This window comes from Lactuca virosa, chromosome 1 (assembly GCF_052849685.1).
Source record: "Lactuca virosa cultivar CGN04683 chromosome 1, Lactuca_virosa_CGN04683_v6, whole genome shotgun sequence".
In the NCBI taxonomy this organism is placed as follows: domain Eukaryota; kingdom Viridiplantae; phylum Streptophyta; class Magnoliopsida; order Asterales; family Asteraceae; genus Lactuca; species Lactuca virosa.
In genome coordinates this window covers 59,316,524-59,388,612 of record NC_136426.1, presented here as the reverse complement: position 1 = coordinate 59,388,612, position 72,089 = coordinate 59,316,524, and the positions used below count along the sequence as shown (strand labels likewise).

Below are 72,089 nucleotides of genomic sequence, written 5' to 3'. Positions count from 1 at the left end.
ACATTTAATGGCCGTCAACCTAGAGATTGGTTAGAAAAATGCACAAAATACTTCAATCTTTGTAAGATTCCAGATTCACAAAGAGTTGATTTGGCTAGCCTGTGTATATGAATGGGAGAGCATAATCTTGGTATAACAGTTACATTGCTGTTAGAGGTGATGTGAATTGGGATGAATTCAAAAAAGATTTATGTGCTAGATTTTATGAAGATATTGAAAGTTCAGTAGTAGAAGAATTTAACAAGTTGCATCAAGAAGGAACATTGGAAGATTATCTTGATAGTTTTGAAAGACTAAGGGCTTTGATGTTAAATCGAAATCCCTTATTGAATCTGTTGGATTAATGTCTAAGTCCATAACTATAATTGGTAAGACTTGACCCGACCCGACATGGTCCATTTGGGTTGCATGGCATCATGCATTTGGATAGACTATAATGAGAGAAAGAACACTTAAGGTTGGTTAATATATTATAAGTTCTAATATATTAATAAGGTTATTTAATTAGTATTGATCAAGAATTAATTTGGAATTAATTAAGTGATCAAAAGGAGACTAATTAAATATATGGATTGATTGTGTAAATCATTCATTCTTATATATGTGGGCTTGTGATCCAAGATTCCTTATGTTGGACTAAGTCCATGGGGTGACCCATGGATACTCCATGGAGGTTAAAATCCATGGAGCATAAGGAATGAGTAAAGTTATGAGTTACATGGTGTAACCCTAATAGCCACCATATAAAAGAATCCCATGGCTCAAGAAATCGTGCACTAATGTGTGAGTGTGAGGGCTAGTCGATTTCAAGGAGTGTTCAAGTTTCTCTCAAGTTATTCCAAGTGTATTTGGTGTTGTGTGAACCATTTGAGGTGTCACACTTGGGGCACTAGGCACTCAAGCTTCATGAAGACATTCTACATCAAAGAGGTATGTATTCTATCTTGTTATATTTATTATTTTGTATGCTAGATTAGGATAATACCTTGGATGTTCATAATTGTATGTATAATAGAGAAAACATAGATCCAAAGTATTTAGGGTTGCATGTACACTTAGGAGTGTTAGAATGCTCATAACCCAACAGTGGTATCAGAGCCTAGGCTTGTTTTCTTTTTTTCTTGTTATACTTGCAAAAGTAGCTGAAAAATCGAGTTGGATGCATATATTCGATTGTTTTGGCTGGAATTGGACTAGGAACATTATCCTAAGATGTTTTTGGACTTATAAACTTGTTTTTGATGTGGTAATGTTCATGCTAATCTAATTTCTAAGATAATTGTTATAATTTCAAGATTTGTATTAGTTTGTATGTTCATGCTAATTTCTTGAAGATTGATGATTTGAATTATCTTGTTCTTATGAGGTTCTTAGATTAATAGAAAAGTTGTGTGAAATAGTTGTTTTCAATCCATTTTAATCTAAGAGTTGATTCCAAAGTGTGTTTTTGTAACTTGTCCTCAAGTTATATGAAAAGTCACATTTAAGAATCATAAAACTCATAAAAGTTGGCAAAGGTTACAAAATGAAGAGTCTAGTTCTAATTAAATGGTTTTATGACTCCATAACTTGTCCTCAAGTTATGGAGGTTCAAGAGTCTCTTCATTAAATTAAAAGAAAAAGTGTAACCTTAATTAGTTCCATAAGTTACAATAAAAAAAAGTTATTTTTTTTATTAATTAGTTTAAAGTCTTCCATAACTTGTCCTCAAGTTATTGAACTTGAAGAGTTTTTTTTTTTTTTTTTAAATTAAAACTACTTTAAACTCATAAGTTATGGAATTAATTAGTTTTGAATAGTTTCAAAACTTGCCCTCAAGTTTTGGAATTTGAAAAGTGTTTACTTATGAATACTTTAATTCCAAGTTAGCCCTTAGAATTTTAAAAGTTAAAATTCAACCCTTATACTTTATTATATTATAAGTTAATAATATTTATATATATATGTATAAGAGTAAAGTCAGTCTTACCGTTAGTAGGCCTCATTCACGAAGCCGGTCTATAAAGGGGGTATAAGGTTACTGCCTATAAAATGGCAGTTTAATGGGTGTCCACTCTCACCCACCGCTTCCTTGACTGGTGGAGGGTCGTTAGCCGAACGGGTAGGACAATGACTATAATTCTCCTTTCATTAAAAGTATTAATGATAAATACTAAGTAACTAAACTCTTATTAATACCCAATCTTAGTTACTTAGGAAAATGTGAATTTGGTGCTAACCCATGAAATTACACTTTGCACTTTGCTTAAGTCGTTAGTGGAGCGTGTGTGGTTAACCGGCACACTAACCTGGACTTAACAAGGTAGGCAAAGGGTAACTTAATATTTATCATAGTATCGGTGGAGCGTGTGTGGTTAACCGGCACACTGATTAAGGGGTAAATATTAAGGGTACCAAGTATATTTGCATGGTTATTCACACCTTGTTTTGTGATCCTCGGCATCCCAGTCACAAAACCTGAAGGGCACACTCGAGATTGAAACATGCCTTTGAACAGTTCAATGAATCTCAAAGATCTAGGACTTTCAAATCCAATTAAAACCTAATAAATTATTTCGTTTTTCATGGTGGAAATTGGTGAATCGTCATTCACCTACCTTCAAATATTTTATAGCTTGGATTACGTCATCCCTCTTCTAAGTTATAAAATAGTTTGTTGGGTCCTAGCCTTAATATTTCATATTGGGTGTCATATTAAGGACTTTAAATCAACTATCTTGAATATCTCCCAAAAAGATGTCTGGTCTAGACATTTATGATCTTCCCAAATCTCTTGAAACAAGCTTTCCTAAATGAAGATGATGTCCCATGGATATCATACTTCTTTCACCTCCTCCAATTATTCTCCCTAACCCACAAGTTCCTAAAAAGTTTAAGGTCACTCAAGCCCTATTGGCAAGGCAAGGTCTAGGTGTGATCACATCTTGGAGATGTAGTCACATATTGACAAGCCGGGAGAGTTGGGTGTCAAAGTCTTGAGAAAGTTGGTGGCTCAACTACTTTCTAAGTCACATAGTGAGTTCTTTTGGGAATCCTATGAAACAGACTAAGACAAGACCCTTAATGATCTTATCTATTTTCTAAGATCAACTTCCTAAAACGCTATGGACATTGACAATGATGACATTGGATATCCAGTAAAGCTCTCTCTTCCCAATGGAAAGGGATCGGCCATAGTCAACTCGGTTGACCCAATGGTAAAGAGAGAGGCGAAGTCTGAGATAGTCCCATTATCAAGGGTCCATAGGTAACTATTGCCAAAGGAAGGGGCATTGGTTACGAAGCTGCCAAATTTACCTAAGGATGTTAAAGTCAATAAGTTTGGCTCTACTTCAGGTAAAGTCCATTGTCTAACTATATTAAGTACATGTTGATTCTGATCGCGAAGATGGATTTCAATCGCATGGTTTAGTGATCAGAATTTTGGGCTATTACTTAAGAGTTATGATATTTATATTGCTTAGGAATAGATAACAACAAGATTTTCATATGGATTGTAAGGATAAGTTTTTCCGCAAAGTTTTAAAATAAAAGAAAAAGGTTTTGATTTTATTTATTTTTAGTATCCTTACAATGGCATTTGTGAAAAGTTGTTGCTTATAAGATTCCATTGATAGCAATATTGGAAAAATGGATTTGATTCTTTCGGTTGTACTAGTATCTAATATTACCAAATAAGGAAAGATTCTCATCACCGAAGGTTCAATTGGACCGAAACTTGGAATCATGCAAGTTGTATAGTATAATGAATGAGAACTTTCAGCTTGGAAAATTAAGACTAATTCCTTATGTGAATAAGGAAAGGACTAAGGGATCGAGTACACATTCTTGTGTACTGGTCAAGTCCACCACAAAAGATCAAGAAGACTATTCGCCATGATTTACTTAAGTTCAGTAAATATGGTTATACTTATAAGTTTAAGTATAAGTCTGTAGCATTGGAGAAGTTTCAATGTGAGACAAAACGAATAAGAAGAATCAAAGTATGGCAGAAAGATAAAAGTTTCTCAAATCTGAAAAGATGGGAGAGTACTTTAGTATCATATTTATGATCATCTTAATGATTAAGATACCATATCACAATTGGTCCTCTAAAGTCATCTTAGTGCATTCTTATGACTAAGAAGAGGAGTCATGAATTGTTGAAATGGTTAAATCAAAAAGATGAGTCATAGTTCGTTCCAAAACAATTCTTAGAGTCATACTCCAAGATTGTAACTTGAGTGACATATCTTAAAGAGGGTTTGTTAACACTAGTCAAATGTAAGAGTAAAAGGTTATCTACTCTTGTACATTTGAAATTGGTAAGTTGTGATGTTTTGGATAAAACAGAGACCAACTTAGGCCAATTGTGTAAAGTGTTAGTCTTGATAAAGAATCCGCACTATCTCTTGAATATTTGACAAGGGAGTCTTATATGTCAAGAGGACAGTGGGAGTCTTAAAGCTCTTGAAAGTTTCAAGACTTAATCAAGAATAAAACCTAAAGTCCTTCACTAGCACACGACTTGAGGTTTATAACCTATCGTGTTGAAATTCTTGTGCCTATTCAAGTTGGCTTTGCATAGGAGTTCTGAGAGATCTCAATTGGTTGCACAACTACTTGGAAGCAATGGCAGGCACCTGAGCTGCCAAATGGCAAGAATTTAAGATTGCACAAGTTTAATCAATATGAGTTTGGATTTGTCACTAACCTTGTCTTGTGATTATGGTTTTGACAAATTCACATGGATAAGAACACATACACTATTAAATCTAAGTGTCATAAGGTTTCTCTCCGATTCATGAAAATGATGGTGAGGAAACACTTTCACTAAGTAGATTTTAGCTAGATAGCAATTGTGATATTTGCATTCTCAAAGTCGTTAGTGGAGCGTGTGTGGTTTACCGGTACACTAACATGGACTTGTGAGAAGTGGAAAAGGTCTAAACAATTGAGACTATGATTACGGCATCCCTTTTCATAGTTCTAAAATTGTTTAGACACACATGTGAGCTATCTAAGAGAGGTGTATGATTTTGATAAAGTTTTATCAAAACAATCTAGTATCAGAAATCTGAACTTTGGTAAGAAAGTCAGCTGATTTCTGAGTACATGTCAAAGCTAGTGGGAGCATAAGTGTTATGCTAATAATCATCATGTTAGTGGGAGCATGATAATTATGACAAAGGTTGCAAGTTAGCAATGTTAATTATAGAAAACAAAAGTTTCAATTCGTGAGGTGGCAGGGGTTGAAAAAGTTGTTTTGCTATAATTAAGGGAGAGGAAATTATACTTCATTTCAATTCTAAAAGCTTAGATTGAGATTTTAATCGTATTTAATCAAGGATATATATATGAATTTCATGTTGGAATGGCTCAACATAAGGAAATTCTATATATGGGTCCATTATTTGCGTTCTAAAATTCGATTATGATTACGGCATCCCTTTTCATAATCTGAATTTTGAGAACTTGGCAAATTGAAATGGAAATATTATAGCAAAAGACTGGTTTAGTCTTTATGTGAGACATCATGAATCGTGTCCCATATGCTTCGGATATAGGATCGATTACATGTGCTATATTCATCCTTTCTAAAATTTTCCAAATGCCTGGGGCATTATGAAGGGAAAAGGTCTAGAATTGGATATGACTAAAATGATTAAGCAATTGTCGAGGACAATCTAAGGTTTACCAAAGATTGGTTGCTCAAGGACAGTTGGAAGTATAATGTTAATTCTGGAATGACCATATTGACATAATCTGTAAGGAGGCAACTCTTGTTCAGAAGTGATAGTGAAAATGGAATATGGAAATGTTTCAAAGTTAGAAATTATTCAATCTGTGTAAGATTAGGAAACTTAATGAAAGAAGGATGTTTCCAAGGAGCTGATCTCCTTTGGAATGCTCTGTAATGATTGTTGTCAAGTCTTTCTGACTTCGTGCATAATCATTAAGAGGATCAATGCATATAAGTTTAGAATCTAACAGATTTCAGTAAATGGCATGAATTTGGAATTCTTGCATTTGCAGTAAGGATTTGGGACTGTGAAAAGAGGATCATTGGAGTGATGTTCAATTGATCTATTTTACAAAGTAAAGATCATAGACAAACATAGTATGCATACTTGGTGTATGGCATGACTAGTGTTTAGAAAACATAGTGTACATGCTTGGAGCATGGGACAACTATTGTTTTAAATTCAAGTATAAAGTTGATAAAACCGAAACAATGAATAATGAGTAATCAGTATGGTGATAAATAAAAGTGTTTATTTATATTCATAGGGTTTGATACCATATTTGATTCATTTATTCTTGTGTTTCACTTTGCATGTTTTGACTTCCAGAATAACTAAGTCGCTCTTCCTGAATGATTAAGTTATTCAAACCATCCACAGTCGGTCATATGTTGGAAGTAGATATGAATCACGACTGTCATGGGTTGGTTTGTAGAGGTCCAAGTTGGTGGACAAAAGTGGTGCTACAACACTCATGAGTGCTCATAAGTTCTGAGTATTGGATTCAACCCGCGCTCATTTGAATCACTTCATGGATTTTATCACGAGTGATCATGAGACGATAATATCTTATATTCTTCAAACCTAGAGATATGAGTTGTTACTATGAGTTGGTTATACATTGATTGCACGAAAACGCATTGGTAACTCGATGTTATAAAACGTGCCTTTGTGTATGATTCAACAAGTAGTAGAACAAGCCATATGAGTCGAAGTTTATCCATTCATTTTACCTTCGGGATAAAAGCGATATCTGTGGGCCCCTCGATGATTTAAAGATGATACATGTGAGTGCTTGGCCAAGCCAGGACTGATTTGATTTGTTCAATCAGTCAGTCATCATGAATCGGAAATCGGGAAACAACAAATGGACAGAGAGAATGATTGATAATCCATGTCTCAGTCCATATGATATCTAGAATGGAGGAATATATGATCCCTTATCTAATGGACAAGTCATTGACAAAGGTCAGAGTTCATCGACAAGGTCAGAGTTCGACAAAAGCTTTTGAGAGCTACGATTGCTGATCGGTTCCTGAAGTAATACGCAATAATAGTTTTAGACTTATCCAAGTGGGAGACTGTTGGATTAATGTCTAAGTCTATAACTATAATTGGTAAGACTTGACCCGACCCGGCATGGTCCATTCGGGTTGCATGGCATCATGCATTTGGATAGACTATAATGAGAGAAATAACACTTAAGGTTGGTTAATATATTATAAGTTCTAATATATTAATAAGGTTATTTAATTAGTATTGATCAAGAATTAATTTGGAATTAATTAAGTGATCAAAAGGAGACTAATTGAATATATGGGTTGATTGTGTAAATCATTCATTCTTATATATGTGGGCTTGTGATCCAAGATTCCTTATGTTGGACTAAGTCCATGGGGTGACCCATGGATACTCCATGGAGGTTAAAATCCATGGAGCATAAGGAATGGGTAAAGTTTTGAGTTACATGGTGTAACCCTAATAGCCACCATATAAAAGAATCCCATGGCTCAAGAAATCGTGCACTAATGTGTGAGTGTGAGGGCTAGACGATTTCAAGGAGTGTTCAAGTTTCTCTCAAGTTATTCCACGTGTATTTTGTGTTGTGTGAACCATTTGAGGTGTCACACTTGGGGCACTAGGCACTCAAGCTTCATGAAGACATTCTACATCAAAGAAGTATGTATTCTATCTTGTTATATTTATTATTTTGTATGCTAGATTAGGATAATACCTTGGATGTTCATAATTGTATGTATAATAGAGAAAACATAGATCCAAGGTATTTAGGGTTGCATGTACACTTAGGAGTGTTAGAATGCTCATAACCCAACAGAATCAACAATACTTCTTGGATAGTTTTATTGGAGGTCTTAAACCTACAGTAAAACCATTTGTAAAGGCTTTAAAACCACAATCTTTGATTTGTGCTATTGAACTAGCAAGATGCCAAGAACAAACCTTATCAGCTACCAAAACTACAGATAGAAACAGTTTCCAAACCATCAAACCATTATCTAGCTATAATCCGATAAATTCCCAATTCACAACAAAAACAAACATACCCACAAATACCTCAAATACGCCTCTTTTACCGAATCCAACCAGAAATGTTAACAACAATTCTCGAACCAGATATATATCTGCTGCTGAAAGGGATGAGAAACAAAGAAAGGGACTATGTTATTTTTGTGATGTTCCTTATGACAAGAATCATAAATGTCAACTGAAACAAACCCAACTTTTTACCATAGAAGTACAAGGCTTTGAAGACTTGGTAGAAGAAGTAGTGGATGAATTAGGGCAAAGCACGAATGAGGAAGAAATAGTCTATGATATTCAGCCTGGACAACCATGCATTTCAGTCAATGCTTTATATGGGAAGCAAGGATATCAAACAATGCGAGTAACAGGATATTATGGGAAAAAAGCTTTGAATATTCTCTTGGATTCGGGCAGCACCCATAATTTTCTTGAAAAAAAGAGATAGCTCAAAAATTGGGATGCAAGTTGGAACAAATTGATACTCAATCTGTTGGAGTACCAGGAGACATTTATTTACCATGTCAATCAGTTGCTAAAGATTTTACAATAAGGCTCCAAAACACACATTTCAAGAGTGTTATGTTAATTCTTTCTTTGGGAGGATGTGATATGGTTTTGGGTATTCAGTGGCTAAGAACTCTAGGCACTGTTAGTTGGGATTTTAGTAAATTGGTAATGGAATTCATATACCAAGGACGGAAACATGTCTTGAGGGGTATGCCACCAAAAGCATTGAAGGTAGTGAGTGGAACCTCTGCTAAAAAACACTTAAGCTGCAATGGCATCCAATTCTATCTATTGCAATTGGAAAATCCAGCAGAAGATAACATCAATCTAATGTCAGGAACATGTAATAGTGTTGGAATCAGTCAAGATAATGAAAAACTTCAACAGTTATTACAAAGATTTAAAGAAATCTTTGAAGAACCACAAGGTTTGCCACCGAAAAGAGGAGTTTTTGATCATCGAATTCCTTTAGAAACGGGAGCAAAAGCTATCAACATCAGACCTTACAGATATGCTGTGAAACAAAGAGATATTATTGAAAAGTTAATTCAAGAAATGCTAGATAAAGGTATTATTCAGCAAAGTTCAAGCCCGTTTGCATCTCCTGTTGTATTAGTAGGCAAAAAAGATGGTACATGGAGGCTATGTGTTGATTACCGTGATCTTAACAAGAAGACCATTAAAGACAAATTTCCTATTCCTGTGGTTGATGAATTAATTGACGAATTGGTTGGTTCTAAGGTTTTTAGTAACTGGATTTAAGAGCGGGGTATCATCAATTACGGGTAGCTCATGAAGATGTTTACAAGACTGCATTCAAGACCCATGAAGGGCATTACGAGTTTCTAGTACTGCCCTTTGGACTTACAAATGCACCAGCATCATTTCAAAGTTGGATGAATAATATTTTGAAACCTTTACTCAGAAAATGTGTATTGGTATTTTTTGACGATATATTGGTGTACAGCCCATCATTAACTCAACATTGGGAGCACTTAAATGTTGTATTTCATCTAATGCAAAAACATCAACTATATGCCAAAGCAAGCAAATGTGCTTTTGCTATATCAAAAGTTGAGTATTTAGGGCATTTCATATCAGGTGAAGGTGTAGAGACAGATCCAAAGAAAATAGAAGCAGTAGTAAAGTGGCCAATTCCAAAAACTGTGAAAGAGTTAAGAAATTTCTTGGGAATGACAGGTTATTATAGAAAGTTTATTCGAAATTATGCCTTGATAAGCAAACCATTAACTCAACTGTTGAAGAAAGGAGAATTTAAATGGGGAAAAGAACCTCAGTCTGCCCTAGAAGCATTAAAGGAAGCTTTAAGTTCAGCCCCTGTTCTATCTGTGCCAGACTTCTCACAAGTATTTGTGGTAGAGACTGATGCATCAAACCACGGAATTGGTGCGGTTTTAATGCAACAAGGACATCCTTTAGCTTTTATTAGTAGAGCTTTAGGTCCAAAATGGCAGAAACTATTTGTATATGAAAAGGAGTTATTAGCCATTGTCTTTGCAGTTCAAAAATGGGAACAATATTTGACTGGACAACACTTTATTATCAGAACTGATCAAAAAAGTCTAAAGTGGTTGCTTTAACAAAAGATTTCTACTCAATTCCAGCAATTTTGGCTTTCAAAACTCATGGGGTTTGATTATGAAATACAATACAAATCGGGATGTGAAAATCTAGTAGCCGATGCTTTATCAAGAGTAGAAGGAAGTGAAATTTTTTGTTTAGCCCTCACTACATTGGAATCTGATTTAATAGAGATGATAAAAGAGAGTTACAAGAATGATGAATTTCTTCATTCATTGTTGCAACAAGGAGTTTCTCAAGGCACTCCTAATTACATAATCCAAGATGGGCTTATAAAGAAGAAACAGAAGATAGTTGTTGGCAAGGAGGAAGGAACAAAACAGAAAATTTTGTTATGGCTTCACTCTTCACCTGAAGGTGAACATTCAGGTAGAGATGCAACTATTAAAAGAGTAAAAACCTTGTTTACTTGGAAAGGTTTACATAAAGATGTGAGCAGATTTGTACGTAATTGTACAACATGTCAGGCCAACAAATATGATTCTTCACTACCTGTACCTACAGCTGTATGGGTTGATATCTCTATGGATTTCATAACTGGACTTCCTAAATCTCAAGGGAAAGAAGTTATATATGTTGTTGTTGATAGATTGAGCAAATATGCTCACTTCATGGCTTTATCTCATCTGTTTTCAGCTGTGGAGGTTGCCCAGACATTTATGGATAATGTGTTCAAATTACATGGATGGCCAAAAACGATTGTAAGTGATAGAGATCCTATTTTCCTTAGTCAATTCTGGACGGCTCTCTTTCAACTACATGGTACTCAATTGAAATTGTCATCAACTTATCACCCTCAAACGGATGGTCAAACTGAGGTAGTGAATAGATGTCTTGAAAACTACTTAAGATGTATGTATGGGTTAAATCCGAAAGATTGGTCATTTTGGTTGCCATTGGCTGAATGGTGGTACAATACTACTTATCATACAGCTATCAAACTTACTCCATATGAAGTTGTTTATAATCAACCACCACCATTGCATCTACCATATCTTCTCGGGGAAACCAACAATGAAGCTATTGATAGATCACTTCAAAGAAGAGAAAACATGATTAGCAATTTAAAAAAGCAGTTACAATTTGCTCAAAACAGAATGAAGGTTTTAGCTGACAAGAAAAGATCTGAGAGACAGTTTCAAGAGGGTGATTGGGTATGGCTTAAATTGCAAAATTACAGGCAAAATTCGGTGCAATCTCGGAGCAATCTTAAGATAAGTCCTAAGTATTTTGGACCGTTCCAAGTTGTGTCAAAAATCGGGAAAGTCACATATAGATTACAACTACCTGAATCTGCAAAAACACATAATGTGTTTCATGTGTCTCAACTGAAAACATTTAAAGGAAGTTTACCTGACCTTCCTCATATTCCGGCATGGTGGAAAGGACAAAACACAGATATCGATATCAAGCCAAGTAAAATTCTTGATAGACGAATTGTGAAAAGACAAAACAAGGCAGTTGTACAATACCTTATACAGTGGAATGATTTCCCTCCGAGTGAAGCATCTTGGGAATTTGCAGATCATATAAAAAATAAATTTCCTGATTTTTTTCTAGCATCTGTATGACTTGTGGGCAAGTCAAATCTTTTAGGGGGAAAGTATGATACAGGGCTAGTTGTTATAAAGTTAGTTACAAGAGGGGCATAAATGTAAATTCAATATAGATGAAAGTTGTTAGTAATGTCTTGAGGGCATAAATAGAATGTACAACTGCGTGAAAATAGTTATCGATTTAATAAAGCTTTTCCCCAAATATTTCCCTCTTCTCTCTCTCTCTATCTCTCTCTCTATCTCAAATGATTCTCGTGTAGTATCTCGAAGCTCCGATTCTTCATAAAAACATGGTAGCTTCCTGCGTCCTACATCAACATCTTACAAGCTGTAGAAAAAAATGAAATGCTACTGAAACCATGGTGATCGTATACTCTTACATATAAAATTTTAATTATGGAATAATATAGGATTAATTGGTTTTTAAGAACTTTATCAGGGTTAGGGCTAGGAGAAACCAATTCTCCATTTACCTTGGATATCTGGTGTGCCATTGAGCTGGGTGAAACTTAAATCCAACTTCTCCAAGTTAGTGAGATGAGCTAATTCTGTCATAAACAAGAAAAACATAAAACACATATTATGCACATACGCTCATTAGACTTTTCACATCCTTGTTAGTTGTAAGTAGGAAGCCTTATTCAATGTGTACAAGGACACATGCTAGATTATAATAGTACTTTATAGTCATATATAGCATGTACCTTGAGCTGGAAATGGTCCTAATAAAGGGTTGTTGCTAAGATCCAAGTTTGTCAGTGATGAAAGTGTATTCAAAGATGTTGCAGCGCTTTCATTAAATCTGTTGTACCCAGGATTTAATGATTTCAACTTCTTTAATATTGAAACGCCTACACTTAGAAATTGAAGCAGTCGAATTTATCAGCTTTAGTTTGATATAACAAGTTAGTTTATCAGCGATGAAAGGTACCATTAAAGTTACAGTTGCTTAGATCCAACACCTTCAGATTTTCTAAAGCTGCAAATTCTGCAATTCATCTAAAAAGGGTGTAAATATCTTTAAAATATGCATTTGTGCATGATAACTTAAAAACAGAGTAAAGGTGAAAACATGCCACTGATAGGAAAGTTTCCATTCAAGCTAGTGAAGCTAAGATCCAAGATTTTGAGTGAAGTGAGTGTCATCAATGATGGAAGGATGTCGTTATCAATATCAACATTGAAACTGAGGTCTAGTACCTCCAACTTCTTCAAACTCGACAACTTTTCTAGTCCTGCAAAAGAAAAAGAAGTTTTTAACATAGGCATCCTAATATTTTGATGCAGGCTCAGGTGACAAATAATAATAAGTTATGGCAGGATCTGAAGCACATAAAGTCTTGTGTTAGGTCTTTTATATACAAAAATATTATCCAACTTACTCAGTTATACATTAGTTGGAGGTTGAGTCCATGAATTTAGATAGAGCCAATTTACTCGAATTAATTACTTGCTCAAAAAGGATGATATTAAACTAGGCGAAAGAAATACTAAAGCATTTAATCATGTTGTACCTGTCTTCATAATCTCCTTGTCAAGAAAATCATCTGACAAATTCAGACTCCTCAACTCTTTAAAATGTAGAAACAAGGAAACATTCAATGGCCAAAACTTGCTTCAAAACTTTATGTCATCGTCTGTCCCTCTCAAATAGTACAAAGAAAGCTCTGTCACATAGCCGGTGGTTGTGTTGCAGGTGACCCTCTCCGAATCACAACAGTCACCATAATCAACCCAGGTAGGGAGAAAATGGTCAATTTTGGAATTATATGAGTTGATATGGGAGTCTTTGATTTCTAGTGGTGCCTTTCTCTCCTCTTCTATACAATCCCCTTTTGTTTGCCTGACGATAAGAATTTGTATAATCATCAACATCAACGACCAATATAACCATGATTTACGCAAACTCAAACCCCAACACTCCATTTTAGTTGCTACAGTAATAATGATGGCTCCGTAGAGACACTCACACTATTAAAATCGTGGTTTCCTTGGTATATGAGCAGATATGTAATGAGGCATGGGAAACACTTGATTTGCAATGAAACGAATATGAATTGCATAATTCTGTACAAATCATCAAGTCAATGATTGCATAATTGATAATTCTCCGTAAGTCATCAAGTCAAATGGTGATTCCCACGCATAAGTCTATTCTCCATGGTCACCTGCCCCTTTTGGATTTATGATACACTCCCATAAACTTATGGCATAGCGACATCTTGTTGACTTTTTCAACAAACATTGAAGTTTCAATTTGCATAAAATATCTTTGTACTTTTTAATTCTTTTGAATTCTATTTTACCACCGTGTATTTGTTGATTCATAAGAATTGTTAGAATGAATCTTATCAAATAATCAATGTAGGCCGGTTCGAATTTGATGAATTTTGTAGTGGTTCTGTAAATGAAAATGCTTCTCCAATCTCCGTTGTTAATTGACCAGAGCAAGTGCTGGAATAATCTGGAAAGTGTACATTCCGCATTGTTTGCAAAAATTTCACGTTTGATCCTTATCTTTTATTTTGCACGCTAAATTTTTGTATACCACATGTACCATTTCAGTGATTTGTTCTTATAAAAATTCCATAATAAGTTAATAACACAACTGGGTCGGACTTTTATTTGACATGTCAACCCAAACGCTTGGAGCCAACGTCCTTATCTTAAGTATCAATGCATTTCATTAATTATAAACTACATCTTTTTGCCAATTTCATTCACGCACATATACAATTTTCAAAATTTAAATTGTTCAAATATCACTTATCATTATTTCAATCTATTGATCTATGAATTAGTTATTTTTGTTTAATTCTGCTTTTAGTTATCGAAATAGCAAATAACAAAATTTAATTAAAATTATACAATCTTCTAAAGTTTTTTTTTTTTGAACAGAAAATGCACTGAAACCACACTCTAACTACATTATATAGAAATACTAAAGAGTTTAATCACGTTGGGTCAATCTTGTAGGAAAGGAGGTGTTGTTGACCATTTCAGCTTTGAAGCTTAGAGCAGCGCATGTTCAATTCTTTTTTTGTTGACCATTTCAGCTTAGGAGAAAGAGAAAGAGATTACATGGTGTGATACATTGGGTTGTCAACCCATAAACCCCATATCAAACCCCTACCCCATTTTGATCTATTCTTAAGCCATAAAAACGCCATTGTTTTGACATCATGTTTAATGGATCATTAGTTTTGTTAGTGAAATGAGGAGTTGGCTGCACATGTTGACTCAACCAATGGTGATTACTTGTCATAAAATACATGACAGGCAAAAGTAATTTAAGTCATTTTGGTGCCATAGATCAATGTAAGTTTGCTAAATTTAAGAAATACCATAAATCAATGTAAGTTTTGTAAATGTGTCAACTTTGCAACGAACCATTAATTAGTCAAATTCTTTTGCATAAATGGGATGGGGAAACACATTTAACATGACTAGCCTTCTTAAACATCGTCGTACTTATATAAAAACAGACAAATACGAATACATATAGAAACAAGTTTGCGTTTATTCTATCACGCATTCTTAATGAGGCCATAAGTTTGGAAGATCATAGAGTAGGCTTTCTTACTAAATCATAAAGGAAGTAATAACATGTAAACATACAATCTTCAACCCAGTGTAGCCATCTTCTACGCCAGTGAGGATTGATGTAAAGAAGGGTAACAAAACCCAAAACACACCACATGTAGAACCAGAACTTGCATAAAACCATGTCATATCGATAGCATACCATTTCTCATTGTCTACTTCAGCTGATGAATTGGTCACCAGTGAATCAGTAGAGCATTTCTTCTCCAAAGGCAGTCCACAAATAAGTGGATTCCCTTCATAGCTTGCCTCTATGAAGGTACCAACCTGTGCTTTCATTTCTGGGAGTTTGCCTGATAGATTGTTGTGAGAAACATTGAAAGTAGATAGAGATGTAAGCTTAATCAGTTCTGATGGAACTTTTCCGGTCAAACCATTTGAAGAGAGGTCCAAGCTCTCTATCTTTGCAAGATTTGAGAAGTTCATTGGAATAGGCCCAGTCCGCTGATTGTGATACAGCTTCAAAGCACGAATCTGGCTCAACAACCCAAGTTCTTGTGGAATTTCACCTGTAAGTTTGTTATTGGATAGATCCAATCCTGTCATGTAATCAAGGATGTCACCCTTGTAGTGGAGAAAGAGATTTTTTGTTGTGAACCGAACTTCATGTTGTGTTTCTAACTCTTCTATATGAAAGTAGATGTTATACGACCTCCGTATAGCACTCACATAATCATATGAAGAAAATGTTGAACACGACTCTTTATATGGGAAACAACAATACTTTTATTAAGACACTTAAGAAGAACTTGCACTTTGAGAGACTACTACACACTTTGCTTTCTTTGAGGCGTTTCTTAGATGGTTTGGATGTTGGGATTAGTTTGGAGCAAATGAGCTCCATACCTATTTATAGGTGTTTTCACCTCCATATAGGAAGGTTCTAGATCTACATATATTCATGACTATTCTAGAACTTTCTATCGTATTCTATATCTATTACAAACTTCTATATGTTTCTAAAATGTTCTATAATGTTCTGGAGAGGTCTAGGATGCTCCAATGTCTTCTAGAATGATCCATAACCTTCCAGGGTCTTCTATGTCGTTCTGGAGTATTCTAGAGTCTTCCGGCATCTTCTAGACTCCTCCATAGTATTCCATAATGTTCTAGAATTTTCCAGATCATTCTAGACAATGCTAACTTCTTCTAGACAATAACATTGATTCTATTGGGCTAATATCTATTGGGCTAGTGATGACCTTCAACAGAAAACATGTGATACAATGATATACTTGTTTCTATGAAAGTAAGGTCACTTGGGCCAGTAATGTTTTGTAGGCAGCTGGGTATTGAACCAGAAAAGGATTTATGGGATAAATCTATCAAACTCACGTTACTTAATTGGCACAACTGCTTCGGAATAAACCCGCTAAAGTTATTTTTTCTCAAAAGAAGAATCCTTAAACTGGATAGTTCGCCAAGAAATTCAGGAATCATGCCTGACAAGTTATTGTTGCCTATGTCCAAAGTCAAAACTTTAGTCAAATTACGGAAGTGATTGGGTATCCATCCTGTGAATCTATTGGAACCCAAATGAAGATGCTCCATATCTTGCAAATGTAAGCAGGATGGGATGGGCCCAGAGAAAGAATTTTGTGAGATATCCAGAAATGAGAATTGAGCTGTTCCACAAGGAAACCGGCCTTCAAAACTATTATTTCTCATCAGAAGTTCAGACAAGTAACTCATGTTGCTTATTCAACCAGGGTGATCACTGTAAAAAAGTTATTGCTAATATCCAGAACAGTAAGATATTCAGGATTTTCCTTGCCAATTTTCCCTGTGAAATGGTTGTTATCTAAGTGAACCTTGTCGATGTTGAGCAAGCTTAAATTCCCTGAGAGTATCTCGCCATACAATTTGTTGTTTGATAGTTTTAAGATCATCAAACTAGACATGTTTGTAAACAATCCCTTTGGTACTTCTCCAGATAAGTCATTATCAGATAAATCCAATAGATATAATTCATTTAAACCACCAATTGAAGATGGGATAGCACCAGTTAAAGCATTACTGGACAAATTTAAACGGACTATGTAAGGTGCAAACTTCTATATATCGTTGGGAATTGTACCTATCATGTGATTTCTAGAAACATCTAACTCCTGCATATTAGCATTTCTATATGAAGGTATACTAATAATGCCACCAAAGGAGTTGTTCCTTAAATTAAGAGCTTCCAAATTCGTATTATTTTTAATCAACCATTTTGGAAACACTCCTTTCAAGGAGTTGTGAGACATGTCTATTACATGTAAGTTGTGTTAGTGAAGTAGAAACACAGGAACCACATGTCCTTTACGCCTATTTATATTGCAATTAGATAGCTCAAGAAATTTCAAATGGAACATTGGAATCCAACCTATAGGCTCTTCAGTTTTGTTGTGTTCCAGCCTCCAAAGCTACGGTAGCCATTTTTGTTGACAAAATGAAACCTAGGGTGGCAAAGTCTTCCAACCCTATGATGAACACAGTTAATGAAGGTAACAAAAAAGGTGGCTGCCAAGACTATAAATAGAGACTTCATTTTTCAGTTGTAAGCATTCCAAACACAGAGAAACGGATAGTATAACACTTAGAGTGAGTGTGTTAGTGAGAGGGTTGGTTTTTTATAATAGTTGAGTGTGAGAGTTGTTCCTCCTATTGTAATTATATTTTAGTGTTTAATAGAAGAGTTTTCCAACCCCAACAACTGGTATCAGAGCCCCGTTTGGTGTCCAGGGAATTCTTTACGAATTTCTCTGTTTTTTCGTCAAAATTTTTTTGTCTCAAAATCCATTTTTGAGTACACCGTTGGAAAGTGATTGTCTCAAGGATTCCGAAAATATTTTTTTCGTAATTTTTTGACCACGGGAAGACCTCCAAAACACCGGTCAAAGATTGGTCAAAGTTGCCAGAATATATTGCCGGAAAAACTAGTCGCCGGAGAAGACGAGTGACGTCATTGATGACGTCAGCGTTTGACCATAGTTCAGAAAAGTTGCATTTTAGCCCCTAAAGTTCCAGAAAATTGCAGAAAGGTCCCTCTGTTTCTGAAAAACTGCAGTTCGGTCCCTGTTGTTCGGAAAATAACTGTTTTGGTCCCTGAAGTTCTGAAAAGTTTCAGAAAGGTCCCTGGTTTGCAGAAACGTTTCAGATTAGCCCCTGTAAGTTCCGAAAATTACAGTTTAGCCCCTATAGTTCTGAAAAGTTACAAATTAGCACATAACTTTTGAATAAAGTATATTTTGAGCCCGAAAAATTCTACCCCACCATTTTTGACGCTTCTGAATCCAACCGAGAGCTCGGTTTTATCTAATTTTTCCTTGAAATATTTGTAAAATAAATTTGCAAGTATTTTCGATGGAATCTACAAGTACGATTATGATGGTTCGACTTACGCCCACAAATTACAACATGTGGAAGCCAATGATGGAAGATTTGCTTAATCTGAAAGATTTAGCAGAGCCTATAGAAAACAAAGGCATCAAACTCGACACGAAGACAGATAAAGTTTGGACGAGAATAAACAAGAAAACGGTGGCACAAATTCGAGATCGACCACAATGTTTTGTTGGATTAATGTCTAAGTCCATAACTATATTTGGTATGTACTTGACCCGACCCGACATGGTCCATTTGGGTTGCACTTCACCGGCACAATTTATATGGATAGTCTTTTGAGAATAGTATATTTATGATGTATATTAATATATTATAAGTTCTAATATATTAATATGGAATCATATTATTTAATTAGTATTGATCAAGAATTAATTTAGAATTAATTAAGTGATCAAAAAGAACTAATTAAATATGGACTCTTATATATATGGAATGGGCCAAGTTCATTTAGGTTGGGCTAAGCTTTCATGGATGCTCCATGGAACTTTTAACCCATGGATCCTATGTAAATGAAAGGTCATGGGTATTAGGGTTTACATGGATGTAACCCTAATCCTCCATAATATATAAAGGGGTCCTTGGCTCAAAAAATTGGCACAAGTGTGTGAAAATAAGAGTGGGCCGATTTTAGTGTGCATACATATTCTCTCAAGTTCTTCCAAGGTGTTTTGGTGATTTGTGATTCCATTTGAGGCTTCCACACTATTTGGGCTAAGCTCTTAAAGCTTGAGGACATCAAGCTACATCAAAAGGTATGTCATCTAACTAGAACTTTGTAGTATAGGTGCTTCATAATATGCTAGTTAGGATGAAACCTTGGAATAGTTAATATTTGCATGTATAATAGAGAAAACATAGATCCAAGGTTTATAGGGTTGCATGTACACCATAGGAGTGTTAGAATGCTCAAAACCCAACAGTGGTATCAGAGACTGGTTGTTTTCTGTTATATTGATGCAAATGTTTTATTTTCAAAGTTGGAAAAAAAAAGTAAAAAAAACATGACGTTTGTCAAATTTTAAGATAATTACTTGTTTTTGTGAAAAACTAATTATTTGTAAAATTTGAATCATTTGCTATATGAGTTGAATTAGGTCAAATTTAGTAAAAGATAAAATGATATGATTATTTTATTAGTTTTAAAAGTTTGATCTAAATGTTTTAAGGAGTTACATATTTTGTCATAAAATTTTGGAGCTCAAAGGTTTTTTTAAAGTTGTGATCTTAAGGGTTTTTGAAACTTCCATAAGTTATGGATATGAAAGTTTTTTTAAAAAAAAAATTTTATTCAAAGTTTTTATGGAGTTACAAAATTTGGTGTTAATGTTTTAAAGAATTCCATAACTTGTTCTTAAGTTATGGAACATGGAAAGTTTCATCATAAAACACCATTAATTCCATAAGTTATGGAATCCAAAAGTTTTCAAGAATTACAAAACTTGCCCTCAAGTTTTGGAATTTGAGAAAAGTTTTTTATGAAAAAAAGAATTGAATTCTAAAACTCTTGGGTTCATAACTTAAACAATTAATTAAATGGTTTTAATTTTGAGTTTAATAATTGGAATTATGATGTTTTGTTGAATAGTTCAAATTAAGTCTTATGGACTTTATTAATAGTTAATTAAAGCGTTTAATTAAAAGAATATTATTAATCCATAAATATATGGTTTGAGTTTAATTAAATTAAAAGTCTAGTTTAATTAATAGATTAAACCACCAAGTATTTTAAATGTCTAAAATACACCCTTATACTATTATAATATTAAAAGTTTAATATATTATATGTATAAGAGCAAGTCATCTTACCATTAGTAGGCCTCATTCACGAAGCCGGTCTATAAGGGGTGTAAGGTTACTGCCTTTAAAATGGCAGTTTAATGGGTGTCCACTCTCAGTCACCGCTTCCTTGACCGGTGGAGGGTCGTTAGCCGAACAGGTAGGACAAGGACTATAATTCTCCCTTCATTATAAGTATAATGATAAATACTAAGTAACTAAACACTTATAAATTCCCAATCTTAGTTACTTAGGAAAATGTGAATAAGGTGCTAATCCATGAAATTACACTTTACACTTTGTTTAAGCTGTTAGTGGAGCGTGTGTGGTTAACCGGCACACTAACCTGGACTTAACAAGGTAGGCAAAGGGTAACTTAATGTTTATCATAGTATCGTTGGAGCGTGTGTGGTTAACCGACACATCGATTGAGGGGTAAATATTAAGGGTACCATGTATATTTGCATGGTTACTTCACACCTTGTTTTGTGATCCTCGGCATCCCAGTCACAAAACCTGAAGGGCACACTCGAGATTGAAACATGCCAGTGAAAAGTTCAATGAATCTCAAAAGAATCTAGGAGTTTCAAAACGAATTAAAACCTAATAATACATTTCGTTTATCTTGGTGGAAATTGGTGAATCGTCATTCACCTACCTTCAAATATTTTATAGCTTGGATTACGGCATCCCTCTTCCAAGTTATAAAATAGTTTGTTAGGTCCTAGCCTTAATATATCATATTGGGTGTTATATTAATGACTTAAATCAACTTTACGTGAACTTCTCCCATTGTTGATGTCTGGTTTAGACAACAATGATCTTCCCAAACCAAGCTTTCCTAATGAATATGACTTCCCGAGTTTGGCTCATGGAAGTCATACTTCTCTTACTCCACCTCCTCCAATTATTCTCCCTAACCCACAAGTTCAAGTTCACTCAAGCCCTAATGGCAAGCAAGGTCTATGTGTGATCACATCTTAGAGATGAAGTCACATATTGACAAGCCAGGAGAGTTGGGTGTCAAATTCTTGAGAAAGTTGGATGTTCAATCACTTTCTAAGTCACATAGTGAGTTCCTTTGGGACTACTATGAAACAGACTATGAAATGAACCTTAATGATCATATCTATTTGCTTGGTGCTGCTGAATCAGCAATTATTTGGAACGATAGTATAGCAAATTTGATTAGAAGATCAACTTCCCAAAAACTTTATGGACAGCGACAACGGTGACACTGGAAATCCAGAAAAAACATTCTCTTCCCAATGGAAAGGGATTGGCCATAGTCAACCCGGATGACCAAATGGTAAAGAGAAAGGCTAAGTCTGAGATAGTCCCATGACCAAAGGGTCCATATGTTTATTTTGCCAAAGGAAGGGGCGTTGATTGCAAAGCTGCCAAATTTACCTAAGTTTGACTCTACATCAGGTAGAGCCCATTATCTAACTCTGTTAAGTTCTATTCTGAGATCCTCATTACATGATGTGACTGGGTCACATGTTGATGTTTTAAGAATCAAAGAATAGAGAGAAATCTTAAAGGAAGTATATGCTGATTCTGATCGCGAAGGTGGATTTCGATCGCATCAGAATTTTGAGCAGTTGCTTAAGAAGTTATGATATATTGCTAAGGAATAGATAACAACAATTTTCCATGTGGATTGTAAGGATAAGTTTTTCCGCAAAGTTTTAAAATAAAAGAAAATTGTTTAATTTTATTTATTTGAAGTATCCTTACAATGGCATTTGTGGAAAATTGTTGCTCATATGATTCCACTGACAGCAATATCGGAAAATGGATTTGATTCTTTCATTTGTGGTAGTGTCTAAATTTACCAAATCAGGAAAGTTCCTCATCACCCAAGTTTCAATTGGACCGAAACTTGGAATCATGCAAGTTGAATAGTATGATGAATGAGAACTTTCAAGCATTGGAAAATCAAGACTAATTACTTGTTCACATGGATGTGTGAGTCAAGTGAAGGACTAAAGGGATCGAGTACACATTCGTTAACACTGGTCATGCACTAAGATGACTTTAGAGGACCAATTGTGATATGGTATCTTAATCATTAAGATGATCATAAACATGATACTAAAGTACTCTCCCATCTTTTCAGATTTGAGAAACTTTTATCTTTCTGCCATACTTTGATTCTTCTTATTCGTTCTGTCTCACATTGAAACTTCTCCAATGCTACAGACTTATACTTAAACTTATAAGTATAACCATATTTACTGAACTTAAGTAAATCATGACGAATAGTCTTCTTGATCTTTTGTGGTGGACTTGACCAGTGCACAAGAATGTGTACTCGATCCCTTAGTCCTTTCCTTATTCACATAAGGAAGTAGTCTTAATTTTCCAAGCTGAAAGTTCTCATTCATCATACTATACAACTTGCATGATTCCAAGTTTCGGTCCAATTGAACCTTGGGTGATGAGAATCTTTCCTTATTTGGTAATATTAGACACTACCACAACCGAAAGAATCAAATCCATTTTTCCAATATTGCTATCAATGGAATCTTATAAGCAACAACTTTTCATAAATGCCATTGTAAGGATACTTAAAATAAATAAAATCAAAATCTTTTTCTTTTATTTTAAAACTTTGCGGAAAAACTTATCCTTACAATCCATATGAAAACCTTGTTGTTATCTATTCCTAAGCAATATAAATATCATAAATCTTAAGTAAGAGCCCAAAATTCTGATCACCGAACCATGCGATTGAAATTCATCTTCGCGATCAGAATCATCATGTACTTAATAGAGTTAGACAATGGACTTTACCTGAAGTAGAGTCAAACTTATTGACTTTAACATCCTTAGGTAAATTTGGCAGCTTCGTAACCAATGCCCCTTCCTTTGGCAATAGTTACCTATGGATCCTTGATAATGGGACTATCTCAGACTTCGCCTCTCTCTTTACCATTGGGTCAACCGAGTTGACTATGGCTGATCCCTTTCCATTGGGAAGAGAGAGCTTTACTGGATATCCAATGTCATCATTGTCAATGTCCATAGCGTTTTAGGAAGTTGATCTTAGCAAATAGATAAGATCATTAAGGGTCTTGTCTTAGTCTGTTTCATAGGATTCCCAAAAGAACTCACTATGTGACTTAGAAAGTAGTTGAGCCACCAACTTCCTCAAGACTTTGACACCCAACTCTCTCGGCTTGTCAATATGTGACTACATCTCCAAGATGTGATCACACGTAGACCTTGCCTTGCCAATAGGGCTTGAGTGACCTTAAACTTTTTAGGAACTTGTGGGTTAGGGAGAATAATTGGAGGAGGTGAAAGAAGTATGATATCCATGGGACATCATCTTCATTTAGGAAAGCTTGTTTCAAGAGATATGGGAAGATCATAAATGTCTAGACCAGACATCTTTTTGGGAGATATTCAAGATAGTTGATTTAAAGTCCTTAATATGACACCCAATATAAAATATTAAGGCTAAGACCCAACAAACTATTTTATAACTTAGAAGAGGGATGCCGTAATCCAAGCTATAAAATATTTGAAGGTAGGTGAATGACGATTCACCAATTTCAACCATGAAAAACAAAATAATTTATTAGGTTTTAATTAGATTTGAAAGTCCTAGATCTTTGAGATTCATTGAACTGTTCAAAGGCATGTTTCAATCTCGAGTGTGCCCTTCAGGTTTTGTGACTGGGATGCCGAGGATCACAAAACAAGGTGTGAATAACCATGCAAATATACTTGGTACCCTTAATATTTACCCATTAATCAGTGTGCCGGTTAACCACACACGCTCCACCGATACTATGATAAATATTAAGTTACCCTTTGCCTACCTTGTTAAGTCCAGGTTAGTGTGCCGGTTAACCACACACGCTCCACTAACGACTTAAGCAAAGTGCAAAGTGTAATTTCATGGGTTAGCACCAAATTCACATTTTCCTAAGTAACTAAGATTGGGTATTAATAAGAGTTTAATTACTTAGTATTTATCATTAATACTTTTAATGAAAGGAGAATTATAGTCCTTGTCCTACCCGTTCGGCTAACGACCCTCCACCAGTCAAGGAAGTGGTGGGTGAGAGTGGACACCCATTAAACTGCCATTTTATAGGCAGTAACCTTATACCCCCCTTATAGACCGGCTTCGTGAATGAGGCCTACTAACGGTAAGACTGACTTTACTCTTATACATATATATAAATATTATTAACTTATAATATTATAAAGTATAAGGGTTGAATTTTAACTTTTAAAATTCTAAGGGCTAACTTGGAATTAAAGTATTCATAAGTGAAAACTTTTCAAATTCCAAAACTTGAGGGCAAGTTTTGAAACTATTCAAAACTAATTAATTCCATAACTTATGAGTTTAAAGTAGTTTTAATTAAAAAAAAAAAAACTCTTCAAGTTCAATAACTTGAGGACAAGTTATGGAAGACTTTAAACTAATTAATAAAGAAAATAACTTTTTTTTATTGTAACTTATGGAACTAATTAAGGTTACTCTTTTTTTTTAATTTAATGAAGAGACTCTTGAACCTCCATAACTTGAGGACAAGTTATGGAGTCATAAAACCATTTAATTAGAACTAGACTCTTCATTTTGTAACCTTTGCCAACTTTTATGAGTTTTATGATTCTTAAATGTGACTTTTCATATAACTTGAGGACAAGTTACAAAAACACACTTTGGAATCAACTCTTAGATTAAAATGGATTCAAAACAACTATTTCACACAACTTTTCTATTAATCTAAGAACCTCATAAGAACAAGATAATTCAAATCATCAATCTTCAAGAAATTAGCATGAACATACAAACTAATACAAATCTTGAAATTATGACAATTATCTTAGAAATTGGATTATCATGAACATTACCACATCAAAAACAAGTTTATAAGTCCAAAAACATCTTAGGGTAATGTTCCTAGTCCAATTCCAGCCAAAACAATCGAATATATGCATCAAACTCGATTTTTCAGCTACTTTTGCAAGTATAACAAGAAAACAAACCTGGCTCTGATACCAATGTTGGGTTTTGAGCATTCTAACACTCCTAAGTGTACATGCAACCCTAAATACCTTGGATCTATGTTTTCTCTATTATACATACAATTATGAACATCCAAGGTATTATCCTAATCTAGCATACAAAATAATAAATATAACAAGATAGAATACATACCTCTTTGATGTAGAATGTCTTCATGAAGCTTGAGTGCCTAGTGCCCCAAAGTGTGTCACCTCAAATGGTTCACACAACACCAAATACACTTGGAATAACTTGAGAGAAACTTGAACACTCCTTGAAATTGTCTAGCCCTCACACTCACACATTAGTGCCCGATTTCTTGAGCCATGAGATTCTTTTATATGGTGGCTATTAGGGTTACACCATGTAACTCATAACTTTACCCATTCCTTATGCTCCATGGATTTTAACCTCGATGGAGTATCCATGGGTCACCCCATGGACTTAGTCCAACATAACGAATCTTGGATCACAAGCCCACATATATAAGAATGAATGATTTACACAATCAACCCATATATTTAATTAGTCTCCTTTTGATCACTTAATTAATTCCAAATTAATTCTTGACCAATACTAATTAAATAACCTTATTAATATATTAGAACTTATAATATATTAACCAACCTTAAGTGTTATTTCTCTCATTATAGTCTATCCAAATGCATGATGCCATGCAACCCAAATGGACCATGCCGGGTCGGGTCAAGTCTTACCAATTATAGTTATGGACTTAGACATAAATCCAACAGATGAGTCATACTTTGTTCCAAAACAATTCTTAGAGTCATACTCCAAGATTGTAAATTGAGTGACATATCTTAAAGAAAGGTTTAAAACACTTGTCAAATGTAAGAGTAAAAGTGTCCTACTCTTGTACATTTGAAATTGGTAAGTTGTGTTGTTTTAGATAAAACAAAGACCAACTAAGGCCAATTGTGTGAAGTGTTTGTCTTGATAAAGAATCCGCACTATCTATTGAATATTTGGCAAGATAGTCTTATATGTCAAGAGGATAGTGGGAGTCTTAAAGATCCTAAAAATAATTTCAAGAACTAATCAAGAATAAAACCTGAGGTTCTTCACTAGCACACGACTTGAGGTTTATAACCTATCGTGTTGACATATTCTGTGCCCATTCCAGTTAAAGTTGGCTTTGCATAGGAGTTCTGAAAGTTCTCAATTGGTTGCATAACAACTTGGAAGCAATGGCAGGCCCTGTACTGCCAGGTGGCAAGAAGTTAAGATTGCATAAGTTCAGTCCATATGAGTTTGGATTTGTCATTATCCTTGTCTTGTGACTATGGTTTTGACGATTCACATGGATAAGAACACATACACCATAAAATCTAAGGGTCATAAGGTTTCTCTCCGATTCATGAAAATGATGGTGAGGAAACACTTCCACCAAGTAGATTTGAAGCAGATGACAAAAGGTCTAAACAATTGAGACTATGATTACGGCATCCCTTTTCATAGTTCTGAAATTGTTTAGACACACATGCATGCTATCTAAGGAAAGGTGTATGATTTATAAAGTTTTATCAAAGCATCTCGTATCAGAAATCTGAACTTTGGTAAGAAAGTCAATAAAGTATTGATTTCTAGATGTCCAGCTGATTTCTGAGTACATGTCAAAGCTAGTGGGAGCATAAGTGTTATGCTAATAATCATCATGTTAGTGGGAGCATGATAATTATTGTTAGTGTTGCAAGTTAGCAATGTTAATTATAGAAAACAAAAGTTTCAATTCGTGAGGCTGCAGGGATTGAAAAAGTTGTTTTGCTATAATTAAGGGAGAGGATATACTTCATTTCAGTTCTAAAGGCTTAAATTGAGACCTTAATCATCTTTAGTCAAGAATATATATACGAATTTCATGTTGGATTGGTTCAACTTAAGGAAATTCTATATATTGCATTCTCAAAATTCGATTATGATTACGGCATCCCTCTTCATAGTCAAATTTTGAAAACATGGCAAATAAAAATATTGTAGCAAAAGACTGGTCTAGAATCATCTCTTTATGTGAGACATCATGAATCGTGTACCATTTGCTTTGGGTACAGGATCAATTGCATGTGCTATAATATTTGTCATTTCTAAATTTTTCCAAATGCCCAGAGGCATTAAGAAGGGAAAAGGTCTAGAATTGGATATGACTAAAATGATTAAGCAATTGTCGAGGACAATCTGAGGTTTACCAACGATTGGTTGCTCAGGGACAGTTGCAAGTATAGTGCTAATTTTGGAAGGACCATATTGACATATTCTGAAAAGAGGCATCTCTTATTCAGAAATGATAGTCAAAATGAGAATATGGAGTTGTCTCCATAGGTGGAAGTTATCTGTGTAAGATTAGAAAACTTAATGCAAGAAGCATGTCCAAAGCAATGTACTTTGAATATGAGACTTAGTTTCCATGGAGTTGATCTCCATTGGAATACCTTATAATGACTGTTGACAAGTCTTTGTGACTTTGTACATATTCATTACAGGAGGGTCAGTGCATATAAGTTTAAAATCTAAACAGATTTCGATAAATGATAGGAATTTGAAATTCTCACATTTTTCGATAAGGATTTGGGAGTGTGAAATTAGAATCATTGAAATTATGTTCAAGTGGTTTATTTCACAAAGTAAGGATCATAAACAAACATAGAGTGCATACTTGGTGTATGGCAAAGCTATTGTTTAAGAAAAACATAGTGTACATGCTTGGAGCATGGGACAACTAGTGTTTTTAATTCAAGTATAAAGTTGATAAAACCGAAACAATGAATAATGAGTAATCAGTATGGTGATAAATAAAAGTGTTTATTTATATTCATAGGGTTTGATACCATATTTGATTCATTTATTCTTGTGTTTCACTTTGCATGTTTTGACTTCCAGAATAACTAAGTCGCTCTTCCTGAATGATTAAGTTATTCAAACCATCCACAGTCGGTCATATGTTGGAAGTAGATATGAATCAAGACTGTCATGGGTTGGTTTGTAAAGGTCCAAGTAGGTGGACAAAGTGGTGCTACAACACTCATGAGTGCTCATAAGTTCTGAGTATTGGATTCAACCCGCGCTCATTTGAATCACTTCATGGATTTTATCACGAGTGATCATGAGACGATAATATCTTATATTCTTCAAACCTAGAGATATGAGTTGTTACTATGAGTTGGTTATACATTGATTGCACGAAAACGCATTTGGTAACTCGATGTTATAAAACGTGCCTTTGTGTATGATTCAACAAGTAGTAGAACAAGCCATATGAGTCGAAGTTTATCCATTCCTTTTACCTTCGGGATAAAAGCGATATCTGTGGGCCCCTCGATGATTTAGCGATGACAGATGTGAGTGCTTGGCCAAGCCAGGACTGATTTGATTTGTTCAATCAGTCAGTCATCATAAATCGAAAATCGGGAAACAACAAATGGACAGAGAGAATGATTATAATCCATGTCTCAGTCCATATGATATCTAGAATGGAGGAATATATAATCCCTTATCTAATGGACAAGTCATTGACAAGGCCAGAGTTCGACATCGGCTTTAAGAGTTACGATTGCCAGTTAGGTTTTGAAGTCATACTCAATAATAGTTTTAGACTTATCCAAGTGGGATACTGTTGGATTAATGTCTAAGTCCATAATTATATTTGGTATGTACTTGACCCGACCCGGCATGGTCCATTTGGGTTGCACTTCACCGGCACAATTTATATGGATAGTCTTTTGAGAATAGTATATTTATGATTTATATTAATATATTATAAGTTCTAATATATTAATATGGAATCATATTATTTAATTAGTATTGATCAAGAATTAATTTAGAATTAATTAAGTGATCAAAAAGAACTAATTAAATATGGACTCTTATATATATGGAATGGGCCAAGTTCATTTAGGTTGGGCTAAGCTTTCATGGATGGTCCATGGAGCTTTTAACCCATGGATCCTATGTAAATGAAAGGTCATGGGTATTAGGGTTTACATGGATGTAACCCTAATCCTCCATAATATATAAAGGGGTCCTTGGCTCACAAAATTGGCACAAGTGTGTGAAAATAAGAGTGGGCCAATTTTAGTGTGCATAGATATTCTCTCAACTTCTTCCAAGGTGTTCTGGTGATTTGTGATTCCATTTGAGGCTTCCACACTATTGGGGCTAAGCTCTTAAAGCTTGAAGACATCAAGCTAGATCAAAAGGTATGTCATCTAACTAGAACTTTGTAGTATAGGTGCTTCATAATATGCTAGTTAGGATGAAACCTTGGAATAGTTAATATTTACATGTATAATAGAGAAAACATAGATCCAAGGTTTATAGGGTTGCATGTACACCATAGGAGTGTTAGAATGCTCAAAACCCAACATGTTTTTCATCATGTCTCTCAAGGGACAAACGCGTACAAACTTTGGGAGAAGCTCGAGAATATGTATCAGGCAAAGACGGCATGCAACAAGACCTTGCTGATGAGGCGCCTTGTAAACCACAAGTTACGAAGTGGTATGTCCATAACCGAGCATACGAGTCAATTCCAGGATCTCGTAAACCAGCTCGGTGCTGCTCAGCATGACTAAACTTCCAAAGCCATTATGGGGTGAAGCTGTATTGACAGCCTGCTATCTAATAAATAGGTCACCTTCCACTCCATTGAATTTTGAAGTTCCAGAAAAGATATGGACGGGTAAAGACATATCATATTATCACTTGAGAGTATTTGGGTGCAAGGCGTTTGCACATGTATCAAGTGAATTGTGGAAAAAGTTGGACCTCAAATCCACTCCATGGATCTTTATTGGATATGGAGATGAAGAGTTCGGGTACAGGCTATGGGATCCAGAACTAAAGAAGGTTATTCGAAGCAGAGATGTGGTTTTCTATGAAAACCAGTATTATGATTTCAAGGCACCGGTTAACAAGCAACAAAGCTCCAAAGTTTCAGATATAATATCTGAAAATAAAGATGATGTTTCCACTGAAGAAGAGGATGAAGAAGTTGATGATGCAAATCAAGAAGGTGTTGAGCAGGGGGAGCTTCCACCCCCATGATACTTTAGATATATTTCCAGAAGTTACAAACGAAGGAACTCAAGTTAGACGCTTCTAACGAGTACGTGCTCCATCAACAAGATATCCGAATTCAAACTACATCCTTCTTACTAGTGAGGGGGAGCCAGAGAGCTTTCAAGAAGCTCAATCTCATATTGACAAAGCAAATTGGCAGAAGGCCATGGAAGAAGAAATGAATTCTTTGCAGAAGAATCAAACATATGAGTTGGTGAAACTCCCCAAAGGAAAGAAAGCCTTAAAAAACAAGTTGGTTTTCAAGTTGAAGAAAGACGGCAAGGGAAATACTATGAAGTATAAGGCAAGACTCGTTTTCAAAGGTTTCCAACAAAAAGAAGGAATCGACTTTGATGAAATTTTTTCGCCGGTTGTGAAGATGATGTTGTTGGATAAGGTGTCTAAGTCCATAACTATTTCTGGTATGTACTTGACCCGACCCGGCATGGTCCATTTGGGTTGCATGGCACCATGCAATTGGATAAACTAAAATGAGAGAAATAACACTTATGGTTTATTAATATATTATAAGTTCTAATATATTAATAATATTATTTAATTAGTTTGATCAAGAATTAATTTAGAATTAATTAAGTGATCAAAAGATAACTAATTAAATATATGGGTAGATTATGTAAATCTTCCATATATTATATAGTGGGCTAAGAGGCTCCATGGATTATCAAGTTGGGTTCCACCCATAGGATGCTCCATGGATGCTCCATGGGAGTTACAAACCCATGGGTCATGGAAATGAAGAGTCATGACACATTAGGGTTTACATGGTGTAACCCTAGATGTCTCAACACTATATAAGAAACCCATTCTCCACCAAAATTGGCTACACATAAGAAACAAGAGGGCTAGAGCCGATTTTGCAAGTGTAAGATTCTCTCAAAGTTTACTCCTTTGCATTTGGTGTTGTGTGAAGCATTTGAGGCATCACACTTGGGGTGCTAGGCTCACAAGGTTTCAAGGATCATAATCAACAACAAGGTAAGTTATTCTATCTTTCATTCAAGTTAAAAATGTTCCCCATGTATGCTAGATAGGAATATAACCTTGGAATTCAACTTTGCATGATTATTAGACAAACATAGATCCAAGGTTATTAGGGTTGCATGTACACTTAGGAAGTGTTAGAATGCTCAAAACCCATCATTGGTATCAGAGCCTAGGTTTATTTGTTGTTTTTTTTTGTGTGCAAACAGCTTGAAAAAAAAATCGTTAAATTACAAGTTTTTTTTTTAAGTGTAATTTTTTATTCTTGAAAGTGTTCATATTCATGTTCTTGAACTTATGAAAATTAGATGATCATAGGAATTGTTTGTAACCTTCATGGTAGTTTAATTCATGATCATAATGTGTTTTAATGGAGTCCATAACTTGTCCTCAAGTTATGGAAAACCAAAAGTCTCACTTTTATTAAAGCCATTAAAAGAACACAAGAGTTATAAAAATGAAGAGACTTCATTTTTATTACTCAATTAATTCATAAGTTATAAGAAATGAAAAGTTTTGGAAGTTTACAAAACTTGCCCTCAAGTTTTGGAACATGTAAAGTCTTGATTAAAACTTTAGTTCCAACCCTTAGAATTTTAAAAGTTAAAATTCAACCCTTATACTTTATAATATTATAAGTTATATATATATATATATATATATATATATATATATATATATATATATATATATATATATATGTATAACAACAAGTCGTCTTACCGCTAGTACGCCTCATTCATGAAGACGGTCTATAAGGGGGGTATAAGGTTGTTGCCTATAAAATGGCAACTTAATGGGTGCCCACTCTCACCCACCGCTTCCTTGATCGGTGGAGGGTCGTTAGCCGAACGGGTAAGACAAGGACTTATAAATTCTCATTAAAAGTATGATGAATATTATAAAGTAACTAAATGCTTTTATTAAATTCCCAATCTTAGTTACTTTAGGAAAATGTGAATAAGGTGCTAATCCATGAAATTACACTTTACACTTTGTTTAAGTCGTTGGTGGAGCGTGTGTGGTTAACCGGCACACTAACTTGGACTTAACAAGGTAGGTAAAGGGTGACTTAAGGTTTACCATAGCATCGGTGGAGCGTGTGTGGTTTACCGGCACATCGATTGAGTGATAAACCTTGAGGGTACCAAGTGATTTGCATGGTTACTTCACACCTCGTTTTGTAATCCTCGGTATCCCAGTCACAAAACTTGGAGGGCACACTCGAGATTGAAACATGCCTTTGAAAAGTTCATTGAATCTCAAAAGAATCTAGGAATTTCTAAGAACCAATTAAAAACCTAATATTTATATTTCGTTTTTCATGGTGGAAATTGGTGAATCGTCATTCACCTACATTTCAAATATGTTATAGCTTGGATTACGACATACCTCTTCTAAGTTATAATATATTGTGATTGGATCCTAGCCTTAATATTACATTTGGGTGTTTTATTAAGGACTCTCTTAATATCTAAACTAATCTTGTTCTCTTCTTTCAGATGTCTTCAAACAATGCTGCTTCTGGCTCTAATCCTAATGGCTCCTTTACCCTTATGAACTTGTGTGGAAAAGTCACTTTTGATGGATCCAACTTCAATGAATGGATCAGAAACATCAGGATGATTACCCGCTACGAGGACAAAGAATATGTCCTTGACAAGGAGCTTAAGGAGATTGATGAGACCACTGCAACTCCCCAGGAGATCGCTGACTTCCGGGCACATGAAAGGGATGCTACAAAAGTGGCATGCATCATGTTGGCCACCATGACAGCGGAACTCCAAAAGTCCTATGAGGACTTCTACCCTTTTGAAATGCACCAAGATCTGATGGAAAGATACCATCAAAGTGCACGACAAGAGAGGTATGAAATCATATGCTCTATCATAACAACCATGATGAAGGACGGGGAATCCGTCACGAGCCACATGCATAAAATGCAAAGGTATGTGGATTGGTTGTTGAAGCTTAATATGAACTTCCCTGAGGAGCTTGCAAAAGTTATCATTTTGCACTCCTTACCATCGTGCTATGATCAATTCCGCATGACATATCACATGAATGTGGAAGAGGTCACACTCAGCAAACTTCAGGCACTCCTCAAGACCGCAGAAACAGGTCTTAAGGGTAAGTCGGTTGTTAACACTCATACTCCAAACTCCGCCCCGGTTTTGGCAATCGGGAAAGGTGGAGGGAAGAAGAGGAAGAGCTCTTCGAAGGGTACCATGGCTAGGACCCTTGATGGCTCTTCTTCAAGTGGAACCAAGAAAGGTTTTGTCACTCCTTCTTCTGACCCTAAAGAGGCTGAATGCTTCTATTGCCATGAAAAGTCACATTGGAAGCGGAACTCCCAAAGTACCAGCAAGATGTGAAGGATGGGAAAGTTAAACCCAACCATGCAGGTATTTACACTATCTTATCTAATAACTCACCCCATTCTAACTCTTGGTCCTTGATACCGGTTGTGGTATTCATATCTGTTCTGATTTGCAGGGACTAAGAAGAAGTGAGAATGTGGAGCATGGAAGAATAAACTTAATCATGGGGAATAGGAAAGTTTTACCTGTCACCAAGATTGGAGTTTATACTTTATCGCGAAGTAGTGGGTTTAGTTTAGATTTGAATAAATGTTGTTATTCACCAGAAATGGCAAGAAATATTATTTCCTTTCATGCATTGTATAAACAAGGTTTCACCTTTTCATTTGATAATGAAGTTGGTTCGATTAATGCTTTCTTTAATAATGTTCTTTATTTTAAAGCATTACCTTGTGATGGTGTGTATGAAACTGTATATGTGGTTGATAACTTAGGAAATAATGTATTGTGTATTGATTCTGTTAATGATAATAACTTGGATAAAGCATCATTATGGCATTGTCGTCTTGGACATATAAGCAAGAAACGCATAGGCCAACTCCAAAAGGATCGAGTATTGGAGTCATTTGACCTAAAGTCAGATGATAGTTGCGAATCATGCTTACTTGGAAAAATGACAAAGTCACCCTTCACAGGTTCTTGTGAGAGGGGTGAAGGTTTGTTGGATCTTATACACACGGATGTGTGTGGGCCCTTCAAACATGCCACAAGGGATGCTAATCGTTATTATTTGACTTTTACTGATGATTACAGTAGATATGGATATGTCTACTTAATCAAGCATAAGTCAGAGACTTTTGAGAGGTTTAAAGAGTTTAAACAGGAAGTCGAGAATCAATTGGGCAGGAACATTAAGATGCTTCGATCCGATCGAGGTGGTGAGTATCTTAGTTCAGAGTTCCTCGACTATCTTAGGGAATGTGGGATTGTCTCACAATTGACACCTCCCAGGACACCGCAGTTGAATGGTGTAGCTGAGAGGCGTAATCGAACCTTGTTGGATATGGTTCGTTCCATGATGAGTCGAGCTTCGCTACCAATCTCATTTTGGGGGTATGCCTTAGAGACTGCCGCCCATATCCTTAATCTAGTTCCCACAAAGAAAGTTGCCAAAACTCCTCATGAGATGTGGACTGGTAAAGTACCCAAACTAGACCACATTAAGATTTGGGGTTGCGAGGCTTTCGTGAGACGCGAGACTTATAATAAGCTCGAACCTCGAAGTGAGAGGTGTATTTTCATCGGCTACCCACAGAAATCCGTTGGTTACCTCTTCTACAGACCTAGTGAGAATGTGGTCTTTGTAGCTAGGAGGGCGTTCTTTCGAGAGAGAGAGTTCATAAGCCAAGGAGACAGTGGGAGGCAAGTTGACCTTGAAGAAATTCAAGAGTCAAGTGGTGAAGGAACTTTAAACCCTAGCACTCAACTTGAGGAGGAAACTTCTGTTGAGCCAATTGACAAGTCTGTACCTCTGAGGCGTTCCACAAGGGTTAGGAATGCACCTGAGCATTACTATGGATTCCATATTACTGCGGAAGGTGATACACTTATCAGTGATGAGACACTGATAGGTCTGGATGAACCTAACAGTTACGCGGAAGCCATGGCAGGCCCTGAGTCAGCCAAGTGGAAAGAGGCAATGGACAGCGAGATACAGTCCATGTATGACAATCAAGTTTGGAACTTGGTTGAGAATGTACCAGGTCGTAAGACTGTAGGGTGCAAATGGATCTTCAAGAAGAAGACCGACATGGATGGTAATGTACACACTTATAAGGCACGACTGGTTGCAAAGGGTTTCTCACAAACTCCGGGAGTTGATTATGATGAGACCTTTTCTCTAGTGGCCAAGATTAAGTCTATTAGGGTTCTGTTAGCCATAGCCGCATTTCATGACTATGAAATATGGCAAATGGATGTCAAAACCGCTTTCCTTCATGGAAAGTTGGCTGAGGATGTTTACATGAGTCAGCCAGAGGGTTTTGTCAACACAGAGTACCCTAATAGAGTGTGTAAGCTTGAGAAATCCATTTATGGGTTAAAGCAAGCACCTCGCAGATGGAATCTTTGCTTTGATGAGAAAATCAAGGAATTTGGCTTTTCTAGGAGTGAAGATGAATCTTGTGTATGTTGGATTAATGTCTAAGTCCATAACTATAATTGGTAAGACTTGACCCGACCAGGCATGTTCCATTTGGGTTGCATGGCATCATGCATTTGGATAGACTATAATGAGAGAAATAACACTTAAGGTTGGTTAATATATTATAAGTTCTAATATATTAATAAGGTTATTTAATTAGTATTGATCAAGAATTAATTTGGAATTAATTAAGTGATCAAAAGGAGACTAATTAAATATATGGGTTGATTGTGTAAATCATTCATTCTTATATATGTGGGCTTGTGATCCAAGATTCCTTATGTTGGACTAAGTCCATGGGGTGACCCATGGATACTCCATGGAGGTTAAAATCCATGGAGCATAAGGAATGGGTAAAGTTATGAGTTACATGGTGTAACCCTAATTGCCACCATATAAAAGAATCCCATGGCTCAAGAAATCGTGCACTAATGTGTGAGTGTGAGGGCTAGACGATTTTAAGGAGTGTTCAAGTTTCTCTCAAGTTATTCCAAGTGTATTTGGTGTTGTGTGAACCATTTGAGGTGTCACACTTGGGGCACTAGGCACTCAAGCTTCATGAAGACATTCTACATCAAAGAGGTATGTATTTTATCTTGTTATATTTATTATTTTGTATGCTAGATTAGGATAATACCTTAGATGTTCATAATTGTATGTATAATACAGAAAACATAGATCCAAGGTATTTAGGGTTGCATGTACACTTAGGAGTGTTAGAATGCTCATAACCCAACAGTGGTATCAGAGCCTAGGCTTGTTTTCTTGTTATACTTGCAAAAGTAGCTGAAAAATCGAGTTGGATGCATATATTCGATTGTTTTGGCTGGAATTGGACTAGGAACATTACCCTAAGATGTTTTTGGACTTATAAACTTGTTTTTGATGTGGTAATGTTCATGCTAATCCAATTTCTAAGATAATTGTCATAATTTCAAGATTTGTATTAGTTTGTATGTTCATGCTAATTTCTTGAAGATTGATGATTTGAATTATCTTGTTCTTATGAGGTTCTTAGATTAATAGAAAAGTTGTGTGAAATAGTTGTTTTCAATCCATTTTAATCTAAGAGTTGATTCCAAAGTGTGTTTTTGTAACTTGTCCTCAAGTTATATGAAAAGTCACATTTAAGAATCATAAAACTCATAAAAGTTGGCAAAGGTTACAAAATGAAGAGTCTAGTTCTAATTAAATGGTTTTATGACTCCATAACTTGTCCTCAAGTTATGGAGGTTCGAGAGTCTCTTCATTAAATTAAAAAAAAAGTGTAACCTTAATTAGTTCCATAAGTTACAATAAAAAAAAGTTATTTTTTTAATTAGTTTAAAGTCTTCCATAACTTGTCCTCAAGATATGGAACTTGAAGAGTTTTTTTTTTTTTTTTTTTTTTTAATTAAAACTACTTTAAACTCATAAGTTATGGAATTAATTAGTTTTGAATAGTTTCAAAACTTGCCCTCAAGTTTTGGAATTTGAAAAGTTTTCACTTATGAATACTTTAATTCCAAGTTAGCCCTTAGAATTTTAAAAGTTAAAATTCAACCCTTATACTTTATAATATTATAAGTTAATAATATTTATATATATGTATAAGAGTAAAGTCAGTCTTACCGTTAGTAGGCCTCATTCACGAAGCCGGTCTATAAGGGGGGTATAAGGTTACTGCCTATAAAATGGCAGTTTAATGGGTGTCCACTCTCACCCACCGCTTCCTTGACTGGTGGAGGGTCGTTAGCCGAACGGGTAGGACAAGGACTATAATTCTCCTTTCATTAAAAGTATTAATGATAAATACTAAGTAACTAAACTCTTATTAATACCCAATCTTAGTTACTTAGGAAAATGTGAATTTGGTGCTAACCCATGAAATTACACTTTGCACTTTGCTTAAGTCGTTAGTGGAGCGTGTGTGGTTAACCGGCACACTAACCTGGACTTAACAAGGTAGGCAAAGGGTAACTTAATATTTATCATAGTATTGGTGGAGCGTGTGTGGTTAACCGGCACACTGATTAAGGGGTAAATATTAAGGGTACCAAGTATATTTGCATGGTTATTCACACCTTGTTTTGTGATCCTCGGCATCCCAGTCACAAAACCTGAAGGGCACACTCGAGATTGAAACATGCCTTTGAACAGTTCAATGAGTCTCAAAGATCTAGGACTTTCAAATCCAATTAAAACCTAATAAATTATTTCGTTTTTCATGGTGGAAATTGGTGAATCGTCATTCACCTACCTTCAAATATTTTATAGCTTGGATTACGGCATCCCTCTGCTAAGTTATAAAATAGTTTGTTGGGTCCTAGACTTAATATTTCATATTGGATGTCATATTAAGGACTTTAAATCAACTATCTTGAATATCTCCCAAAAAGATGTCTGGTCTAGACATTTATGATCTTCCCAAATCTCTTGAAACAAGCTTTCCTAAATGAACATGATGTCCCATGGATATCATACTTCTTTCACCTCCTCCAATTATTCTCCCTAACCCATAAGTTCCTACAAAGTTTAAGGTCACTCAAGCCCTATTGGCAAGGCAAGGTCTAGGTGTGATCACATCTTGGAGATGTAGTCACATATTGACAAGCCGGGAGAGTTGGGTGTCAAAGTCTTGAGAAAGTTGGTGGCTCAACTACTTTCTAAGTCACATAGTGAGTTCTTTTGGGAATCCTATGAAACAGACTAAGACAAGACCCTTAATGATCTTATCTATTTGTTAAGATCAACTTCCTAAAACGCTATGGACATTGACAATGATGAAATTGGATATCCAGTAAAGCTCTCTCTTCCCAATGGAAAGGGATCGGCCATAGTCAACTCGGTTGACCCAATGGTAAAGAGAGAGGCGAAGTCTGAGATAGTCCCATTATCAAGGGTCCATAGGTAACTATTGCCAAAGGAAGGGGCATTGGTTACGAAGCTGCCAAATTTACCTAAGGATGTTAAAGTCAATAAGTTTGGCTCTACTTCAGGTAAAGTCCATTGTCTAACTCTATTAAGTACATGTTGATTCTGATCGCGAAGATGGATTTCAATCGCATGGTTCGGTGATCAGAATTTTGGGCTATTACTTAAGAGTTATGATATTTATATTGCTTAGGAATAGATAACAACAAGGTTTTCATATGGATTGTAAGGATAAGTTTTTCCGCAAAGTTTTAAAATAAAAGTAAAAGGTTTTGATTTTATTTATTTTAAGTATCCTTACAATGGCATTTGTGAAAAGTTGTTGCTTATAAGATTCCATTGATAGCAATATTGGAAAAATGGATTTGATTCTTTCGGTTGTGGTAGTGTCTAATATTACCAAATAAGGAAATATTCTCATCACCCAAGGTTCAATTGGACCGAAACTTGGAATCATGCAAGTTGTATAGTATGATGAATGAGAACTTTCAGCTTGGAAAATTAAGACTAATTCCTTATGTGAATAAGGAAAGGACTAAGGGATCGAGTACACATTCTTGTGCACTGGTCAAGTCCACCACAAAAGATCAAGAAGACTATTCGTCATGATTTACTTAAGTTCAGTAAATATGGTTATACTTATAAGTTTAAGTATAAGTCTGTAGCATTGGAGAAGTTTCAATGTGAGACAGAACGAATAAGAAGAATCAAAGTATGGCAGAAAGATAAAAGTTTCTCAAATCTGAGAAGATGGGAGAGTACTTTAGTATCATGTTTATGATCATCTTAATGATTAAGATACCATATCACAATTGGTCCTCTAAAGTCATATTAGTGCATTATTTTGACTAAGAAGAGGAGTCATGAATTGTTGAAATGGTTAAATCAAAAAGATGAGTCATACTTCGTTCCAAAACAATTCTTAGAGTCATACTCCAAGATTGTAACTTGAGTGACATATCTTAAAGAGGGTTTGTTAACACTAGTCAAATGTAAGAGTAAAAGGTTATCTACTCTTGTACATTTGAAATTGGTAAGTTGTGATGTTTTGGATAAAACAGAGACCAACTTAGGCCAATTGTGTAAAGTGTTAGTCTTGATAAAGAATCCGCACTATCTCTTGAATATTTGACAAGCGAGTCTTATATGTTAAGAGGACAGTGGGAGTATTAAAGCTCTTGAAAGTTTCAAGACTTAATCAAGAATAAAACCTAAAGTCCCTCACTAGTACACGACTTGAGGTTTATAACCTATCGTGTTGAAATTTTTGTGCCTATTCAAGTTGGCTTTGCATAGGAGTTCTGAGAGTTCTCAATTGGTTGCACAACTACTTGGAAGCAATGGCAGGCACCTGAGCTGCCAAATGGCAAGAATTTAAGATTGCACAAGTTTAATCAATATGAGTTTGGATTTGTCACTAACCTTGTCTTGTGATTATGGTTTTGACAAATTCACATGGATAAGAACACATACACTATTAAATCTAAGTGTCATAAGGTTTCTCTCCGATTCATGAAAATGATGGTGAGGAAACACTTTCACTAAGTAGATTTTAGCTAGATAGCAATTGTGATATTTGCATTCTCAAAGTCGTTAGTGGAGCGTGTGTGGTTTACCGGCACACTAACATGGACTTGTGAGAAGTGGCAAAGGTCTAAACAATTGAGACTATGATTACGGCATCCCTTTTCATAGTTCTAAAATTGTTTAGACACACATGTGAGCTATCTAAGAGAGGTGTATGATTTCGATAAAGTTTTATCAAAACAATCTAGTATCAGAAATCTGAACTTTGGTAAGAAAGTCAGCTGATTTCTGAGTACATGTCAAAGCTAGTGGGAGCATAAGTATTATGCCAATAATCATCATGTTAGTGGGAGCATGATAATTATGACAAAGGTTGCAAGTTAGCAATGTTAATTATAGAAAACAAAAGTTTCAATTCGTGAGGCTGTAGGGGTTGAAAAAGTTGTTTTGCTATAATTAAGGGAGAGGAAATTATACTTCATTTCAATTCTAAAAGCTTAGATTGAGATTTTAATCGTATTTAATCAAGGATATATATGTGAATTTCATGTTGGAATGGTTCAACATAAGGAAATTCTATATATGGGTCCATTATTTGCGTTCTAAAATTCGATTATGATTACAACATCCCTTTTCATAATCTGAATTTTGAGAACTTGGGAAATTGAAATGGAAGTATTATAGCAAAAGACTGGTTTAGTCTTTATGTGAGACATCATGAATCGTGTCCTATCTGCTTCGGATATAGGATCGATTACATGTGCTATATTCATCCTTTCTAAAATTTTCCAAATGCCTGGGGCATTATGAAGGGAAAAGGTCTAGAATTGGATATGACTAAAATGATTAAGCAATTGTCGAGGACAATCTAAGGTTTACCAAAGATTGGTTGCTCAAGGACAGTTGGAAGTATAATGTTAATTCTGGAAGGACCATATTGACATAATCTGTAAGGAGGCAACTCTTGTTCAGAAGTGATAGTCAAAATGGAATATGGAAATGTTTCAAAGTTAGAAATTATTCAATATGTGTAAGATTAGGAAACTTAATGAAAGAAGGATGTTTCCAAGGAGCTGGTCTCCTTTGGAATGCTCTGTAATGACTGTTGTCAAGTCTTTCTGACTTCGTGCATAATCATTAAGAGGATCAATGCATATAAGTTTAGAATCTAACAGATTTCAGTAAATGGCATGAATTTGGAATTCTTGCATTTGCCGTAAGGATTTGGGACTGTGAAAAGAGGATCATTGGAGTGATGTTCAATTGATCTATTTTACAAAGTAAAGATCATAGACAAACATAGTATGCATACTTGGTGTATGGAATGACTAGTGTTTAGAAAACATAGTGTACATGCTTGGAGCATGGGACAACTATTGTTTTAAATTCAAGTATAAAGTTGATAAAACCGAAACAATGAATAATGAGTAATCAGTATGGTGATAAATAAAAGTGTTTATTTATATTCATAGGGTTTGATACCATATTTGATTCATTTATTCTTGTGTTTCACTTTGCATGTTTTGACTTCCAGAATAACTAAGTCGCTTTTCCTGAATGATTAAGTTATTCAAACCATCCACAGTCGGTCATATGTTGGAAGTAGATATGAATCAAGACTGTCATGGGTTGGTTTGTAGAGGTCCAAGTTGGTGGACAAAGTGGTGCTACAACACTCATGAGTGCTCATAAGTTCTGAGTATTGGATTCAACCCGCGCTCATTTGAATCACTTCATGGATTTTATCACGAGTGATCATGAGACGATAATATCTTATATTCTTCAAACCTAGAGACTGTTGGATTAATGTCTAAGTCCATAACTATAATTGGTAAGACTTGACCCGACCAGGCATGGTCCATTTGGGTTGCATGGCATTATGCATTTGGATAGACTATAATGAGAGAAATAACACTTAAGGTTGGTTAATATATTATAAGTTCTAATATATTAATAAGGTTATCTAATTAGTATTGATCAAGAATTATTTTGGAATTAATTAAGTGATCAAAAGGAGACTAATTAAATATATGGGTTGATTGTGTAAATCATTCATTCTTATATATGTGGGCTTGTGATCCAAGATTCCTTATGTTGGACTAAGTCCATGGGGTGACCCATGGATACTCCATGGAGGTTAAAATCCATGGAGCATAAGGAATGGGTAAAGTTATGAGTTACATGGTGTAACCCTAATAGCCACCATATAAAAGAATCCCATGGCTCAAGAAATCATGCACTAATGTGTGAGTGTGAGGGCTAGACGATTTTAAGGAGTGTTCAAGTTTCTCTCAAGTTATTCCAAGCGTATTTGGTGTTGTGTGAACCATTTGAGGTGTCACACTTGGGGTACTAGGCACTCAAGCTTCATGAAGACATTCTACATCAAAGAGGTATGTATTTTATCTTGTTATATTTATTATTTTGTATGCTAGATTAGGATAATACCTTGGATGTTCATAATTGTATGTATAATAGAAAAAACATAGATCCAAGGTATTTAGGGTTGCATGTACACTTAGGAGTGTTAGAATGCTCATAACCCAACAGTGTATATGTCAAGGCTAGTGGGATTATAGTTAGCTTTTTAGTATTGTATGTGGATGACATACTACTCATAGGAAATGACATCCCAACTCTGCAGGAAGTTAAGTCCTGGCTTGGGAAGTGTTTCTCTATGAAGGACCTAGGAGAAGTTGCCTATATTCTAGGGATAAGGATCTTGAGAGACAGGAGTAAAAGACTAATTGGACTTAGTCAGAGTACCTACTTGGATAAGGTGCTGAAGAGATTCGGCATGCAGGACTCCAAGAAAGGAGAGTTACCCATCCAGAGTAATGCCAGATTGAGTAAGACACAAAGCCCTAGTACTGAGGCTGAGATAGCAGAAATGAGTCGAATACCTTATGCTTCGGCTGTAGGATCGATCATGTATGCTATGACATGTACTCGACCTGATGTAGCCTTTTCTTTAAGCATGGTTAGAAGGTATCAGGGGAACCCTGGCAAGGTACACTGGACTGCGGTAAAGAATATCCTCAAGAACCTACGGAGGACTAAGGACTGGGTCCTTACCCTCGGTGGGAGTGAAGACTTGAGAGTTGTAGTGTATAGTGATGCTAGCTTTCAGACTGATAGGGATAATTTCTGCTCTCAGTCAGGCTGGGTCTTTACCTTAAATGGAGGAGCAATTTCTTGGAAGAGTTCCAAGCAAGAGACAGTGGCTGATTCAACTTGCGAATCAGAGTATATAGCAGCTAGCGAGGCAGCAAAGGAGGCGATATGGCTGAAGAACTTCATTGGAGACCTTGGAGTTGTACCAGCTATTAAAGAGCCAATGGAAATTTTCTGTGATAGTGAAAGTGAAGTTGCCTTAGCCAAGGAACCAAGGGATCACGGGAGATCCAGACACATCGACAAAAAATACCATTTCATCAGACATCGAATAGAAGAAGGACTCCTCGTGGCAAAGAGGGTATCATCGGATGAGAATCCAGCAGATCCCCTCACGAAGGGACTGACTCGGGTTAAGCATCTCCAGCATGCTCGGAGCATAGGGCTGAAGGATGATATTAGATTTACTAGTTAGATAACCTTGAAATTTGTAAAGTGTAATTGACATTAAATGATGAATAAAAGGTGTTTTATTTATGAGTAAAGTGTTGCTATCTCTTGTCGATCGTTTACTATATTTCTTTTGCATGTTTTGACTTCCAGAATAATTATGTTTGGTATATCATATTATTCGAACCTCCACAGTCGGTCATATGTCGGAAGTAGGTATGAATCAAGACTGTCATGATTGGTTGCAGAGGTCTAAGTTGTTGGACATGGCTACAACACTCATGAGTGCTCATAAGTTCTGAGCATTGGACTCAACCCACGCTCACTGGAATCACTTCATGGAATTTATCTCGAGTGATCGTGAGACGGTAATATCATATAAGTCTTCAAACCTAGATATATGATTTGTTACTTATGAGTTGGTTATGCATTGATTGTACGTTAACGCATTGGTAACTCGATGTTATAAAACGTGCTCTTGTGTATAATTCAATGAGTAGTAGAACAAACATATGAGTCGAAGTTTATCTGTTCCTTCTTGGATTAGAAGCTGATATTTGGACCCTTCGATGATTTTGTTTTGACCTATGTATCGGGCCCGGTCTGAACTAAGTTGATGTGTTCAATTGAGTTCTAAGTCAAACAAATCGGAAATCGGGAAACAAACTGCTGGACACAAAGTAAGACACTGTTCCATGTATTTGTCCGGCTGATATCTAGAACAGAGGATTATATGATCACTTATCTTAAATGGCATATCATCATCTTCTCAGTTCCGAGAGACCTTGAAAGAGCTACGATTGCCGATCGGTTCCTGAAGTATTGCAGTTATAGTTATTAGACTTATCCAAGTGGGAGACTGTTGGATAAGGTGTCTAAGTCCATAACTATTTATGGTATGTACTTGACCCGACCCGGCATGGTCCATTTGGGTTTCATGGCACCATGCAATTGGATAAACTAAAATGAGAGAAATAACACTTATGGTTTATTAATATATTATAAGTTCTAATATATTAATAATATTATTTAATTAGTTTGATCAAGAATTAATTTAGAATTAATTAAGTGATCAAAAGATAACTAATTAAATATATGGGTAGATTATGTAAATCTTCCATATATTATATAGTGGGCTAAGAGGCTCCATGGATTATCAAGTTGGGTTCCACCCATAGGATGCTCCATGGATGCTCCATGGGAGTTACAAACCCATGGGTCATGGAAATGAAGAGTCATGACACATTAGGGTTTACATGGTGTAACCCTAGATGTGTCAACACTATATAAGAAACCCATTCTCCACCAAAATTGGCTACACATAAGAAACAAGAGGGCTAGAGCCGATTTTGCAAGTGTAAGATTCTCTCAAAGTTTACTCCTTTGCATTTGGTGTTGTGTGAAGCATGTGAGGCATCACACTTGGGGTGCTAGGCTCACAAGGTTTCAAGGATCATAATCAACAACAAGGTAAGTTATTCTATCTTTCATTCAAGTTAAAAATGTTCCCCATGTATGCTAGATAGGAATATAACCTTGGAATTCAACTTTGCATGATTATTAGACAAACATAGATCCAAGGTTATTAGGGTTGCATGTACACTTAGGAAGTGTTAGAATGCTCAAAACCCATCAGATGGCTATTCGAGTTGTACTCGGATTAGTTGCCAGTCTAGATCTTGAACTTGAGCAGATGGATGTGAAAACAGCCTTTCTCCATGGTGATTTGGATGAAGAAATATACATGGAGCAGCCTGATGGCTTTAAAGTCCCAAAGAAAGAGCATATCGTCTGCAAATTAAAGAAGAGTCTTTATGGTCTTAAGCAAGCCCCAAGGCAGTGGTACAAGAAGTTTGATTCATTTATAATGAATCACGAGTACAAGAGAACCGTTGCAGACCACTGCGTCTATCTGAAGAAGTTTCCAGATGGGAAATTTGTCATCCTTTTGCTCTACGTGGATGATATGTTGATAGTGGGTCAAGATACAACAATGATCAACAACTTGAAGAAGGATTTATCTAAGTTCTTTGATATGAAAGACTTAGGCCTAGCACAACAGATACTGGGAATGAAAATTATCCGTGATAGAAAATCAAGAAAATTATTCTTATCATAGGAGGATTATGTTGAACGTGTGATCAAAAGGTTTAACATGGAAAATGCCAAGCCCGTTGGAACACCCTTGGCTAATCACTTCAAGTTGAGTAAGAAAAATTGTCCCTCTTCTGACAAAGAAAAAGAAGAGATGATAGTAATCCCCTATTCCTCAGCCGTAGGAAGCCTTATGTATGCAATGGTGTGTACAAGACCAGATATTTCTCATGCTATCGGTGTTGTGAGTAGATATCTAGCTAATCCAGGAAAACAACATTGGGAAGCAGTCAAATGGATACTTCGATACTACGCTTATGCTACGGGGGAGCAAAGCCAATTATGGAAGGTTATACAGATGCCGATATGGCAGGCGATATTGATAATAGGAAATATACATCAAGTTACATTTTCACTTTGGTGGGAGGAGCTATCCCGTGGCAATCCAAGTTACAGAAGTGTGTCGCACTGTCAACAACAGAAGCCGAGTATATTGCTGCCGTTGAAGCCGGGAAGGAGCTTATATGGATGAAACGATTTCTTCAAGAATTAGGCTTTCCACAAGAAGAGTACATCATTCATTGCGATAGTCAGAGTGCTATAGACCTAAGTAAGAACTCGATGTACCATTCCCGCACAAAACATATTGATATCCGTTATCACTGGCTTAGACCAGTAATTAAGGGACGAGAATTAAAGTTGTTAAAGATCAACACCAACAACAATCTTGCAGACATGTTGACAAAGTTGGTGACACAAGAGAAACACAAACTATATGCTGACATAGTTGGGATGAGGATTGTTGGACGGAGACTGGAGGGGGAGATTTGTTGTGTTCCAGCCTCCAAAGCTACAATAGCCATTTTTGTTGACAAAATGAAACCTAGGGTGGCAAAGTCTTCCAACCCTATGATGAACACAGTTAATGAAGGTAACAAAAAAGGTGGCTGCCAAGACTATAAATAGAGACTTCATTCTTCAGTTGTAAGCATCCCAAACACAGATAAACAGATAGTATAACACTTAGTGTGAGTGTGTTAGTGAGAGGGTTGGTTTTTTTGTAATAGTTGAGTGTGAGAGTTGCTCCTCCTATTGTAATTCTATTTTAGTGTTTAATAGAAGAGTTTTCCAACCCCAACAAGTTTCCACCTCAAATTTGTCATTGTCGCTTCCAAATCGAACTACCTCAAGCTTTGGATGATTGGAGAAAGAGCCGAATGAGAATCAACCTTCAAATTTGTTATGACTATAATCAATGTACTCGAGAGATGTGAGATTAGCAATTAGTGATGCCACAAGTATCCCTGTGAATTAATTTGAAGAAATATCCAACATCTTAAGAGATGATAGACCGTTGAAACATTGAGGTAGAATTCTATTGAACTTGTTGTAACTAAGATCCAACTCACTAAGGTTCTTCAACCCACAGAACCCTGCCAAAAAAATGAGTTCACTGTTTGAAAGTATAATGACTTTCACTTGTTGATTAGCCACACTATAACACCCTTAAATTTACACATTTGTTTTAAATACTTCCAACACTTAAGTGTACATGATTTAGATGACTTACCATGATCCTGTAATGAGCCATTAAGATCGTTGTACGCGAATGATACAACTTTTAGGGATGATAATGTGTGTATTGTTGATGGAATGCTCCCAACAAAATGATTGTAACTCAAATCTAAGACCTCGAGATAGTTGAAAGATGTAAAAGGTAGATGACAACAAGAGATGGTTATATATGTGGTAAGTAAACAAAAATCCTGAAAATCGGTTTGTTACAAGTCATGTATTATTAACTAGTATTTTACCCGCCGTGCGTTGCGGCGGCAGTAATAGATTTAAAAAACAGTAGAAAGTTAGTTGCTATTTGTTGAAAGTAGACGAATACGTTGTTTCTATTTTTATTCGGTTTGAGTATAGGCATCTTCTGATACTACATGTATCATTTTTGGTGAAAGAAAATGCATTTCTATTGTTCGTAGAAATCATAATAGTTTACAGGTACTACAGTAGTTTGTTGTTTTTGTACTAATATTACATTTACCATTTTGTTGTAGAAAAAAGTGCATTGCTATTGGTTTTCGTAGAAAAGAGTATTTTTACAAAAAATAAATAAATAAAATAAAACGATGCGTCGTATGTAGTTAGCACTTTGCAGTGTAGTTATTGATATGTGTAAATAGGACAAAAGCCAGGGATCAAATCCATGAATAAAAACTTATGAGGACTTAAGTTATCAGGCACAAAACTCAAAAAAAACAACCATGCCAAGAAAAATGCTTTAAAAATAAGCACGAAAACGTAAAACTTTTATGCCGAAACCTAGATAAAGTCGATAGATAGGAAAATCAGATTATATAATACGGGGGAGTAACTCTTTCAAAGCGAAAGCCGAGGTGGTGAAAGTGATATTTTATAAAGTTGAGGGGTGTTAACTATAAAAAAATCAGGTTATATATACTACGGGGTAAATACGAAAGTTTAGAAAATAAAAAGGGTGGAAGTGACAATTTAAAAAGTTTTTTAAGTTGAAGGGGGTAAAATGTAATTTTGAAAAGTAGAGGGTACAAAGTGTTCTTTTATAAATTAAAAGGAAAAAATTATAGAAAAAAAAAGTGTAGGGAGTATTAAAAGAAAAGTCGGGCACCGACTTTCCTTTTTAAACCGGAGGGTATGGGAGGGAAGCTTCCCTCACTTTTTGTGGGTCATACCCCCTTTCCCCCACTTCTCTTTCTCTCACCTAAAACCCAAGGAATGGGTGGGAAGCCCTTCCCCCACCTTTTTCCAGCGTTTCCTTTCCCGTTTGGAATAAAAAAAGAAATATATATATATATATATATATATATATATATATATATATATATATATATATATATATATATATATATATATATATATATATATATATATATATATATATATATAAACAGCCAATCATGTGAAGAGAGAGAGTGCGGGACTCCCTCCCCCCACCTTTTTCCCGCGTTTCCTTTCCCGCACCCCCGGTGCGGTGTTTCTTCGTGTGGGATCGTTTCCCGCGGCTTCCCCGCTCACCACTCCATCCGGCCTTAGAATATATATAATGGTTAAAGCTGGTTTTATCTGATGAGTTGTTAGGTACTTGACCAATTTTCTTTAACCAATAATAACATTGTAAACTAATGAATGATGAAAAAGCACTACCTTCCATTGGTATTGTTCCATTGAAACCATTTTGTCTCAAGAGCAGGACTTCCAGATCAGGCAAATTACGGAATTCTGAAGTATGTCAAACAATTCAATAAAACGATTAGCAAAGAGATGCAAATAAATAAATGACAATGAAGATGAAATTTAGTATTTTAGTTTGTTTAACTATGACTCTTTAAGATAACATGCCTTCTGATGGAAAGGAACTTCCCCATGAAAAAGAATGTGAAAGATCAAGAATCTTGAGGGATGGGAGGGAACTTAAGCATGATATGATGCTCTTGTTGAAACTGTTATATGAAAGATCTATACTCTTCAGCCTTTTCAATCTCGATAAGCTCTTACAAGCTGTAACAAGAAAAAGAATTCTAAGAGAAAATGTGTTGTTATAATATTTGTAGTTATAGAATAATCTTACAAAAGCTGTAACAAGAATGATCATTTGAAGTTTGAACTATTCACAAGTTACTATAGCTAGGAGAAGCAAAATTTTCATTTACCTTGGATATTTGGTGTACCATGGAGGCCGGTATCACTTAAATGCAACTCCTCTAGGTTAGTAAGATGTGCTAATTCTGTCATAGTCATGCAAGAGAAAAACAAAAATCATTTCTTATGAAGGCTATTTCTAGATATAGTATGTAGCAAATTTTCACTAGTGTTTCTTCATCATCATCACCAGGTAGTCTAAGTTACAGTGCAATCTTGGTCTAACACAAATTTCTGATTCTCTTCATTTAAAATTAAGCATATTTAGTTTGTAAAGTTCACACTATCCGGTAAATATCCTATAAGAATCATTATATAGAATCTTACGTAACAAGGTAAAACTAAAACAAGGTAAATTTTGTTAAGTTAATTTTGCAAGGGACAAACAGACAAACTGTTGCTGGTGAAAGCATGTGTACCAGCCGGAAATGATTGAGATAGCCAATTGGCTCAAAGATCTAGTGTTTTAAGGGATGGAAGAACACTTAAAGATGCTATAATGTTGTGGGACATTGAATCTATTGTCCCTAAGATATAAACTCTCCAACTTTCTCAATATAGAAACCTTTTCAAAACCTGCATTTAGCATTGGAAGCATGCCATATTACATTAATGCCAGGGTAGATCAGAATACATATAAATATCATGTACTTCTATTCATTTTAACAATGTTAACAAACTCAATTCAGTTAATTTATAGAGAATTCTACTTTTGGTCCCTACACTATATCAGTTTTTTATATTGTACAAAAAATAATATTTTTTGCTTTTTCTCCACATTTCATTGTTTATTAACGTTTTTTGTCCGTCAGCCATCTTAGTTAACAGCCTAGCTGTTAAATTTATGAAAATTGCCATTTTGCCCTCTGTTTTCGATTTGAACTCGGACAAAAAGATGGAGATAATTTAACTTAGACGACTCGTGGACAAGGTTAAGACTTAAGATACATTAAAAAAGCACTAAGAAAGTAAAAATATTACCTTTTGGACCATATCCAAAAGATGTTGGGTTTTGAGCATTCTAACACTCCTAAGTGTACATGCAACCCTAAATACCTTGGATCTATGGTTTCTCTATTATACATGCAAATATGATTATCCAAGGTATTATCCTAACTAGCATACCAAAACATTGATACTAGGATACTAAAATGGATAGAATACATACCTTGTTGTTGTTGCTTGACTCCATGAAGCTTGAGAGCCTAGTGCCCCAAGTGTGACACCTCAAATGGTTCACACAACATCATGAACTCTTGGAATAACCGTGAGAAGTAGACATACATGTTCAAATTGGCTAGCCCTCAAAATATGTATCACTAGTGCCAATTTCTTGAACTAAAGGGGTTCTTATATAGTGTGGCTATTAGAGTTACACCATGTAACTCATGACTTTACCCATTCCTTATGCTCCATGGGTTTTAACCTCCATGGAGTATCCATGGATCACCACATGGGTTAAACCCAACATAAAGGAATCTTGGATCATAAGCCCACATATATAAGAATGAATGATTTACACAATCAATCCCCATATATTTAATTAGTCTCTTTTTGATCACTAAATTAAGTCCAAATTAATTATTGATCAATACTAATTAAATAACATGATTTCATATTAATATATTAGAACTTATAATATATTAATATGTCACAAAATGTCTTTTCCTCATAAACGGTCTATCCAAATGTTCCGATGCCATGCAACCCAAATGGACCATGCCGAGTCGGGTCAAGTACATACCAATTATAGTTATGGACTTACACACTAATCCAACAGTCTCCCACTTGGATAAGTCTAAAACTATTATTGCGTATGACTTCAGGAACCAACTGGCAATCGTAGCTCTCAAAAGCCGCTGTCGAACTCTGACCTTGTAGATGAACTCTGACCTTTGTCAATGACTTGTCCATTAGATAAGGGATCATATATTCCTCCATTCTAGATATCATATGGACTGAGACATGGATTATAATCATTCTCTCTGTCCATTTGTTGTTTCCCGATTTCCGATTTATGACGATTGACTAATTGAACAAATCAAATCAGTCCAGGCCCGGCCGAGCGCTTACATTTGTCATCACCAAATCATCGAGGGGCCCACAGACATCGCTTTTATCCCGAAGGTAAAAGGAATGGATAAACTTCGACTCATATGGCTTGTTCTACTACTTGTTGAATCATACACAAAGGCACGTTTTATAACACCGAGTTACCGAATGCGTTTTCGTGCAATCAATGTACAACCAACTCATAGTAACAACTCATATCTCTAGGTTTGAAGAATATAAGATATTACCGTCTCATGATCACTCGTGATAAAATCCATGAAGTGATTCTAATGAGCGCGGGTTGAATCCAATACTCAGAACTTATGAGCACTCATGAGTGTTGTAGCCCCTTGTCCAACATCTTAGACCTCTACAAGCCAACCCGTGACAGTCTTGATTCATATCTACTTGCAACATATGACCGACTGTGGATAGTTTGAATAACTTAGTCAATCAGGAAGAACGACCTAGTTATTCTGGAAGTCAAAACATGCAAAATGAAACACAATAATAATAGAATCTAATATGGTATCAAAACCTATGAACATAAATAAAACACCTTTTATTTATCACCATATGATTACACATTATTCATTGTATACTGTTTCAGCTATCAACTTTATTCTTGAATTTAAAACACTACTTGTCCCATGCTCCAAGCATGTACACTATGTTTTCTAAACACTACTCATGCCATACACCAAGTATGCATACTATGTTTGTCTATGATCTTCACTTTGTGAATTAGATCAATTGAACATAACTCCAATGATCCTCTTTCACAGTCCCAAATCCTTACTGCAAATGCAAGAATTCCAAATTCATGCCATTTACTGAAATCTGTTAGATTCTAAACTTATATGCATTGATCCTCCTGTAATGATTATGCACAGAGTCAGAAAGACTTGACAACAACCATTACAGAGCATTCCAAGGAGATCAACTCCTTGGAAACATCCTTCTTGCATTAAGTTTCCTAATCTTACACAGATTGAATAATTTCCAACTTTGAAACATTTCCATATTCCATTTTGACTATCACTTCTGAACAAGAGTTTCCTCCTTACAGATTATGTCAATATGGTCCTTCCAGAATTATCATTATACTTCCAACTATCCTTGAGCAACCAATCTTTGGTAAACCTTAGATTGTCCTCAATAATTGCTTAATCCTTTTAGTCATATCCAGTTCTAGACCTTTTCCCTTCTTAATGCCCCAGGCATTTGGAAAATTTTAGAAAGGATAAATATAGTACATGTAATCGATCCTATATCCGAAGCATATGGGACACGAGTCATGATGTCTCACATAAAGACTAAACCAGTCTTTTGCTATAACATTTCCATTTCTATTTGCCAAGTTCTCATAATTCAGATTATAAAAAGGGATGCCGTAATCATAATCGAATTTTAGAACGCAAATAATGGACCCATATATAGAATTTCCTTATGTTGAGTCATTCCAACATGAAATTCATATATATATCCTTGACTAAATACGACTTAAAACCTCAATCTAAGCTTTTAGAATTGAAATGAAGTATAATTTTCTCTCCCTTAATTATAGCAAAACAACTTTTTCAACCCCTGCAGCCTCACGAATTGAAACTTTTGTTTTCTATAATTAACATTGCTACCTTGCAACCTTTATCATAATTATCATGCTCCCACTAACATGATGATTATTAGCATAACACTTATGCTCCCACTAGCTTTGACATGTAATCAGAAATCAGCTGGACTTCTAGAAATCAATACTTTATTGACTTTCTTACCAAAGTTCAGATTTCTGATACTAGATTGCTTTGATAAAACTTTATCAATATCATACACCTTATCTTAGATAGTTCACAGGTGTGTCTAAACAATTTTAAGAACTATGAAAAGGGATGCCGTAATCATAGTCTCGATTGTTTAGACCTTTACCGCTTCTCACAAGTCCATGTTAGTGTGCCGGTTAACCACACACGCTCCACTAACGACTTTGAGAATGCAAATATCACAATTACTATCTAGCTAAAATCTACTTAGTGAAAGTGTTTCCTCACCATCATTTTCATGAATCGGAGAGAAACCTTATGACACTTAGATTTAATGGTGTATGTGTTTTTATCCATGTGAATTGTCAAAACCATAGTCATAAGACAAGGATAATGACAAATTCAAACTCATATGGACTGAACTCAATCTTAATTTCTTGCCATGTGGCAGCTCAAGGGTCTGCCATTGCTTCCAAGTTGCTGTGCAACCAATTGAGAACTCTAAGAACTCATATGCAAAGCCAACTATAATTGGAATGGACACAGAAATAGTCAACACGATAGGTTATAAACCTCAAGTCGTGTACTAGTGAAGAATTTTAGGTTTTACTCTTGATTAGTTCTTGAGACTTTCAAGACCTTTTAAGACTCCCACTGTCCTCTTGACATATAAGACTTTATTGTCAGATATTCAAGAGATAGTGTGGATTCTAATCAAGACAAACACTTCACACAATTGGCCTTAGTTGGTCTTTGTTTTATCCAAAACATCACAACTTACCAATTTCAAATGTACAAGAGTAGAAAACTTTTACTCTTACATTTGACAAGTGTTTTAAACCTTCTTTAAGACATGTCACTCAAGTTACAATCTTAGAGTATAACTCTAAGAATTGTTTTTGGAACGAAGTATAAATCATCTTCTTGATTTAACCACTTCAACAATTCATAGCTCCTCTTCTTAGCTACCATAATGCACTTAGAAGATGAATTGTGATAAGGTCTCTTAATCATTAAGATGATTATCTAACATGATACTAAAGTACTCTCCCATCTTTTCAGATTTGAGAAACTTTTGTCTTTCTGCCTAAGTTGATTCTTCTTATTCGCTCTGCCATACATTGAAACCTTTTCCAATGTCTCAGAATTACACTTAAGCTTGTAAGTATAACCATATTTACTGAATTTTAGCAAGTCATGACGAATAGTCTTATCGATCTTTGTGGTGGACTTAATCAGTGCACAAGAATGTGTACTCGATCCCTTAGTCCTTTACTTGACTCACACATCCATGCGAACAAGTAATTAGTCTTAATTTTCCAATGCTTGAAAGTTCTCATTCATCATACTATACACCTTGCATGATTCCAAGTTTCTATCCAACTGAAACTTGGGTGATGAGAATCTTTCCTTATTTGGTAAATTTAGACACTACCACAAATGAAAGAATCAAATTCATATTTCCACTCTTGCTCTTAATGGAATCTTATAAGCAACAAAGATTTTCACAAATGCCATTGTAAGGATATATATTTTTTTTAAAATAAATAAAATCAAAAAAAAAATTTCCTTTATTTTAAAACTTTGCGGAAAAACTCATCCTTACCATCCATATGAAAACTTGTTGTTATCTATTCCTAAGCTAAATATCATAACTCCTAAGAAGTAGCTCAAGAATCCGATCTTCAAACTATGTGATAGAAATCCATCTACGCGATCAGATTCAGCATATTCTTTCTTTAAGTTTCTTCATTTTTTCTTTGATTCTTAAAACATCACCATGTGACCCAGTCACATCATGTATCAAGAATCTCATAATAGAAACTTAGCAGAGTTAGATAGTGGACTTTACCTGAAGTAGAGTCAAACTTATTGACTTTAACATCCTTAGGTAAATTTGGCAGCTTCGCAACCAATACCCCTTTCTTTGGCAATGGACCCTTGATAATGGGACTATCTCAGACTTAGCTGTTCTCTTTACCATTTGGTCAACCGAGTTGACTATGGCCGATCCCTTTCCATTGGGAAGAGAGAGCTTTACTGGATATCCAATGTCATCATTCTCAATGTCCATAAAGTTTTGGGAAGTTGATCTTAGCAAATAGATAAGATCATTAAGGGTCTTGTCATAGTCTGTTTCATAGGAGTCCCACAGGAACTCACTATGTGACTTAGAAAATAGTTGAGTCACCAACTTTCTCAAGACTTTGACACCCAACTCTCCCGATTTGTCAATATCTGACTACATCTCCAAGATGTGATCACATATAGACCTTTGCTTGCCAATAGGGCTTGAGTGACCTTAAACTTTTCAGGAACTTGCGGGTTAGGGAGAATAATTGGAGGAGGTGAAAGAGGTATGATTTCCATGGGACATCATCTTCATTTAGGAAAGTTTGTTTCAAGAGATTTGGGAAGATCATAGATGTCTGAACTTAGACATCTTTTGGGAGATATTCAAGTTAGTTGATTTAGAGTCCTTAATATAACACCCAATATGAAATATTAAGGCTAGGACCCAATAACCTATTTATAACTGGAAGAGGGATGCCGTAATCCAAGTTATAAAATAGTTAAAGGTAGGTAAATGACGATTTACCAATTTCCACCATAGAAAAACGAAATATAATTAAGTTTTAATTGGATTTGAAACTCCTAGATCTTTTGAGATACATTGAACTTTCAATGGCATGTTTGAATCTCGATTGTGCCCTCTCAGGTTTGTGACTGGGATGCCGAGGATCACAAACAAGGTGTGAATAACCATACAAATTGACTTGGTACCCTCAACAATATTACCTAATCGATGTGCCGGTTAACCACACACGCTCCACCGATCTATAATAAAGTCAAGTTACCCTTTGCCACTCTTACTAGTCCATGTTAGTGTGCCGGTTAACCACACACGCTCCACTAACGACCTGGTAAGGTACAAAGTGTAATTTTATGGGCTAGCACCAATTTCACATTTTTCTAAGTAACTAAGAATTGGGAATTTATAAATGTTTAGTTACTTAGTATTTATCATTATCACTTTTAATGAAGGGAGAATTATAGTCTTTGTCCTACCCGTTCGGCTAACGACCCTCCACCAGTCGAGGAAGCGGTGGGTGAGAGTGGACACCCATTAAACTGCCATTTTATAGGCAGTAACCTTATACCCCCTTATAGACCGGCTTCGTGAATGAGGCCTACTAACGGTAAGATTGACTTTATCTTATACATATCTATATAATTAAAATTATAATAATAGTATAAGGGTTTGAATTTTAACTTTTAAAATTCTAAGGGCTAACTTGGAATTAAAGTATTCATAAGTGAAACTTTTCAAATTCCAAAACTTGAGGGCAAGTTTTGAAACTATTCAAAACTAATTAATTCCATAACTTATGTGTTTAAATTAGTTTTAATTAAAAAACTCTTCAAGTTCCATAACTTGAGGACAAGTTATGGAAGACTTTAAACTAATAAAAGAATGTAACTTTTCTTTATTTTATAACTTATGGAATTAATTAAGGTTACACATTTTATTACTTAATGAAGTGACTCTTGAACCTCCATAACTTGAGGACAAGACTCTTCATTTTTTTGTAACGATTGCCAACTTTTATGAGTTTTATGAAACTTAAATGTGACTTTTCATATAACTTGAGGACAAGTTACAAAAACACATTTTAGAATCAACTCTTAGATTAAAATGGATTGAAAACACATAATCAATTACCTTTTCTATTAATCTAAGCAACTCATAAGAACAAGATAATTCAAATCAAACTTTTTCATGTAATTAGCCTAATCACTAAACTAATACAAAACATGAATCTATTGACAATTATCTTTGAAATTGGATTAGTATGAACATTACCACATCAAAAACAAGTTTATAAGTTCAAAAACATCTTAGGGTAATGTTTCTAGTCCATTTCTAGCCAAAAAACGCGAAAATATGTTGTCTGGGGCTCCAACTCGTCGAGTGTATCAACCTACTCGCCGAGTAGGATGATTTTCTTCATGTACTCGGCGAGTTCATCAGTGGACTCGGCGAGTACAGTGCCCAGAATGCCCGAAATTCGACTTTTTCAGCATTTTTCAGCAATTTGCATCAAGTATAATTGAAAACAAGCCTAGGCTTTGATACCACTGATGGGTTTTGAGCATTCTAACACTCCTAAGTGTACATGCAACCCTAAATACCTTGGATCTATGGTTTCTCTATTATACATGCAAATATGATTATCCAAGGTATTATCCTAACTAGCATACCAAAACATTGATACTAGGATACTAAAATAGATAGAATACATACCTTGTTGTTGTTGCTTGACTCCATGAAGCTTGAGAGCCTAGTGCCCCAAGTGTAACACCTCAAATGGTTCACACAACATCATGAACTCTTGGAATAACCATGAGAAGAAGACATACATGTTCAAATTGGCTAGCCCTCAAAATATGTATCACTAGTGCCAATTTCTTGAACTAAAGGGGTTCTTATATAGTGTGGCTATTAGGGTTACACCATGTAACTCATGACTTTACCCATTCCTTATGCTCCATGGGTTTTAACCTCCATGGAGTATCCATGGATCACCACATGGGTTAAACCCAACATAAAGGAATCTTGGATCATAAGCCCACATATATAAGAATGAATGATTTACACAATCAATCCTCATATATTTAATTAGTCTCTTTTTGATCACTAAATTAAGTCCAAATTAATTATTGATCAATACTAATTAAATAACATGATTTCATATTAATATATTAGAACTTATAATATATTAATATGTCACAAAATGTCTTTTCCTCATAAACGGTCTATCCAACTGTTCCGATGCCATGCAACCCAAATGGACCATGCCGAGTCGGGTCAAGTACATACCAATTATAGTTATGGACTTAGACACTAATCCAACAAAAGAATCATATGATCATAACAGAAACGCCCAATGTATAATTTACTCTTCGGTTCATCTCACTAAGAACCCATAGAAGTCGCTTAATTGATTGCATTTTCTCCACTTTGAAAACTAATCTAGAGCAAACCAAGTAACTTGTATTATGCTGTCTCTACCCCAGCGTCATTGAAAAAAATTTATGTCTCAAGAAATGGTTGAAGATGAATTGATGATGATCATTACCGTGTATTTCGAAAGTATCAATTCCGCATCGGGTTAAATCCAACACCTCCAAATTTTCTAAAGCTGCAAAATCTGTAATATATATGTAAAAATAACGAAAGTGTCATGCATTTGTAGTAGTTTGATTCAAAACATTAAGTATATTATATTTAAATCCTTAAACCTCATGCAATTCATCATTATGTTAGTAAAGTTCACACATAGAAATGCTATGGCACAAATATCCTATAAGAAGATCATTTTATATATAGTATCTCAAGTAGCAAGGTAAAACTAAAAGCAAGATTTGCTCATAGAAGTGTGTGTACCTTGAGCTTGAAATGATCGAAGTCGCCTATTTCCTTGAAGATCTAGGGCTTTAAGTGATGGCAGAACACTCAAAAATGTTATAAGGCTGTTATTGAAATCATTGTATGCCAGATTTAAAATCTTCAACTTTCTGAATATAGAAACCCTCTTAAAACCTGCGTCTAGGATCCAAATGTACCATTAAAAAGATGACTGTATTTGTGTGATGGGTTTAAGATAATATTGGAATATTCACTACCTTGCATTTGGAATGTTCCAGTAAAGAGGCAGTTTGTTAGATCCAACATCTCCATGTTTTCTAAAGGTGCAAATTCTGCAATATAAGTAAAAAGGGATGATAACTATATGCATGGGGGCTGGGTTTGCCCTGTAAAGGAGCTCGAACCCGGGGTGCTCGTTGAAATATGCGAGTAGGCTTCCGTTTAATCATTTGCCGTTTCCAAAAAAACTATATGCATGGATGGAACACTATATAACTTTCCATTAGCAGGGAAGTATCCGCCCAATTTGGTGTAGCTCAGATCCAAAATTTTGAGTGAAGTGAGTGCACCCAATGATGGAATGATGCCTTTGTCAATATCAAAATTCCTGCTGAGGTCTAGTATCTCCAGCTTCTTCAAACTTGACAACCTTTCGAGTTCGGTAATATAAAAAAAAGGTTTAAACACCAGTATCCTGTTCTTCAGTTACTAAAGGTTTAACTTTGGGGAGCAATTACTACATAATTTTAAAGTACATTATACACCTAACATCCTATATGTTCACGCTTCTTTATCATTACAAATGTAATAGTAATACCCAACCACTAAACTTATTGGAGTCCGAAAATTAATTGGATAATGTTGTTCTCTTGAATTTAAATTTACTCATATGTCTTGATCAAACATGTAATATCAATTTAAAAGAAACAGTTTCACGTAAGTCAAGATAATACTTAACAATTAAGCATACAGTGTACCTGTATTCATAATTCCACCATCAAGAAAATTACGCGACAAATTGAGACTTCTTAGCTCTTTAAAATGAAGAAAGAGGGAAAAATTTAATGGCCAAATATTTTTATCTATGTAGGATCTCCCGTTCACTGTACCCAAAGAAGCAAATAATGCATAATTGGAATCCAGCACATATTTGGGTAGATATCTAGTGAGGCATACAAGCCACTAATGACGGAGTTAGGCAGACAGAGTCCAAGTCAGCAACAACATTATTTTCTGGTGAACAAGTCTTAATGTCAGAAAAATCATTGGTCATAAGTCATAAGTCATAAGAGTAGGTAGGATGACAATCACTTGAATACTTATTGTAGCTTACAAAATCTTAACTTTTAGACAATTTCTCAGTTTCTGTTTGCTTCAGGTGTATAACTACAATATGTTTACCGCTTATGTAGACAAAAATTTATCAACTGAATCTTTTTTAACTCTATACTAATTTATTAATAGAAATTAGGGAAAATGTCACTGAATATTAATCAATTTTGATATTCATCTACGTATATCGAACTCTTTTTTTGGTGAGGTTAAACCACTGCAAGTTTCATTTTTGTAAAAATGGGTAACTTGTATCTTAATTGTTACCTATTGTTGGGCCAATGACATGGTCGATACTGTTCCTGATGATGTGGCAAGTCTAAAATTTTCCACGTGCATGCCACATCAGCCTGAAAGAAAGATTAAGAAAACTATCATGATGGACTTCAATAATGTTATATAGAATAGAATCTAAAATAGCTGATCTAACAAACCTATTCTAATTCCTCCTACAGCAGTTTTTTATTCATCCACTAAGTACATAAACTTCCAACACGAAATCGATGTTAAGGTTTGTCGATAACATACTAGCATAAATTCAGCATTAGGAAATAAGATCTAGCACGATTGATTGATATTTGATCGACTGCTTACACAAATCAAAGAACGAAGTGCAATGTGCGCCTGAAACAAAACGGATTGAAACAGTGAGAAGGATCGACAGATACTTTGGGGAGAAAGAGCGAAATAGAGCGGGAGAAAAAATGTCTGGTGAATTTTGGGTTTTGGTTTGGAAGGTAGATGGCCGGTAAAAGTAAAATCAAAATTTATATAAATAAATGACAAAATTACAAAAAGGCACTCGTTCAATGGGAAAATTGAGCAAGTTGAGGGGATTGTCTAATGGAAAATTCTTGGAATAGTTTAAAGGTGAGTTTAACACGGAATGTTTGTGAGCGTTTAGCAGCTTCTATGTAACGACATGATTTTTCAAAACAAGATTTTCAATTTTAAACTCATAAAACACATGTCTCATCATTAATTCTCAAAAACAACCGACAAGTTTTCAATACAATTATTCAAATCCAGGATCCACAATCATAGTTCCATATCAAGAGTGTGTGTACAATCATGCTGGATCCTTCCTGCGATCCTCGGAAGGACCTAAAACACATAACACATAACACGGTAAGCACGAATGCTTAGTGAGTTCCCCAAAATACCACATACAACAATTCGCCACTCGAGGCTATACTCTGTAAGACCCTCCGGCCTATGTGTCTCAGCGGGACCCTGCAGTCCCGTAGCTCGTTGGACCCTCTGGTCCGGTCTAGCTCGTTGGACCCTCCGGTCCGGTCTGATTGAGAACCCTCTGGCCTCATAGTTTGTTGGACCCTCCGGTCCGGTCTAAGCAACAAACAATATAGCATACAATACATATCACACAATCATGCATATCTCAAGCAAGTACATAAGACCCTTTGGTCACACATAATTACCACTCTAGGTAAAATATAGTGAGAAGACTCACCTCGTAAGATAGCTAGTAAAGTCGCGTGCCCGAAATCCTCGGTCTAGCCTCCGCCTATCACAATTAATATTTCTAATTAATATTCTACTCTTATCTCTGAAAAGTGGGTAGAAGACCATTCTACCCTTCCCTGACCTCTTTCACTCATTTTGACCAAGCCCTAAAGTCAACAGAAGTCAACTCCAGTCAATGGTCCAACTTTGACCGGACTCGTCGAGTGCACTCGGGAGACTCGTCGAGTCCAGTCGATTCATGGCAACCCCGACAAGCTCCAACTCGACAAGCTAACCCCTAACTCGACGGGTCACCATCTGACTCAGTTCATCGGGACAAAACCCTAACCGGCTCGTCGAGTCGGCTCATCAACTCGGCGAGTCCGTTCGGTCTCAACTTGTATTCAGGTGATTTCCAGGCAGAAAACTCTCTCACACCCTAGATCTAAGCTCTCAAGGCCTGAATATCACGTAAAGCCTCGAGCTTTACGTTCATGCATAGCACTAAGGGCTAAAAATGCCAAGAACAAGCTTGAGAAGAAGTCTCTCATTAAAAGGGATAACATGGCTGAATAAAGCAGGGGACTTTCGACTCTAGGGACCTCACAAGGTCCAGATCTGATGTCTATTTCTATGAAGGTGCTCAAAACCTTCAAGGTCCCCAAAATAAGATGGAAATGGAGCCCTAACTCTAAAACCATGAGATCTATCCATACAAGAGAGAAAGGTATGAACTTTATACCTTGAATAGAAGCTCCTGGATGTCTAAGCGGCAGATCTAGCAACTTCTTCACAATCCTTGCTTGGAATCCTCTTTCTCCTTACCAACATGCACCGAAGATCTCAAACAATGGCTCAAAACTCTCTCTAAAGCTCAAGGGGGCGATTAGGGTTTCTCTCAGTGAAAGGAAACAGATGGAGAGCCGCAAATGAGGCTATACTTATCCTTATATAGGCCCCAAACCCGGGGATTTAGGGTTTCAACTCACAGCGCCTACTCGGCGAGTCTATATCCGGACTCGTCGAGTGGATCATTAAACCCACGTGGCCATCCCGACTCTACTCGGCGAGTTATAGCCCCAACTCATCGAGTAGGTCAATGATCCTCAAAAATAAATACTTAAAATGACATACCTAGGAATCCGGATGTTACAATTCTCCCCCACTAGAATCAGACTTCGCCCTCGAAGTCATGCTCCGCAAATAATTCTGGATGCTGCTCCCGCATCTATGACTCCGGCTCCCAAGTCAAATCGGACCCTCTCCGATGTTGCCTCTAGACCTGAACCAGGGGTACTTCCTTATTCCTCAGAACTTTCACCTTTCGATCCAAGATCACGATCGGCCTCTCGATGTAATTCAGGCTCGCATCCACCTGAATGTCCTCTAATGGTACCACTGTCGTCTCATCAGCCACACACTTCCGCAACTGGGACACGTGGAAGGTGTTATGGATCTGACTCAACTCCGCAGGTAACTCCAACTGGTATGCTACCTTACCCACTCTGGCGATCACTCTAAACGGACCGATATATCGAGGCCCCAACTTGCCCCGCTTCCTGAACCGGATTACCCCTTTCCATGGGAAACTTTCAGGAGCACAAAATCTCCGACTTGAAACTCAACCTCAGATCGTCGTCTATCCGCGTAACTCTTCTGACGACTCTGCGCCGTCAGTAACCTCTGTCTGACCTGCTGAACCTGCTCGGTCGTCTTCAACACTATCACAGTGCTGCCCATAACTCTCTGCCCCACCTCTCCCCAACAGATGGGAGTGCGACACTTTCTCCCATACAGGAGCTCAAAGGGAGGCATACCAATGCTCGAGTGATGGCTGTTGTTGTAAGAAAACTCAGCCAAGGGTAGGTATGTGTCCCAACTCCCACCGAAGTCCATAACACATGCTCGAAGCATGTCCTCGAGCGTCTGAATCGTTCGCTCTCTCTGTCCGTCTGTCTGTGGGTGGTAGGCGATACTAAAATGCAATCGCGTTCCCAACTCGTCATGGAACTTCTTCCAGAATCTGGAAGTAAAAAGCACATCCCGATCCGGCACTATGGACGTCGGCTCTCCATGCCGAGCTACCACCTCTCGCACATAAATCTCTGCCAGCCTCTCAGCAGAAGAGCTCTCACTAATAGCAAGGAAATGAGCACTCTTCGTCAACCGATCCACAATCACCCAGATTGCGTCAACTCCACGAGCCGTTCTCGGTAATTTGGTGATAAAGTCCATCGAGATCTGCTCCCACTTCCACTGGGGAATCTCCAAAGGCTGCAACGGACCATGTGGACGTTGGTGCTCCGCCTTGACTCGGCGGCAGCTCAAGCACCTCTCGACCACCCAAGCAACATCCTTCTCCATACAGGGCCACCAATAATCTTTCTTCAGATCCAAATAAATCTTAGTGGCCCCGGTATGGATCGAAAATCTTGACCTATGCGCTTCCTCCATCAGAGTGCTACGAGCTCCGCCCATATAAGGTACCTAAATCCGACCTCGAAAGTGTTGGATTAATGTCTAAGTCCATAACTATATTTGGTATGTACTTGACCCGACCCGGCATGGTCCATTTGGGTTGCACTTCACCGGCATAATTTATATGGATAGTCTTTTGAGAATAGTATATTTATGATTTATATTAATATATTATAAGTTCTAATATATTAATATGGAATCATATTATTTAATTAGTATTGATCAAGAATTAATTTAGAATTAATTAAGTGATCAAAAAGAACAAATTAAATATGGACTCTTATATATATGGAATGGGTCTAGTTTATTTAGGTTGGGCTAAGCTTTCATGGATGGTCCATGGAGTTTTAACCCATGGATCCTATGTAAATGAAAGGTCATGGGTATTAGGGTTTACATGGATGTAACCCTAATCCTCCATAATATATAAAGGGGTCCTTGGCTCACAAAATTGGCACAAGTGTGTGAAATAAGAGTGGGCTGATTTTAGTGTGCATACATATTCTCTCAAGTTCTTCCAAGGTGTTTTGGTGATTTGTGATTCCATTTGAGGCTTCCACACTATTGGGGCTAAGCTCTTAAAGCTTGAAGACATCAAGCTACATCAAAAGGTATGTCATCTAACTAGAACTTTGTAGTATAGGTGCTTCATAATATGCTAGTTAGGATGAAACCTTGGAATAGTTAATATTTGCATGTATAATAGAGAAAACATAGATCCAAGGTTTATAGGGTTGCATGTACACCATAGGAGTGTTAGAATGCTCAAAACCCAACAGTGGTATCAGAGCCATGGGTTGTTTTCTGTTATATTGATGCAAATGTTTTATTTTCAAGTTGGAAAAAAAAAGGAAAAAAAAAACATGACGTTTGTCAAATTTTAAGATAATTACTTGTTTTGTGAAAAACGAATTATTTGTAAAATTTGAATCATTTGTTATATGAGTTGAATTAGGTCAAATTTAGTAAAAGATAAAATGATATGATTATTTTATTAGTTTTAAAAGTTTGATCTAAATGTTTTAAGGAATTACAAATTTTGTCATAAAATTTTGGAGCTCAAAAGTTTTTTTTAAAGTTGTGATCTTAAGGGTTTTTGAAACTTCCATAAGTTATGGATATGAAAGTTTTTTTTTAAAAAAAAAATTTGATTCAAAGCTTTTATGGAGTTACAAAATTTGGTGTTAATGTTTTAAAGAATTCCATAACTTGTTCTTAAGTTATGGAACATGGAAAGTTTCATCATAAAACATCATTAATTCCATAAGTTATGGAATCCAAAGGTTTTCAAGAATTACAAAACTTGCCCTCAAGTTTTGGAATTTGAGAAAAGTTTTTTATGAAAAAAAGAATTGAATTCTAAAACTCTTGGGTTCATAACTTAAACAATTAATTAAATGGTTTTAATTTTGAGTTTAATAATTGGAATTATGATGTTTTGTTGAATAGTTCAAATTAACTCTTATGGACTTTATTAATAGTTAATTAAAGCGTTTAATTAAAAGAGTATTATTAAATCCATAAATATATGGTTTGAGTTTAATTAAATTAAAAGTCTAGTTTAATTAATAGATTAAACCATAAAGTATTTTAAATGTCTAAAATACACCCTTATACTATTATAATATTAAAAGTTTAATATATTATATGTATAAGAGCAAGTCGTCTTACCATTAGTAGGCCTCATTCACGAAGCCGGTCTATAAAGGGGGTATAAGGTTGTCGCCTATAAAATGGCAGCTTAATGAGTGTCCACTCTCACCCACCGCTTCCTTGACTGGTGGACGATCGTTAGCCGAACAGGTAGGACAAGGACTATAATTCTCCCTTCATTATAAGTATAATGATAAATACTAAGTAACTAAACACTTATAAATTCCCAATCTTAGTTACTTAGGAAAATGTGAATAAGGTGCTAATCCATGAAATTTCACTTTGCACTTTGTTTAAGTTGTTAGTGGAGCGTGTGTGGTTAACCGGCACACTAACCTGGACTTAACAAGGTAGGCAAAGGGTAACTTAATGTTTATCATAGTATCGTTGGAGCGTGTGTGGTTAACCGGCACATCGATTGAGGGGTCAATATTAAGGGTACCAAGTATATTTGCATGGTTACTTCACACCTTGTTTTGTGATCCTCGGCATCCCAGTCACAAAACCTGAAGGGCACACTCGAGATTGAAACATGCCATTGAAAAGTTCAATGAATCTCAAAAGAATCTAGGAGTTTCAAAACCAGTTAAAACCTAATAATACATTTCGTTTATCTTGGTGGAAATTTGTGAATCGTCATTCACCTACCTTCAAATATTTTATAGCTTGGATTACGGCATCCCTCTTCCAAGTTATAAAATAGTTTGTTGGGTCCTAGCCTTAATATATCATATTGGGTGTTATATTAAGGACTTAAATCAACTTTACGTGAATTTCTCCCATTGTTGATGTCTGGTTTAGACAACAATGATCTTCCCAAACCAAGCTTTCCTAATGAATATGACTTCCCGAGTTTGGCTCATGGAAGTCATACTTCTCTTCCTCCACCTCCTCCAATTATTCTCCCTAACCCACAAGTTCAAGGTCACTCAAGCCCTAATGGCAAGCAAGGTCTATGTGTGATCACATCTTAGAGATGAAGTCACATATTGACAAGCCGGGAGAGTTGGGTGTCAAAGTCTTGAGAAAGTTGGATGTTCAATCACTTTCAAAGTCACATAGTGAGTTCCTTTGGGACTACTATGAAACGGACTATGACATGAACCTTAATGATCATATCTATTTGCTTGGTGATGCTGAATCAGCAATGATTTGGAACGATAGTAAAGCAAATTTGATTAGAAGATCAACTTCCCAAAAACTTTATGGACAGTGACAATGGTGACACTGGAAATCCAGAAAAAGCATTCTCTTCCCAATGGAAAGGGATTGGCCATAGTCAACCCGGTTGACCAAATGGTAAAGAGAAAGGCTAAGTCTGAGATAGTCCCATTACCGAAGGGTCCATATGTTTATTTTGCCAAAGGAAGGGGCGTTGATTGCAAAGCTGCCAAATTTACCTAAGGATGTTAAAGTCAATAAGTTTGACTCTGTAGAGCCCATTATCTAACTCTGTTAAGTTCTATTCTGAGATCCTCATTACATGATGTGACTGGGTCACATGTTGATGTTTTAAGAATCAAAGAATAGAGAGAAATCTTAAAGGAAGTATATGATGATTCTGATCGCGAAGGTGGATCAGAATTTTGAGCAGTTGCTTAAGAAGTTATGATATATTGCTAAGGAATAGATAACAACAATTTTCCATGTGGATTGTAAGGATAAGTTTTTCCGCAAAGTTTTAAAATAAAAGAAAATTGTTTAATTTTATTTATTTGAAGTATCCTTACAATGGCATTTGTGGAAAATTGTTGCTTATATGATTCCACTGACAGCAATATTGGAAAATGGATTTGATTCTTTCATTTGTGGTAGTGTCTAAATTTACCAAATCAGGAAAGTTCCTCATCACCCAAGTTTCAATTGGACCGAAATTTGGAATCATGCAAGCTGAATAGTATGATGAATGAGAACTTTCAAGCATTGGAAAATCAAGACTAATTACTTATTCACATGGATGTGTGAGTCAAGTGAAGGACTAAAGGGATCGAGTACACATTCTTGTGCACTGGTCATGTCCACCACAAAGCTCGTTAAGACTATTTGATTTACTAAAGTTTAGTAAATATGGTTATACTTACAAGTTTAAGTATAATTCTGAAACATTGGAAAAGTCTCAATGTATGGCAGAACGAATGGGAAGAATCAAATTAGGCAGAAAGATAAAAGTTTCTCAAATCTGAAAAGATGGGAGAGTACTTTAGTATCATGTTTGTGATCATCTTAATGATTTAGAAATCATATCAAAATTAGTCCTCTAAAGGTCATCTTAGTGCATTCTTATGACTAAGAAGAGGAGTCATGAATTGTTGAAATGGTTAGATCAGGAAGATGAGTCATACTTCGTTCCAAAACAATTCTTAGAGTCATACTCCAAGATTGTAACTTGAGTGACATATCTTAAAGAAAGGTTTAAAAGACTTGTCAAATGTAAGAGTAAAAGTGTCCTACTCTTGTACATTTGAAATTGGTAAGTTGTGATGTTTTGGATAAAACAAAGACCAACTAAGGCCAATTGTGTGAAGTGTTTTTCTTGATAAAGAATCCGCACTATCTCTTGAATATTTGGCAAGATAGTCTTATATGTCAAGAGGACAGTGGGAGTCTTAAAGATGGTGAGGAAACACTTCCACCAAGTAGATTTGAAGCAGATGGCAAAAGGTCTAAACAACTGAGACTATGATTACGGCATCCCTTTTCATAGTTCTGAAATTGTTTAGACACACATGCATGCTATCTAAGGAAAGGTGTATGATTTTGATAAAGTTTTATCAAAGCATCTCGTATCAGAAATCTGAACTTTGGTAAGAAAGTCAATAAAGTATTGATTTCTAGAAGTCCAGCTGATTTCTGAGTACATGTCAAAGCTAGTGGGAGCATAAGTGTTATGCTAAGAATCGTCATGTTAGTGGGAGCATGATAACTATTGTTAGTGTTGCAAGTTAGCAATGTTAATTATAGAAAACAAAAGTTTCAATTCGTGAGGCTGCAGGGATTGAAAAAGTTGTTTTGCTATAATTAAGGGAGAGGATATACTTCATTTCAGTTCTAAAGGCTTAGATTGAGACCTTAATCATCTTTAGTCAAGAATATATATATAAATTTCATGTTGGATTGGTTCAACTTAAGGAAATTCTATATATTGCGTTCTCAAAATTCGATTATGATTACGACATCCCTCTTCATAGTCAAATTTTGACTATGAAGAGGCATCTCTTATTCGGAAGTGATAGTCAAAATGAGAATATGGAGTTGTCTCCATAGGTGGAAGTTATCTGTGTAAGATTAGAAAACTTAATGCAAGAAGCATGTACAAAGCAATGTACTTTGAATATGAGACTTAGTTTCGATGGAGTTGATCTCCATTGGAATACCTTATAATGACTGTTGACAAGTCTTTGTGACTTTGTACATATTCATTACAGGAGGGTCAGTGCATATAAGTTTAAAATCTAAACAGATTTCGATAAATGATAGAAATTTGAAATTCTCACATTTTTCGATAAGGATTTGGGAGTGTGAAATTAGAATCATTGAAATTATGTTCAATTGGTTTATTTCACAAAGTAAGGATCATAGACAAACATAGAGTGCATACTTGGTGTATGGCAAAGCTATTGTTTAAGAAAAACATAGTGTACATGCTTGGAGCATGGGACAACTAGTGTTTTTAATTCAAGTATAAAGTTGATAAAACCGAAACAATGAATAATGAGTAATCAGTATGGTGATAAATAAAAGTGTTTATTTATATTCATAGGGTTTGATACCATATTTGATTCATTTATTTTTGTGTTTCACTTTGCATGTTTTGACTTCCAGAATAACTAAGTCGCTCTTCCTGAATGATTAAGTTATTCAAACCATCCACAGTCGGTCATATGTTGGAAGTAGATATGAATCAAGACTGTCATGGGTTGGTTTGTAGAGGTCCAAGTTGGTGGACAAAGTGGTGCTACAACACTCATGAGTGCTCATAAGTTCTGAGTATTGGATTCAGCCCGCGCTCATTTAAATCACTTCATGGATTTTATCACGAGTGATCATGAGACGATAATATCTTATATTCTTCAAACCTAGAGATATAAGTTGTTACTATGAGTTGGTTATACATTGATTGCACGAAAACGCATTTGGTAACTCGATGTTATCAAACGTGCCTTTGTGTATGATTCAACAAGTAGTAGAACAAGCCATATGAGTCGAAGTTTATCCATTCCTTTTACCTTCGGGATAAAAGCGATATCTGTGGTCCCCTTGATGATTTAGTCATGACACATGTGAGTGCTTGGCCAAGCCAGGACTGATTTGATTTGTTCAATCAGTCAGTCATCATAAATCGAAAATCGGGAAACAACAAATGGACAGAGAGATTGATTATAATCCATGTCTCAGTCCATATGATATCTAGAATGGAGGAATATATGATCCCTTATCTAATGGACAAGTCATTGACAAGGTCAGAGTTCGACAGCGGCTTTAAGAGCTACGATTGCCAGTTAGGTTTTGAAGTCATACTCAATAATAGTTTTAGACTTATCCAAGTGGGAGACTGTTGGATTAATGTCTAAGTCCATAACTATATTTGGTATGTACTTGACCCGACCCGGCATGGTCCATTTGGGTTGCACTTCACCCACATAATTTATATGGATAGTCTTTTGAGAATAGTATATTTATGATTTATATTAATATATTATAAGTTCTAATATATTAATATGGAATCATATTATTTAATTAGTATTGATCAAGAATTAATTTAGAATTAATTAAGTGATCAAAAAGATCTAATTAAATATGGACTCTTATATATATGGAATGGGTCAAGTTTATTTAGGTTGGGCTAAGCTTTCATGGATGGTCCATGGAGCTTTTAACCCATGGATCCTATGTAAATGAAAGGTCATGGGTATTAGGGTTTACATGGATGTAACCATAATCCTCCATAATATATAAAGGGGTCCTTGGCTCACAAAATTGGCACAAGTGTGTGAAAATAATGATGGGTTTTGAGCATTCTAACACTCCTAAGTGTACATGCAACCCTAAATACCTTGGATCTATGTTTTCTCTATTATACATGCAAATATGATTATCCAAGGTATTATCCTAACTAGCATACCAAAACATTGATACTAGGATAATAAAATAGATAGAATACATACCTTGTTGTTGTTGCTTGACTCCATGAAGCTTGAGAGCCTAGTGCCCCAAGTGTGACACCTCAAATGGTTCACACAACATCATGAACTCTTGGAATAACCATGAGAAGAAGACATACATGTTCAAATCGGCTAGCCCTCAAAATATGTATCACTAGTAGTAATTTCTTGAACTAAAGGGGTTCTTATATAGTGTGGCTATTAGGGTTACACCATGTAACTCATGACTTTACCCATTCCTTATGCTCCATGGGTTTTAACCTCCATGGAGTATCCATGGATCACCACATGGGTTAAACCCAACATAAAGGAATCTTGGATCATAAGCCCACATATATAAGAATGAATGATTTACACAATCAATCCCCATATATTTAATTAGTCTCTTTTTGATCACTAAATTAAGTCCAAATTAATTCTTGATCAATACTAATTAAATAACATGATTTCATATTAATATATTAGAACTTATAATATATTAATATGTCACAAAATGTCTTTTCCTCATAAACGGTCTATCCAAATGTTCCGATGCCATGCAACCCAAATGGACCATGCCGAGTCGGGTCAAGTACATACCAATTATAGTTATGGACTTAGACACTAATCCAACAGTCTCCCACTTGGATAAGTCTAAAACTATTATTGCGTATGACTTCAGGAACCAACTGGCAATCGTAGCTCTCAAAAGCCGCTGTCGAACTCTGACCTTGTAGATGAACTCTGACCTTTGTCAATGACTTGTCCATTAGATAAGGGATCATATATTCCTCCATTCTAAATATCATTGTTGCGTTTTGAGCATTCTAACACTTCCTAAGTGTACATGCAACCCTATTAAACCTTGGATCTATGTTTGTCT

At 35.7% G+C, this 72,089-nt stretch overlaps 2 pseudogenes; one reads left to right on the top strand and one right to left on the bottom strand.

Moving 5' to 3' along the window:
- Positions 1-9,571: 9,571 nt before the first annotated feature.
- On the top strand, positions 9,572-10,156 carry LOC145114282 (putative mitochondrial protein AtMg00860 pseudogene; annotated as a pseudogene).
- A 5,119-nt stretch (positions 10,157-15,275) lies between these two features.
- On the bottom strand, positions 15,276-63,727 carry LOC145114270 (cuscuta receptor 1-like; annotated as a pseudogene).
- Positions 63,728-72,089: the final 8,362 nt, after the last annotated feature.